The sequence below is a fragment of the Physella acuta genome, unplaced genomic scaffold, assembly GCF_028476545.2.
Source record: "Physella acuta isolate Inbredline_101_S28 unplaced genomic scaffold, ASM2847654v3 ptg000048l, whole genome shotgun sequence".
In the NCBI taxonomy this organism is placed as follows: domain Eukaryota; kingdom Metazoa; phylum Mollusca; class Gastropoda; family Physidae; genus Physella; species Physella acuta.
The window spans coordinates 473,839-545,927 of NW_026731568.1; the positions used below are offsets into that span (position 1 = coordinate 473,839).

General features: G+C 35.9%; 4 protein-coding genes across 6 annotated transcripts; all 4 read left to right on the top strand.

Annotated features, from left to right (window-relative positions):
• Positions 1-11,623: 11,623 nt before the first annotated feature.
• Positions 11,624-16,065, top strand: LOC131944805 (uncharacterized). The gene is made up of 6 exons (XM_059305625.1): positions 11,624-11,756; positions 12,575-12,783; positions 12,978-13,200; positions 13,477-13,589; positions 13,701-13,965; positions 15,713-16,065. The coding sequence occupies exons 1-6, from the start codon at positions 11,696-11,698 to the stop codon at positions 15,742-15,744; spliced, it is 903 nt and encodes a 300-aa protein (XP_059161608.1). The 5' UTR covers positions 11,624-11,695; the 3' UTR covers positions 15,745-16,065.
• Positions 16,066-56,800: 40,735 nt separating this feature from the next.
• On the top strand, positions 56,801-59,523 carry LOC131944827 (uncharacterized). 2 transcript variants are annotated; one of them, XM_059305660.1, is made up of 5 exons: positions 56,801-56,947; positions 57,813-58,003; positions 58,198-58,420; positions 58,694-58,803; positions 59,152-59,523. In XM_059305660.1, the coding sequence occupies exons 1-5, from the start codon at positions 56,884-56,886 to the stop codon at positions 59,434-59,436; spliced, it is 873 nt and encodes a 290-aa protein (XP_059161643.1). In that variant the 5' UTR covers positions 56,801-56,883; the 3' UTR covers positions 59,437-59,523. The 2 variants fall into 2 exon arrangements, with proteins under 2 accessions (XP_059161643.1, XP_059161653.1); XM_059305670.1 differs by having other exon boundaries at positions 57,900-58,003.
• Positions 59,524-59,780: 257 nt separating this feature from the next.
• Positions 59,781-61,526, top strand: LOC131944834 (uncharacterized). The gene is made up of 2 exons (XM_059305683.1): positions 59,781-59,879; positions 61,015-61,526. Exons 1-2 carry the CDS (start codon positions 59,783-59,785, stop codon positions 61,431-61,433), a joined length of 516 nt encoding a protein of 171 aa, XP_059161666.1. The 5' UTR covers positions 59,781-59,782; the 3' UTR covers positions 61,434-61,526.
• An 802-nt stretch (positions 61,527-62,328) lies between these two features.
• Positions 62,329-67,261, top strand: LOC131944816 (uncharacterized). Of its 2 annotated transcripts, XM_059305636.1 has the most exons (6): positions 62,329-62,437; positions 64,158-64,366; positions 64,554-64,780; positions 65,059-65,167; positions 65,279-65,543; positions 67,041-67,261. In XM_059305636.1, the coding sequence occupies exons 1-6, from the start codon at positions 62,377-62,379 to the stop codon at positions 67,070-67,072; spliced, it is 903 nt and encodes a 300-aa protein (XP_059161619.1). In that variant the 5' UTR covers positions 62,329-62,376; the 3' UTR covers positions 67,073-67,261. The 2 variants fall into 2 exon arrangements, with proteins under 2 accessions (XP_059161619.1, XP_059161629.1); XM_059305646.1 differs by lacking the exon at positions 64,158-64,366 and having other exon boundaries at positions 62,337-62,437.
• Positions 67,262-72,089: the final 4,828 nt, after the last annotated feature.

The window sequence follows — 72,089 nt, forward strand, 5'->3', positions numbered from 1 at the left end:
CCGGGTTGGTTAGTAGATAAATCTTATAACGCTTAGAAAAGCAACTCATCACATTCACACGTCATAATGCACAATTTCTCCTAGCAGTAATGTTACCAAATGACGTGGTTAGTTCTTTGTAGTTAAAAGTTACATTTCTATCAACTTTTAAATGAGGGATCAGAGACTTTGACTTGATTGCAACTGTTTTTTTATCTGATCCATTGTATTATAGAGAAAAAAAGAAAAAAGAAAAGTGTCGTGAAAGTAAAGGGAGAGCAATCGTCATAAATAATGGTTTTAGTGTTAAATACCCATGCATTAGGCCTTACAACACAAGGAAGATTACAGCGCCTTTCTATTCACCGTTTCTTTTTACACGAATGATTTTGTATTTCTTTGAGAATAATCACACAGAAAGTGTATCTTTAGCCTAAATATTCATTTTACGCGCTGTTAAGAACTGTTTTAAACTATCTAATTCACCATCTTTGCGTTTTTAAGTGTTATTTTTCTGCTGTTTTGCTGTTAAAATGGTGTATAACTTTGCATAAAACAATGTCGAAACAATTTACTCTAAACTCCATTTAGCGCTTAAGAATGTTTCATAACTTTACTATTTTAAATTCAGCGAGACTTTAGGCTACTTAATAACGAAAATAGTTATCAGATATAAACCAATTTACTACGAACAATTTAGGAGGTTATTATCTGTTTCACAAATTTGTTTGGTGTGGAATTATGGTCCAAAAGATGGCACTTAAATTTGGTATTTGGATATGTTATACGTTACATAGGATACGATTGGATCAATCATGGATGTGTTTTATTTTATAGTATTAGGTACATTCTATGTTTTTGCATTTTAAGTTTATGTATCTAATTATCTATTTTCGTGAAGTTGTTTAAAGAAAACAGTAATGTAAAGAAAACAAATTAAATCAAATCAGTCGTCAAAACGGTCCCGTCCATCGAAATATTACATTTATCTCCATAGAGCCACCGTCCATAAGTGCCACAAATAATGACTCCAGTCAGCTGTTTTTTCTATTTAAAAAATGGCTGTCGCCAATATAATCCCCGGCAAAATTTCCCTCTCATTAAAGTACGCGATAAAAAGGCCCGAACAAGACGGTTCCCGACAAGGGGGTCTTCTATCTTGAGCCACGGCCCATTATAACTAGGAGGTACAAGATGGAAGAATGAAAAGATATCAAACACATATATTCTATGTTTTATGAAATCCACTATCAAGGTAAAGATGCACTAAACTGAAATTATTGAATTTAATTTTTTAAATTTTATTTTTATTTATGATTGGATCTTCGGCTACCAAATTCGCATATCCAGTTTTTCCCCACCCCCCACCCCACCCCAACCTCCCCACCCCACCTCACTATATTTCCGCCACTGCTAAGGTCACAACCTGTAGTGCTACATCTTGTTGTAAGTCATACGCCGGAAGTTTAAACACAAAGGTGTTTTGTTATAGTCAATGAAAGGCGGGGTTGGTTTGTCACGCATTGCCGAACCTCCATACATAAGTCTATTATGATTATAAAAATAGGCTTAAAATTATGAGCAGATCTAGTTTTTTTTAAACAACCTCTGTAAAACCAGTCAGAGGCGTAGCGACCCTTCCCGGCGCCCGGGGACAAACTTTTCGATTTGCACCCCCCCTTCTCAAGATATCGATTTGCACCCCCCGCCCCTCAAACTTTCGATTTGCACCCCCCTCAAGGTTTCGATTTGCACCCCCACCTCAAACTTTCGATTTGCACCCCCCTCAACCTTTCAATTTATTTTTCCAACCCATTTTGGCGCCCCCTAGGGTCGGCGCCCGGGGACATATGTCCACCCTCCCCGCCCCCCCCCCCTCGCTACGCTACTGAAAACCAGGAAGTTAAATAAAACTTACAAGTCGACATTGATGTAGTTAGTGGATGTTTTTAAAGTAAATATCTTCAAATCACTATTGCTGCTTTACACAGTACAATCAAATCAAACGTTGATGAAGACAACCCTTGATCCTTTTATTTGGTTCAACCAACCAAGTACTTCCAACGAAAAAACTAACAGTTTAACAAAAATAATAATACTGGATAAATAGCCCTACGTATTTTTTACCAAAAATTAATATTAAGTGTACAAAATATTTAATTCTTTTACACTCTACAACAAGTATTTACTTAACTGATCTCTTACAATCGTCTTAAACGATGGCTATTGTTAGAAGATAACGCAATTCCCCTATCATACGAGTACAATGGTATTCTGGCCTTGTAAATAACTAAGTTATAATTTCAAGTATCTAACTCGTATAAAAGCATCTAGTCTAGAAGGTGTGTCGGACAAGTGTCCGAAAGTTATTTTGATAATAACCTGTTTACCCTAAAGGACAAAATATAATTAGCAAAATAAATATGTAGGCTTACATATTATTACAAATAAACAATTCCTATTTTTAAAAATAATGTTTTGGCTAGTGATAATTATACAAGATCGAGTGTAATGTAAAAGTGTAAAGAAATAAATTACTAATTATTGGAGAGAAAAAGATGTTTATTTAGTAATAATGTGGCAAAGGTATGCTACTTTTAATTTATAATATAGCCGACACTGTTCCCGAAAAAAATCAACTGCTGACACAAACAACGATTTGATAACTATTTCGATGTGTGCCATAACTCTACTCTAAGCCTTAATTTAACGGATTTTAATGACCTGATTATCGATTCCGTCTAGAAATTAGCAATTTAACTTTTGTGGATAAAAACTGGGAATATTTTAGATAACAAAAACACATTTACATAAATAAAATACTCACAATGGAGGGAGCAACTGCTTAAAAGCAGCAGTTATTTAAAGGACAATTGCAGAACACATGCGGAGATCACTTACATTCAATGCGAAATCTTTTTTACGTTAAATTCTTTTTGATCGAATAGGTGTTTAAACTGGTGATTAGTTGTTTGCTATTGTTTGTGTAAAAATGAAATACTAATTACTGACGTTGAAATAAACAGTCCGCTATGTTAAAAGAATGAAAATAAACAATACGAAAAGAAATAATTCAGTGTCTAATTTTTAGTTTCTCGTATATACGAAGTATAGAGAAAGTATTGTAATCGTGCAAAAAAAAAATCGAGATTTTTACAAATCTCGACGTTTTACATCTCACTGATACGGAAAAACATAATTTTGCAATCTTGTCCGTATGTCTGTGTGTCTGTCTGTCTGTCTGTGTGTGTCTGTCCGTATGTAAACACGATTACTTGAGTACCGTTATAGCTAGGTTGATAAAATTTCATATATAAGTATTTTATCAGAATCGTAGATCCGTATCAACTTTTGAGCGATTTCCGATAACCGGAAGTGGTACTTTTCCTACTTTGAATTTTTCAAAAGCCTATAACTTGAGTACTATTTCAGATACATAAATGACTAATTTCCGTTGACCGGAAGTAGTAATTTACGCTACTTCCGATTTCTCAAAAACTAATGTAAATTTTTAAAGTACTAATAATATTGCGCACTATTATGCACTTTTCTTATTTGGCATTCACTTGGTGTGCAATTCTTTTGTCTACGAGATTTTATTCTTTTTTAAAACTTTAAGTATTTAAAATTGATTAAAAATCTTGTCTATAGCCCGAGTTCCCATCCCCTGTTATTTTATATAAGAATATTCGAGAAAGTTTTGGGGAGGTCACTCCCGGTTTATTAAACTAGATAAGCAAACAAAGAGCCAATACATGCCAGCTTATGTACCGAGCTCGCACTTGCTAGCTGATGTATTAAGCTCTCAACTTCTCACTCATAGACAGTGTCCAGATTGTCAACTATACACAGCCCAGGGATAATAAGTGCAAGGGACCCATGTACTTTCAGAACCTACAAAATTCCCCACAACGTTATTTTACTTCGACGCACAATACATCCTGGTTTACATTACGCATTGCTGAAATATGTATTTAAATTTAGTTTCTGTAACAGGAAGTTGAATCTATGTTTCATTGTCCATGTAACTTTTCTCTTCAAAAATAGTTTATGTAACTTGTTGAAACTGTTCTTAGCTAAAGACATTTTTCCTCCATCCGTAATTCATTCCCAACCTGATTATTTGCCATGTGTTGATGATTGTTCAAATAGCAAAATATTTATTTATTACACCATCTAGTTAGACAGAGATGGGGGCAGTTAGTTCAATCAACGAACTCTCAAACCAATTTGAGATATCTCCTACAGTAGAAACTGTTACTGTTGCTGTTGCTGTTGCTGTTGCTATTACTGATCATGTTCATATTCATATTCATGTTCATGTTCATGTTCACGTTCATGTTCACGTTCACGTTCACGTTCACGTTCACATTTATGGTCATATTTATGTTCATTGCATTTATAACGCAAGAGACAAAAAATTCCAAAGACTGCATAAGGCTTAAGTACTTAATATTTTAAAGTTTAAAGTAACAAAATTTTTTTTTTTACATTCTGACCCAATTGTTATTCTTTCTTTGTACCAGGTCAGGCGTAGAGAATGGATGACGGGTTGTAAGACAATCCGCTGACTCCTGCATCCGTGTACCAAGACTGCCGCAGAAACCGGATGACTTTAGTACAAAGTACAAGGGCACCCAGAGCTATAAAAAATAAAGATAAAATCTCCTATACAACATTGTATTAACGTATTGTGAAATTTTGAAAGACGGTTTTTTAGAATCTGTCGTTATAATCTACACAGGGGTTCCCAACCTTTTTTACTCTAGAGCACATTCTAAAATATCGGTAGGGTGGCGGTCACCACCTATTTTAAATCGACAAACTCCTTTCATAACTTGTCATTTTCCCATAATTTATTTTCTTATTTTCTTATAGTCATACGCAGTGGCGTAGCGAGGTCGAGGTGACACTCGGTGCGGCACTTAATGGTGTCACCCCCCAGTACCGACTTTTCCCAGGGACAAACTCTCAATTTTCGATTTGCACCCCACCCCCCCCCCCCCCCCTCAAACTTTCGATTTGGCATTTTTTTCAAATTGCATACACACAGAGAAATGTATTTACAAAACGTAAATAGTGCAGTCTGGCTCGCCGCTAGACAAGTTGGGACAAGTATCGAACATATTAATAAACCTAGGCAGTAAAAAAAAAAATTAAAACTGTAACAAATGAATAAAAATAAATCATATTTTAAAATAATGTTTATGAAAAAAATTCTGTCTCTGTCGAATAGTGAGAGACAGGCACATACGAATCGTTCAGCGGGCGCCATGGCGCCCACGGGCACAGGGTTGGGAACCCCTGATCTACAGGATTAATGGCGCATTGAGGAAGGATACAACGGGCGCTAGGTTGATAGTGTTGTCTCTTTTCTTTAAACAAAAAAAAACGCAACCACCTTTACCTCAAATTGAACTGGAAACGAAAAACGACATTAAAAACGGATTTTAATCAAGAATCGAGATTTTAATCGGATTTAAGCTTGATCTACACGTAGTTATCGCGCATTTATACAAAATATAGTCATAGGCATATCCCTAAACCATGCATCTAATATCATTCATGACAAAAGCTGCATTTAGGGTTTCTTTTAGGCGACTCTACTTTCTACTTGCCCCCCCCCCCCCCACACACACACACACCTCAAAGCACATCTACCGTCCCATTCAACGAAATAGAATTTATATAGAAAATATACTTCACCAGTTGTAAAAGTCAAATGTAGATTGAATGTATGTTTCGAGTGGAGGTGTAAAAAAGGCGATATAAATCTAAAATATAGTGTGGGTGGGCGCATGCGCAAAAGAAAGTGGAAGTGGAGAGGAAGCGGGAAGGAAAAATGGCGTTGTTTGGTAATGAAGCTGCTGTATCTATGAATCAATAAAATTGTGAAAACTACCAGAACAAGGGTTGCTTAGTGTTATCCATCAGGCCTTAATATTCAATAACACAACAGTGATGCGGTTGGTATTTGTCTTGAGTTTGTGCCATGAAGTTGACAGTACAAAAAGGCCGTGGCACCAGTGTATGCTCCCTGCCAGTAAATTTAGTCCACATGCACCCCCGAAAATTTCAAGTACCCCCTGCCTCAGTGAAGGAAAAAGTCTGAAAGAAACACTGATCGTATTTGTTGATCATACAGACTAAAGGTAGAGCCTACTTCTATAGTTTAGACGGTAGGTTCTGTCAGGTTTAGGTACTTAAAGTACAGGAGAAGACCAGTTACTGTTACTTCAATAATGTCGTTGTCCAACACATACCGAACTTCTTGACGGGTAACAGCTAACTTCTTCGGGTTAACTTTATATGGATGCTGTTTCAGTGGAGCCGATTCGCCGACATCAATATCATGTTCGCAGAGATTGGTTTCCTTTGGAATATCACCACGTACATCTGCAAAATCATGGATTAAATTAGCACGCGCTTCAGAGTGCTTCTCACTCAGGTGTGCAAGCTTACCGCTTAAATCGCTCATAACGACAGAGTTCAGAAGACGTGTTGGCTGGTAACAGTTCGCACTTCTTTCGTCGTTAACATCAGACGTAGCTTGTTGAACTGTGGCCTCTGGCTTGTGGGTAAGTTTGGAAACATGTGTTGTCTCCCTTCGGTTGTATGGCTTCAACATGTTTACATGGCACAGCTGCTCTGTCTTCTTCCTTAACGTAATTAAGTTGGCCTACCTTTGACTTGATGGTGGGAGTAGTAACAACGTAGTTAAGTTGGCCTACCTTTGACTTGATGGTGGGAGTAGTAACAACGTAGTTAAGTTGGCCTACCTTTGACTTGATGGTGGGAGTAGTAACAACGTAATTAAGTTGGCCTACCTTTGACTTGATGGTGGGAGTAGTAACAACGTAGTTAAGTTGGCCTACCTTTGACTTAATGGTGGGAGTAGTAACAACGTAGTTAAGTTGGCCTATCTTTGACTTGATGGTGGGAGTAGTAACAACGTAGTTAAGTTGGCCTACCTTTGACTTGATGGTGGGAGTAGTAACAACGTAGTTAAGTTGGCCTACCTTTGACTTCCTGTCAGGAGTAGTAACAACGTAGTTAAGTTGGCCTACCTTTGACTTCCTGTCAGGAGTAGTAACAACGTAGTTAAGTTGGCCTACCTTTGACTTGATGGTGGGAGTAGTAACAACGTAGTTAAGTTGGCCTACCTTTGACTTGATGGTGGGAGTAGTAACAACGTAGTAAAGTTGGCCTATCTTTGACTTGATGGTGGGAGTAGTAACAACGTAGTTAAGTTGGCCTACCTTTGACTTGATGGTGGGAGTAGTAACAACGTAGTTAAGTTGGCCTATCTTTGACTTGATGGTGGGAGTAGTAACAACGTAGTTAAGTTGGCCTACCTTTGACTTCCTGTCAGGAGTAGTAACAACGTAGTTAAGCTGGCCTACCTTTGACTTGATGGTGGGAGTAGTAACAACGTAGTTAAGTTGGCCTACCTTTGACTTGATGGTTGGAGTAGTAACAACGTAGTTAAGTTGGCCTACCTTTGACTTGATGGTGGGACTAGTAACAACGTAGTTAAGTTGGCCTATCTTTGACTTGATGGTGGGAGTAGTAACAACGTAGTTAAGTTGGCCTACCTTTGACTTGATGGTGGGAGTAGTAACAACGTAGTTAAGTTGGCCTACCTTTGACTTGATGGTGGGAGTAGTAACAACGTAGTTAAGTTGGCCTACCTTTGACTTGATGGTTGGAGTAGTAACAACGTAGTTAAGTTGGCCTACCTTTGACTTGATGGTGGGAGTAGTAACAACGTAGTTAAGTTGGCCTACCTTTGACTTGATGGTGGGAGTAGTAACAACGTAGTTAAGCTGGCCTACCTTTGACTTGATGGTGTAAGGTCCTCTGTACCTGCATGTTAGATTGTGCCCTCTGTTGGGGAAAAGAACCAACACTTCTTGACCCGTTACAAAGGTGCGTCACTTGGCCTTCTGGTCGTAGTACTCCTTTATACTTTTCTGGTGCGATGTCAGGAACTTCTTGGAGGATTCCCAGGCACTCTTGAGTCGGGACCTCAGGTTTGACACATATTTCAGTATAGTGCCGTTGTGGGGCGTTGACGTCGTCCACTGTTCTTTGAGCAACTTCAGTGGGCCTCGAATGGTGTGGCAAACACCAACTCGAAAGAGAGCAAGTCAACCAACCGTAACAAACAGATCACCATCAAAGGCTAGCTGATCAAGCTATCGCTAATATTTAATCTCTTTTTGTATCCGTTTAGTTTGAAAATCATTTGATTAAAGTTCATGACTAGTTCAATATCTAATTTGAATTAAACAATACATAATTTTGCGTTATCATAGAAAGACGAATGTATCTTGGAAGTATATTGAAATCACTGCGTTAGAAGTAGGTGAAAAAAAGTAGAAATTGTGCCATAAAACACACACCACCTGCGTACATTGCGAGAAAAATAAAACTTTCAATTATAAATTGTTTATTGTAATCTATCAGTTTTTACTTTCTCGTATACGAAGTTTAGAGAAAGTATTGTTATCGTGCAAAAACAAAATCGAGATTTTTTAGAAATCTCGACGTTTTACATCACTCTGAGTCGGAAAAACATAGTTTTGCAATCTTGTCCGTATGTGTGTGTGTGTGTGTGTGTGTGTAAACTCGATAATTTGAGTATCGTTACAGCTAGGTTGATGAAATTATATATAAGTATAATATCAAATTTGTATATTCGTATCAACTTTTCAGCATTTCCGGTGACCGAAAGTGGAACTTTTTCTACTTTCAATTTTTCAAAAGCCTATAACTTAAGTAGTGTTTCAGATAGATAAATGAATTTTCACATACAAGTAAAAGATATAATTTTCTGTCTTCTATTAATTTTTCAGTCATTTCTGTTGAACGGAAGTTGTAATTTGCGCTATTTCCGATTTCTCAAAAAACGCATGTGAATTTATAAAGTATTAATGATATTCCGCACTTTTATACACATTTTGTTTGGCGTTCACTTGTTGTGCAATTCTTTTTTGTACGAGATTTTATTCTATTTTAAAAAGTTTAAGTAATTAAAAAAGGATTAACAGTAATGTCTATATCCCGAGTTGCCATCCCCCGTAGTGTTATATAAGAATATTCGAGAAAGTAGCATGGAAGTTATACAATGAAACAGCGATCACATGATTTAGCTGAAAATAGGTTCAGAGTAATAAAATAAATAATTAAATATATATATCACAAGGAGAATGCAATAATTACTTTGGAACCACCGGGTATGAAATTTGAAACATCACCCACCTAGCCTCGGATGAATTGTTTCTTTATCGAGGCAAAACAGAGTATTTCCATAAAATGCTCGGTATTATTTTGACCAAACATTTTGTTGTTAGCGCTGAAAACGCCGCAAGCACAAACCTTATTTTGACAGTAATCAACATTTTTAGTATCACCGAGGTACAATAATTCAGCTTGTTACCAGCTTTTATTTAACTTACTCTGTCGTCACGTCTTCATAGAAAAGCGTTAGTCTCTTCCTAAATATTATTTAAGGTATCAAATAGATAACATAGTGACCCCCGTTTTTCTTTATAGTTATTTAAATAGTAGTTTATTTAAAGAAAATCATTTATATCACCGTATAGTCCATTATTACATAAAATTTTAATACATTTATAAAAAGAATCATCCATTGATCTTTATTTTAAACGGGGACGTTCTGAAGAGATAAAGAAGCAAGAGGCGGTAACAAATGATTTACAGACGTTATATTTAAAATGGGTTACGTTCCCTGACAACAAATGTCTGTGAATTGAGAAAGTCATCAAGGAGCTACTGTTGTTATCAGTTGACAAATGTGTTTTTTAAAATAATAGTCATAGAGCGGAGCATGTTATTCGTAGAATGCATGCAAGAGAAGCATTACAAATGTTTAAAACAGTATATTTACTGTATGATACTCAGTGGCGGAACTAGAAAAAAGAAAAAAGTCCCCCCCCCCCCCCTTACTTTTTACGTTGTTATTAAATATTAGATTAAATAAATTAAGAATGTTGACTTGTGAAAATTTTGTGAATGCGTCATTAGAATTGTTGTCAACCAGGATGTGATTTAACACAACATAAACGTCAAGCTGTGTTCTAACAATAGGTTATATTTAACCAAGATATAAATAGAAAGTTTTGTTTACAAAACATGTAGGCCTACACTTTGGTAATGTTTTACCACAGTAACGAGCGTTAAATGTTTAGCTTGTTACAATTAAATGCTTTCCATTTGTAGAATTCTATTGCCTTTACAAGAGCATTAGTTGACCAGATAGTAGTTTGCCCGTGTATGATCCTTCTCTCAGCCATTGCCGTGTAGTTCAAAAGAATATCCAACATCATGTTTGGTACTATCCGAGGTTGCAGAAGCTGCCAAAAAAACAGCATTGTTAATCATAAGGGGATCCACTTGTGTTTTCTCTCTTAGAGCGGTTAGTGTCCCTAGCTATTGAGATGCATATATATATATATATATATATATATATATATATATATATATATATATATATAATATATATAATATAATATATAATTACATAGATACATTCCTATAAATTAAATACGACAACAAAACAACGATTCTTCTCATCTTCATTACAGAGTTTCTTCCAGGCATCTCTTCGGGGGGGGGGGGGGGGGGGGGGCGAAAAAGTCTACCGCCCACCCCCCCCCCCCCCCCAGTAGAAAGAAATTTATATAGAAAATATATACTTTTAACAGTGTCCGCCCCCCCCCCCCCCACCCCGGAGAAAAAAGTCTTGAAGAAACACTGCTTAAATAGGCTTGAAACTGTAAAAGGATATAATATATTATACAAAAATATTTACAAATTTATTTACATTTTGTGGAGTTATTTTTTGAGAGCCAATTCCCTGTTTAACACGACACGTTATAAAGTTTTACACGGGTTAATTACAAGATTTGTTTAATTTTTTACACTGCTATCTTCTAGTGCGGCGCTTCTAGCTCTGACGTCAACAGTTCGTTCTCCTCCCCCCTCCCCCACGCCATGAAAGCAGCCGTCCATGATGACAGGTTTACAGACGACAGCAAACTGAGCTTCTTACCTCCGCTTATTTTCTGATTAAAACTCTATTATCTGCCCCTAATAACCTTCACTTGATCAACCGGCTCTACGATTATAAACATTCACGTGAATCACAGCTCACCAGACTGGTCGGGTGATAGCGTCTAGCTAGTTATCCCCATTTCTGTCATGAAATAAAATAATCTATCGAGTGATTTAATTGTGTTATCCCCCCTTAGTTTCGAACTTGTTTAATTAATTTTAATAACTAATGAAATATCTAATTAAATTAAAAATAGATAGACTGAAAAGTTTTAACGAAATCGCTGTACTAGAAATGGGTCAAAACTGAGTTACAATATTCGCCACAAACCCACAAACAAACAGACATTTCGAACTAAATATAAGCTTGTAATTGAAAAGAAAAAACACGAGTCACTTATTGAGCACGCATAAGTCCTCCAACAACCTCCCCCCCCCCCCCCCCAACCCGACAAGCGAAATAGCCCTTAACAATCCACTCCTCAAGTTACGTCCCTTCACTGCACTGTAATCTTGTAAAACCAGAACTTGTTTTGTTCAAGCGATTTAGGCCTACCTGCTTTATTTACCTGTATGCTTCTACACGCTCGACAGTTAGGATATCATTCTCTAGTCCCTGCTCAAAACAAAGCTTACAATGGCAAGCAACGCTTTGTTCGGCTTAGCTGTGTTGCTGATATGTGGATCTAGGTCGACAGGCTAGTTGCTTTAGTTTTATAGTGTTTTCGTGTGTTCTCTATCATATTATCTCTTTCTATTTCTATCTCGTCTCTCTCTCTCGATATACATATATATATATATATATATATATATATATATATATATATATATATATATATATATATATATATATATATATATATATATATATATATATATATATATATATTCATATATATTCATATATATACATATATATATATATATATATATATATATATATATATATATATATATATATATATATATATATATACCATATATATATATATATATAATTAACAATCGTGTATTTTGAGACGCGTGGTCTTGTTTTCGAAAACTAAGATATTTAAAGTAAAACAAAGCATGCGTTATAGTTCTTAAATCAATGTTGTTAGGGCGCGGGTTTGTTAAAGCTACCTCTCAAACGCCCCAGAGCGTGCATTACAAAAGCCTGGCATGTAATCACCCTCAGTAATATTGAGGTAGAACACACTTTCTCGACCGCCTAAGTGTCAGAGGCCCGTGTTACACTACCGAATCGGCGCCGCGTACGGCCCTTTCTTAGTTTAATCATCGAATGTCTAATATTGTAGCGTGCTCTTAATTTTAGAAAACAACATCACAAGTCTAAGAATATAATATTAGTTACGCATTGATTAAACCCTCTTGAAATATTTCGTCAGGCTTTCTTCTAACCCCGCGGCAACACGCGAGGACGGGCACGCTAGAATATAATTAATAATAAGTCTATTGAATTTGACACTAATCTTTATTGTGGAGGTACATTCTAATAAAAACACTATTTGTCCAGTCGTTAGTCAAACCACTAAAGGTAATTTAGTCAGTCCCAGTGTCATAGTGGAGGGAGGAACTTTTACTGTGACATGTGACGCGTCACGTGCTGGTGTTCCAACAACCGCTACAACTATTGTATCTTTGGCTATTGCGTCGTCATATGGGGGGACACGGCCAAAAACTTTGGCAAGAAACAGATTGTACCCACCTCCTTATCAGTCTCGGGTGAGTTTTTTTCTATAAATATATATTCCCTGTACACCTCCCCCTTATATATATATATATATATATATATATATATATATATATATATATATATATATATATAGTACTTATTAAACAGATTTAGGCCTACGTGTATTAAATTGTTTAATATCGTATTGTACTCCATTTTTAAGATTCTGTAACTTTATCCGTAGCTACCACCAATAACTTCACCTGCAAGAAACTGGAGCTTTCAATTCACTGGTAGCCTATCCGCAACATCTGATAGACCAATTAACAGGAACACGATTAAAATAGAAATTGTGGTCAATGATGCTAATTGCTCAGATGCTGGCTCGTATTTCTGTAACGCGACGTACCTAAATGAAAACGATGATGAAACGCCAGCAAGCAGCTATCAAAATGTCACAAGTAGAGGCACGTTGAATCAGTGTATTACACAAACACTATAGTCTAGTCTAGCGTCTTTACATGTATACTTTTCAATCGAATCACATTAAATTGTTTTATAACGTAACATGTATCTCATTTGTACTTAAAACAAATTTTAATATTTTTCTTAAATACGATATAAATTTATTGTTGCTAAATTTATTAATGAGAATGTTAGATTTTTCTTCTTTTTTAAGCCTAAGAAGTCCTGCACCAACTTCTAATTCCATTGTCTATTGATGTTATTTTCAAACAATACAGCCCGAGCAGTACCTCTGTCCCTGATGTTAGTTCCCCAGTACGAAGAGGGACTGGGTCCATACCAGTCAGTCAATCCTGCAGGGTCTAATGTTACTTTGACGTGTAACGTTAATGTAAGTTTGATATTGTTTGTTTTTAACCATAGCCTTTGCCGACACACACAAATACATAAACTGACCAATACATATGTTGCTACAGTTTTATTCATTTTTAATTTTTATCAGGGTCCAAAAGCTTTAATCTTCACCTGGAAGTATGGCCCTTCCAGTTATGACGTCTACAGTTTCACGTCATATCCTGTACAAAACGCTATATCAGTTGCTGAACCTGTGCTGGTCAGTTCTGGGACAACCTGTGTCCTGTACCATCATACGTCAACACTGAAGTTTCAAACAGAAGACATGTATGATGGCTACATGTATGTGTGTGTGGCTACAGAAAACAATGAAGACACAATTGTTGGGAATATGACGATACACACCATACACGGTAATTATGGTTAATTTTTCAGTAAATGTATAAAATTTCTAAACCATTGCAGTCAGACCTTTCAAAAAGAAGACATATTTGTAAATGCATGAGTATAAGCATGTGTGCATCAAACAACGATTACACGCCTACATGATATAGAACATGTGGGTGACAAATATATATTTAAATATTTTTTTAAAGATATTTTTTTCTGTTATTGTATAGTCGACTGTGTCATCTGATACAATGCGTTATTATTTTAGAAATATGTAATTAACTAAGTCATTTAATAAAGAGTTACTTGAGAAAATAATTATTTGTATTTTATTATGCTCAGTTATCATAGTTAAGATTGTTTAGAAAATAAATTTGCAATCTGCGAAAATAACACTTTGAAAATGACGAGAGTGGTAATCTTACAAAACTATCGTATCGAACTGTGATTTTTCAATTTGTATAATTGTTAATGAAAACCTCATTTCAATTACACCAGCTCCTTAGATAGCATATCAACAGACACGTGTACAAACATTGATTTGGGGAAAGTTTTGTTTTTAACTGGTTACCGTCTGTCACTCGAGCTTCATCTCATAAGTCAACAGACGTCCACATCTCGTGGTTGGTTAAATTCTAGTAGCCAATTAAAGTATTTTCTGCAATCACAATGTGTGATTGGACATTAGACCAGCAATTGTTTACATCTTTGTCGTGATATTATGTGCAGTGTTGAGCTCAACTCAGTAGTGATACATAGTTCCACTCTGTCGTCATTTTTCAAAAAAATAATTCATGACGGCCATGAAAGCTTGAAGACGCTGGTTAACTGTAAATACTTTCAAACTTTCAGGGTCTTTGACGTTTTTAATAAAACAATTTATTTTAATTTGGTGGTAAAGCAATCACTTTTTGTTACTGTATCTCCAAGAAAATTTAGGTTTTACGTCCCGCTTCTGAATATTTACTTACGATCTAGGGTCAACTACATTATTATATTCTTGACTAATCTGAACATTAATACCGCCGTTAATAAACCAATGAAAGGCCACGGATAGTTCAGATAATAATATATTGCCGTCAACACACTTGTTTACGACAGAAAATAACTTCAGTTGTTTACTAAAAATTTCCCCGATATACCTCATTTCTCTTGCACTGTCAAAATAAACGTAAGTTACCCTTTTTAGAAGTCCATAGGCCAGGGGTCGGCAACCTTTTGAAGCGGAAGAGCCAAAAATTACAATTTTAAAAATTTCCATGGTTTTAAAGAGCCACTAACATTTTTTTTTTAATTTCAAATATTTTATTTGATTAAGATTATTAATATTTGTGCAAGGAGCTGGAGAACCTCATCTTGATATCAAAAGAGCCGCATGCAGCTCGCGAGCCGCAGGTTGCCGAACCCTGCCATAGGCAGATGTGTTCTGTAACCTCGGCATATGAAGGAATAGTGGGGTAAGCTCTATGCCCCGCCGCCTTTACTTTCTCGAGCGTAGTTCAGGTACCGTCAGGGCTGGGTGGACTAAGGGTTATCCTACCGACTGAATCGTAGGCCACAAGACTGTCAGTTTAGCAGACGTATGCTCTACCGCATACCCAGGCCTTACATTTGAAATGTATTGTTGACAAAATTAAATAATAGGAATGAGTAGACACAAATAGATACATACATATGATAATGACATATAATGAAAATCTACTTTTGTAAACCGGTTTTCTCATCGTCTGTATGTTATTGACATATATTTCTGTTGTATTTTATCTCTAGTCCCTGAAAGTCCTCCTGCAAAACAAAAGTGATATAATAACACAATTGTGTTACAACAACTTCTGTGAGATATTCAGTAAAATCGTGAAATTCTGCGTCACGTAGCACTTTTTTTATATATCTTAAATTATATTTTTGTAACAAAATTGGCGAGAAATATAATACATCCAGATTTGTGTTAAAGATTTACAATTATTCTATAATGTAGGACCATTTATTATGTATATGCATAATACATTTTGAATAAATAAATGTATGCAAAACTTTTTATTGCTTTGTTATACACATTGTACACCTAAGGATAAAACGACAATTTATTTAGAACAAAAAAAAAGTATGTAACATTTGTTTTACTTAAGCAGGCTAAAATCTTTTATTTCTTATCCTTTTCTTTATCCTGTTAGTTGTGAGTTTTTCATTTAATTTTTCTTGACATTAGAACATTTTAAAAAGCTTTAAGTCATTTTTCTCCACCATGTGATTTTTAAAAATGTGTTAAACACTCGATTTATTTGTTAATTTTTAAGATAGTTAGATTATTAATTATTTATATTTACTTGGTTTACCGTACGATGGAATTTACAGCTTCAAATAAATGTATAAATTAACATAATATAAAACAAAACTGAATAACTTATAGTGTACCCCAAATATTGTGAATTTTTGTTTTAAAACTAGTAACACTAAACTTTGATTAGACAGGGCGACTGTTGACCTAAGCTCGTCAATTTTATTGATCTGTTTATGTTAAGTGTTTTTCTCACATTACTATAGTTAAAATTTTATAATTTTCAAAAAACAATGATTCTGTTACAGATGTTTGTATCTTTTTATAGATTATAGTAGTCTTTGGTTACATTTGCTTAGAATTAGGGAGTAGGTCGACAAATTAACATAATCAATAATTTAATATTCAGTGATAGCAGAGGTATGCAAAATTACCATAAATCGAATCTTTGTATAGGTAAGAGCGTACTTCAACTCAACTGAATGGCGTGTCGTAAAGAGTAGTAGACACACTACAAAACATAAATAATAAAGTTTGTGGTCAGATCCTGGTTGTGTTTGGCTCTTATTTTAGGAATGTTGGTTTTCAGGGGCGCTACTATACGTGTAAATAAGTTTCAGTAAAAATGCTTCTAAAATTTCAAACTATTACGCAGTCGCTAACAGAAAAACAAATTTACTTTATAAAACGAGTGTTCGGTATTTTAAAAAATATAGTTTAAATTAATAAGGACAGTATTAAATAACAGCAGTTATTTTATTTTTAAATTAGTAAATTAGAGCATTGTGATACCTACTTCAAATTTACTTTTCACGTATGAATTGGGTAAGAAAACATAATGACTACCTATTGATGCACGACATTGGCACCTCCAAAAAGACACCAAAAGTGGCCGACACCAAAAGTGGCCGACATCAAAAGTGGCCGACACCAAAAGTGGCCGACATCAAAAGTGGCCGACATCACAGGTGGCCGGCATCAAAAGTGGCCGACATCATAATTGGCCGACACCACAATTGGCCGACACCAAAAGTGGCCGACACCACAGGTAGCCGACATCACAGGTGGCCGGCACCAAAAGTGGCCGACATCATAATTGGCCGACACCACAATTGGCCGACACCAAAAGTGGCCGACACCACTGGTAGCCGATACCACAGGTGGCCGGCACCAAAAGTGGCCGACATCATAATTGGCCGACACCACAATTGGCCGACACCAAAAGTGGCCGACACCACTGGTAGCCGATACCACAATTGGCCGACACCAAAAGTGGCCGACACCACAGGTGGCCGACATCACAATTGGCCGACACCAAAAGTGGCCGACACCACAGGTGGCCGACATCACAATTGGCCGACACTAAAAGTGGCCGACACCAAAAGTGGCCGACACCTAAAGTGGACGACACCACAAGTGGCTGACATCACAATTGGCCGACACCACAAATGGCCGACACCACAAGTGGCCGACACCAAAAGTGGCCGACACCTAAAGTGGACGACACCACAAGTGGCCGACATCACAATTGGCCGACACCACAAATGGCCGACACCACAAGTGGCCGACATCAAAAGTGGCCGACATCACAGGTGGCCGACACCACAAGTGGCCGACACCAAAAGTGGCCGACATCACAGGTGGCCGACAAGTAGCTGTAACCAGATATGACTTGCAGTAAGCGGGTGATTATTACCCAGAGAGGGAAAACCTATGCATATATTACAACACTCTACATCACCAACAATAACTACATGCAACTATGCTAAATTCAGAACGTTTTAATCATATATCTTACTACATAGCGACCGTTTCAAATAGATTTGTTGACAGCGCTTTTAATCTCCATGTAATTTTTAAAAATATTTATTACGAGCCGACCCGCGGCGTATCATACGCCGCTATTTAGTTTTTTTATTTTCTACTTTTCAGTAATTCATAATTTGTGAATTCGACAGTACCAATGCTGCCACTGAAAATATTTGCTTTAAAACACTACCCCCCCCCTTTCCCCCAACCCCTACCCTACACCCCCCCCCCCCCCCGTGAAAGCAGCCTCCTCTTAGTTACCTCCTTTAAGTTTAAAATCGTTTCAAACTAAATTATCTGCCCCTAATAGCCGTCAACAAACCCGGCTCTACGATTTGTAAACATTTAGAGTGAACCACAGCTCACCAGATCATGTGGGGGTGGGGTGGGGGTGGTAGTGATAGTGATAGAGAGGAAGAGAGGGGACTGCAAAGGTGCGCTTGCAGCTTGTTTTCTAATGGCTCCCAGAAGAGAATTATATATATAGATTAAATCCTTATGTGTGGTTTAGCTTGTTTCAACATCCCAGATGAAAGAATAACGATGATGGCATGAAGATGTTGAAAGGAGAGTAGCTCGCTCACTGCACCAGCCAAGCCCCTGTGTCAGTGTCCACGCCCCTGTGTCAGAGACCACACCCCTGTATGAGAGACCACGACCCTGTGTCAAAGACCACGCCACAGTGTCAGAGACCACACCCCTGTGTCAGAGACCACACCCCTGTGTCAGAGACCACACCCCTGTATGAGAGACCACGACCCTGTGTCAAAGACCACGCCACAGTGTCAGAGACCACGCCCCTGTGTCAGAGAGAGATCACGCCCCTGTGTGAGAGACCACGCCACTGTGTCAGAGACCACGCCCCTGTGTCAGAGAGACCACGCCCCTGTGTCAGAGAGACCACGCCTATGTGTCAGAGACCACGCCCCTCTGTCAGAGAGACCACGCCCATGTGTCAGAGACCACGCCCCTGTGTCAGAGACCACGCCCCTGTGTCAGAGAGACCACGCCTATGTGTCAGAGACCACGCCCCTCTGTCAGAGAGACCACGCCCATGTGTCAGAGACCACGCCCCTGCGTCAGAGACCACGCCCCTGCGTCAGTGTCCACGCCCCTGTGTCAGACAACAGATTCACACCTTCTGGGGCTGGTGGCAGCGTAAACATTATTTAATGGCTCACGACTGTCGTCTTGTTGTGGGCTCAAGATTCAATACCCTAAAACTCGTCAAACAGTTTTTAAAATACCTAAGTTAATACACCTGATTTATGCCTGTTCATGATATTACCGTCACTTGAAACTGAGAGTTTCATCAAACCACGGGTATAAAGCAAGTTGTGGGGCCCGATATAACATATTTTAGTTTTTTTCTTTTGTCTGGGTCAAGCAAGGCAATCGTCATTATGCTGAGAGTATTTTTCTTGATTAGCTGCATAGCACAAGGTATTTTTATAATTAATTTTATACTTTTTGCTATTAAATTAGTTAAATATACCTTAACGATACGCTTCGTAATTGGAATCAGAAGATTTTTTAAAAGGAGCATTATGTAAATTAATTGTGGCAGTTATATATATTTTTTTTTTAATTTTTAAATTTAATTTCAAATAAGTAAACAGTACGACGCATTTATGAACATAGTTAATTCGACATCAATAAACAGATACAGATATAAATGTAGTTAACTTATTATCAGTAAACAAACTTACAAACGTAGGTACTTTCCCTTTAGTAAACAGCCAGACAATCGTCAGCCCAGGTGTGATTGAGACAGGAGAAACTTTTACTGTGACATGTGACGCGTCACGTGCTGGTGTACCAGCCAATGCTACAACAGTTAGGGAGTTGATTATATTTTGGACAGATGGGACAATATACGCTACTCAAGCTCAATATAGCTTGCGTCTACCCTACATTATTACAGTAAGGATTTTCTTTAAGTCAGTAAAATGTAATTCAGCGTTAGCAATGTTGGTTTTTTGTGTAGATCGTCTTATAGCTTTTCCAATATGTTTTGAGATAAATTTCAACATGATTTGTTGACCTGTATAGTATGTTACTGGATAAGTAAGCAAAGCCTAATATTCTATTTGCGATCATTTAATAACATGGTGTTATAAATCAATATTAAAATTTAATAATATATAGCTTATGTAATATACTAAAATATAATATACTTTTTAAGATTGCACTTTTAATATTTTTTTTACTTTCCTTTAATGATAGTGTTTAAACGTTGTATTGCTTATAGAATTAAATTTTAGAAAAGTTGTGATAAAAAAATTGGATTTTTTTTGTGTGTGAATAATAGTAATTATTATGAAAATAATAATGTAAACTTTGAAAATTATGAAAAGCTGAAGGTATTAAACGTTACAGTACGAAACCTTTTAAACAACTAAGAATATTATTATTGGAGAGTTTTATGTATCAACAAAGCTATTAATTCTGAGGCAAAAAATATACTCAAGTCTCCTCATGCACTAATTTTGATGAACATTATTTTCTTATTGCTCTGTAATTATAGATAATTATATTTGAACATTTATTTCTAGTATCCGCCCGATACCTCACCAGCGAGAATCTGGAATTTTAAATTCAACGGCAGTTTGCGAGAAACATCGGAGAGACCAAACAACAGGAACACAATGCAGATAGAAATTGTTGTCAAAGATGCTGTGTGTTCAGATGCTGGCTTGTTCGCCTGTCAGGCGTTCTATTACAACTCAAACAATCAATCAACGCAGAGTAATCGGGAGCAAAATGTTACGAGTATAGGTAAGTTCTTTAGGAATATTTAGCAGTATAGCATGGGCCTCTTATTTTACATCATAGCACTAAGATCTAAGAAGACTGACTGTTTATGTATAGTATATTCGTATTCAAGTTTGATTACATTGATTAATTTATTATTGTGTTTTCAACATGTTAGCTCCTTATATTTGTTTACAAAGTAACTATTTCAATGTACCTACTGTAATTGATGAATACATCAAAACATTTAGTAACTACGATCTTCAAACTAAAAATACACCGATGAGTTACATTCACTCAATGTTGATGATATTTTACGACATTTTTTTAACAGTACGAGTGACTCCACTGTCTGTTACAATAAAACCCCTTCAGTCAGAGGAGCTGGGTCCATACGAGTCAGCCAATCCTGCAGGGTCTAATGTTACTTTGACGTGTAATGTAAATGTGAGTATTCTTATGATTTAGAATAAATAAAGTCTGTTAATGAACGGGTAATATTTTATTGCCATGTACTTTACAGGGTCCACAAAACTTGACCATCCACTGGAAGTACGGCCATTCTAGCTCTGACGTCAACAGTTTCACGTCATATCCTGAACAAAACGATATATCAGTTGATGAACCTGTGCTGGTCAGTTCTGGGACAACCTGTGTCCAATACCGTCATACGTCAACACTGAAGTTTCAAACAGAAGACATGTATGATGGCTACATGTATGTGTGTGTGGCTACAGAAAACAATGAAGACACAATGGTTGGGAATATGACGATTTACACAAAACCCGGTAGCTATCGCTTTATTTGAACTTTTAGAATTCGTTTATCTGTTTTGATTTCGTTTAATTTATATTTTATTTTATAAATTACAAAGTTGGGTTATGAATTTATTTTTCTGAAGGTTGTATTTTTGTTTTGATGGTGCTTCGTAAGATGTTAAGTTTTGGGTTAGTGTTTCATGTGTGATGAGTGTTATATCTTGTTTAGGTTTAGGAATTTAGGTATGATTACAAATATATTTCTTGAACACAATGTATTTATTATTAAAAACATTTGTGCAAACATTTTCTGGTCATTATTGTTAGGGATCAAGATCCCACAACAAGAAGGCTCATCAACTGGTATTAACGTTGGTGTAATTATTGGTTCCGTAATCGGTGGTCTTGGTGTGGTTGTGCTGGTTGTGGCCGTCGTTTGGTGGTACAAGTCTACTCACGCCCCTGTGGGTGTATTGTCTGTAAGTGTATGCTCCGTACAATAGTACAAGTCTACTCACGCCCCTGTGGGTGTACTGTCTGTAAGTGTATGCTCCGTATACTAGTACAAGTCTACTCACGCCCCTGTGGGTGTATTGTCTGTAAGTGTATGCTCCGTATACTAGTCAAAGTCTACTCACGCCCCTGTAGGTGTATTGTCTGTAAGTGTATGCTCCGTACAATAGTACAAGTCTACTCACGCCCCTGTGGGTGTATTGTCTGTAAGTGTATGCTCCGTATACTAGTACAAGTCTACTCACGCCCCTGTGGGTGTATTGTCTGTAAGTGTATGCTCCGTACAATAGTACAAGTCTACTCACGCCCCTGTAAGTATATTGTCTGTAAGTGTATCCTCGTTATACTAGTACAAGTCTACTCACGCCCCTGTGGGTGTACTGTCTGTAAGTGTATGCTCCGTATACTAGTACAAGTCTACTCACGCCCCTGTGGGTGTATTGTCTGTAAGTGTATGCTCCGTATACTAGTCAAAGTCTACTCACGCCCCTGTAGGTGTATTGTCTGTAAGTGTATGCTCCGTTTACTAGTACAAGTCTACTCACGCCCCTGTAGGTGTATTGTCTGTAAGTGTATGCTCCGTATACTAGTACACGTCTACTCACGCCCCTGTGGTTGTAATGTCTGTAAGTCTATGCTCCGTATACTAGTCAAAGTCTACTCACGCCCCTGTAGGTGTATTGTCTGTAAGTGTATGCTCCGTTTACTAGTACAAGTCTACTCACGCCCCTGTGGTTGTAATGTCTGTACGTCTATGCTCTGTATACTAGTCAAAGTCTACTCACGCCCCTGTGGGTGTATTGTCTGTAGGTGTATGCTCCGTATACTGGTACAAGTCTACTCACGCCCCTGTGGTTGTATTGTCTGTAAGTGTATGCTCCATATACTTGTGCAAGTCTACTCACGCCCCTGTGGGTGTATTGTCTGTAAGTGTATGCTCCGTATACTAGTACAAGTCTACTCACGCCCCCATGGGTGTATTGTCTGTAAGTGTATGCTCCGTATACTAGTACAAGTCTACTCACGCCCCTGTGGGTGTATTGTCTGTAAGTCTATGCTCCGTATACTAGTACAAGTCTACTCACGCCCCTGTGGGTGTATTGTCTGTAAGTCTATGCTCCGTATACTAGTACAAGTCTACTCACGCCCCTGTGGGTGTATTGTCTGTAAGTCTATGCTCCGTATACTAGTACAAGTCTACTCACGCCCCTGTGGGTGTATTGTCTGTAAGTCTATGCTCCGTATACTAGTACAAGTCTACTCACGCCCCTGTGGGTGTATTGTCTGTAAGTCTATGCTCCGTATACTAGTACAAGTCTACTCACGCCCCTGTGGGTGTATTGTCTGTAAGTCTATGCTCCGTATACTAGTACAAGTCTACTCACGCCCCTGTGGGTGTATTGTCTGTAAGTCTATGCTCCGTATACTAGTACAAGTCTACTCACGCCCCTGTGGGTGTATTGTCTGTAAGTCTATGCTCCGTATACTAGTACAAGTCTTCTCACGCCCCTGTGGGTGTAATGTCTGTAAGTCTATGCTCCGTATACTAGTTCGTACATAGAGAACTGAATTGTGTGAGTCAGTATGGCCTATATATAGCGGCAACATCGGTAATGTAGGTGGTGGTGTTTATAGTTAACTTATGTTTACTAAGACAGTGGCGTACACATATATCATACTACATATCTAAATATATTGTATTGAAGCTAAGCATGCAATTAATTAGCAATCTATGGCACTAACCTCTCTCATTTCTGTCCTTAGCTCCCAACTGCGACGTCATAAAAAGACGACAGCAACTATAAAAAATGTTTCTATATCAGGACAATAAACAGCATATCTGTCTTCATTCAAACAATTATATATATATATATATATATATATATATATATATATATATATATATATATATATATATATATATATATATATATATATATATATATATATATATGTACCTGCAATTTCAAGAGACTAGAAAACTTTAACACATGGTTTGATATATAAAGCTTTTAATTTATCCTGGATTAGAATTGTTGTATATTTTGTGTTTTCTTAATGGTTTTTTAAACTTTTCATTCGAAATAATATTTAACCATACAAATGTTATATAACATTTACCTAAACATAAGATACGGAGGCGTAGCGGCCCTTCCCGGCGCCCGGGGTCAAACTTTCAATTTGACGCCCCCCTCGGTAACAACCTTTCAATTTGCAATTTGCACCCCCCCCCCCTCAAACTTTCAATTTGCAGCCCCCCCCCACAAGCTCTCAATTTGCGCCCCCCCCCCCCATATATATATTTTTTATATTTATAATGCAAAACTGCATCTAAATGAGATTTTAATTTGTTTTTACAACCCCTTTTGGCGCCCGCTAAGGTCGGCGCCCAGGGACATATTTAACCCCCCCCGCCCCTCCCCTCCCCTTCGCTATGCCTCTGATAAGATACAAACACTACAAATTCTTCAAATTTGCTTATAATTCTTTATTTTTTTACTTAAGAAACTTAATCCACATTTCGTACTTTAACCATGAGATTCATAGTTGTGTTTATTGTGCAGTATATAAACATCTCACTAGCTTTGGAACTATTGCCCTAAAGTTGTTTTAAACTGAATGCAATTTACACTATAAAAACAATCTGAATAATATATAACTATGTTTCCAATAAAATCCAAATTTATTATTTGGACAAATGTTCAATGCCTTGTACTCTACTCTTTGATTTAACTCAACATGATCGCTTATTTTAGTCTGCCATGTTTGTTACATTTTCAATGTAAGAAAATATTTTTTTTTAATGTTCTCAAATTTCGAACGGTAAAAACATAATCTTGTAAATAGTAGCTTTATTTCCAGTGTGTAACAAAATATAAATTATTGTACAACTTCCTAACCTGGCTTTTATAACTGATCCTGATCTTAATTTTGGAATTTGGAGGTTTTAGTTCGTTTGTTCATTTGGTTATGCACACACGTTTTTTTTTCAATACTTACTATTTTTTACAAGCTTTTATTTAACTCACTTCCTCTGTCGTCAGTCGTCAGTCGTCAGTCTAGACGGAAACGCAGGAGTGAAAATTCGGACAGTTCTACTTGACCGATACGATTCAAAGTTAGCACGTGGGTCAAGACATGAAGACAATGCAATCTGAAACTAAATTTGACTTAATTGGATGCCAAATTAATTTTTTATGAATTAATTAAAATTTGGACCGAATTAGTAGGCATGTCTAGCCAACCACACCACACGCGTCATCACCTTCAATAGCTGCGCCATCACGTAATGGCTGCGTTCAAAAACCATTGCGCGCCTACTGAACGTGATGTTCAGTAGGCGCGCAATGGTTTTTAGTCATGTAACTCTATTGTAAATAAAACATGTAAAGTACTGAAAAAAAATTCATAAAAAACGTTTTAATAACAAGCTTTTATGTAATGATGCACTAAAAAGTAGAAAATAAATTATAGACTACTATTTAAATAACTAGAAAGAAAAGCGTGGGTGTCTTCCTTAACATTAGTAAAGGTATCCAATAGATACTAAAGTGACCCACGCATTTCTTTATAGTTATTTAAATAGTAGTCTATAATTTATTTTCTACTTTTTAGTGCATTATTACATAAAAGCTTGTTATTAAAACGTTTTTTATGAATTTTTTAAAAGATCTCTTGTCATTTTAAGTCTTCCGTAAGACGTTTCCCTAAATATGCATTCTTCTTTTTTTACTTTTTCGTATATACGAAGTATAGAGAAAGTCTTGTAATCGTGCAAAAATGTTTTTTAGATTTTTGCAGATCTCGAAGTTTTACATCTCCCTAAGTCGGAAAAACATAGTTTTGCCATCTTGTCCGTATGACTGTGTGTATGTGTGTGTTTATGTCTGTGTAGACATAGTAACTTGAGTACCGTTACAGATAGGTTGATGAAATTTCATGTATAATTATTATATCAAAAACGTAGATCCTGTTCAACTTTTGAGCGATTTCCGATAACCGGAAGTGGTACTATTTCTACTTAGAATTTTTCAAAAGCCTATAACTTGAGTACTTTTTCAGATAGATAAATTAAATTTCACATGTAATTAAAAGATCTAATTCTCTACCTCCTGTCCAATTTCGAGTGATTTCCGTTAACCGCAAATACTAATTGACGCTATTTCCGATTTCTTAAAAAACGCATGTAAATTTATAAAGTACTAATAATAGTGCGCACTATTATGCACATATTTATTTGGCATTCGCTTGGTGCGCAATTTTTTTTCTACTAGATTCTATTCTATTTTTAAAAGTTTAAGTAAACAAAAATCATGTCTATATTTCGAGTTGCCATCCCACGTAGTGTTATAGTAGAATATTCGAGAAAGTTTAGGGGAGATCACTCCCGGTTTATTTACTTTCTCTTATATACGAAGAATAGAAAAAGTCTTGCAATCGTGCAAAAAAATCGAGATGTTTACAAATCTCGACGATTTAGGGCTCCCCGAGTCGGAAAACATAGTTTTGCAATCTTGTCCGTATGTGTGTGCGTGTATATGTGTGTGTGTAAACACGATAGCTTGAGTGCCGTTACAACTAGGTTGATCAAATTTCATATATAAGTATTATATCAAAATCGTAGATCCGTATCAACTTTTGAGCGATTTCCGATAACCGGAAGTGGTGCTTTTTCTACTTTGAATTTTTCAAAAGCCTTTAACTTGAGTACTATTTAAGATATATAAATGACATTTCACAAGTAAGTAAAAGATCTAATTCTATACCATCTATCAAAATTCGAGTATTTTCCGTTGACCGGAAGTAGTAATTTACGCTATTTCCGATTTCTCAAATAAACGCATGTAAATTTATAGTATACTAATAATATTGCACACTATTATACACATTTAATTTGGCGTTCACTTGGTGTGCAATTCTTTTTTCTTCGGGATTTTATTCAATTTTAAAAACTTTAAGTATTTAAAATGGATTAAAAATCATGTCTATATCCCGAGTTTCCATCCCCTGTTGTTTTATATAAGAATATTCGAGAAAGGTAAGGGGAGATCACTCCCTGTTTATTTTATTTTGCTCTCGTCCGAAAAAGCACAAAAAGGGCGAAATAACAGGGAAAAAATGAAGTTCCGAATATACTTTTTTAAAATACTCAAGTGTGTTGTCACACTTTCCGAGCCTGCCTCCCATTGATCAAGCATCGGCACGACCGTCAGACACCCACTTCCTCCTAGGGTATTGACATCATTTTTATTGTCTTTTGTTTTTATATTATTAGTTCTATTTTTTATCCACTTCACCGGAGATAGATGAACGGTTGGTTTGTTAAATAATTGATTACATCAACGGTTGATTTTATAAACACTTGACGTTATCAACAGTTGACTTTATCAACAGATGATTTTATCAATGCTTGGTATGGTTGTACTACGTATGCTGCAGTAATATAAACAACTTTAAGCAATCTGATACGAGCAGCTGGTGGAAGATCGTGACGTTTAAAAACACAATACCTACATCCAGTACGTGAATGTTTTTTTTTAACTTCCTGTATGCACAGGCTCGTATAATAAAAAAATGTCAGCCCATTGTATAGGATTACTAGATTTTAACCTCAGTTATGTAATCATAGTAGATTTATGTACGGGGAGTCAGCCAAGCGTGACAAATCTAGCCCGCTTCATTCACCGTGACAACACTTTCAACTTCCGGCGTCTGGCCTAACCACAAGGTGTGGAACTAGAGGTTGCGTGCCCTTAATTTGACGGTTGGGGTGGGGGTGGAGAAGACGATTAAGGGGCCCAAAATCAGATGATAAATAAAATGTAAAATAAAAATTGTCATTTCAAATTTTATGTGTGTGATTGATAAATTTGTATTATTCCTACATCCTAGAGAGGCTTGTCCCCTTGATTTCATCTTTCTAGTTAACATTTTCTCAAGATGGAGGACCGTTTCAGTTGAGCCATTATTATGGTTATAGCCTTCAAAAAAAAAGAACCTTGTCGAATCTTCTATATTGCATGTCAGGTTCATTTTTTTCTATTCTAATTTAATTTTAAAGATACCAACTCTTTTAATAACCCTGATTTTACAGTGGGGTTTCAGTGTCAGGCATATAGATAATGATTTAATGACAATGACTTTACATTACCAGATTCGGTTACCTAAAATTGTGTTGTGTTGTTGATCTATGTTTATCCGAAAGTGTCTAAAATGATAAACACGTTGTTATATTTTTAAAAATCGTGATCACATAAATATAGAATCGTGACTGTCTTCGTAAATAAGTTAGTCACAATTTGATGTGTATTTTGTTTCTTCCATATACCTTACTAGCATCTATTGACACCCAGCACTGGTGTAGCCCCATGGATAAAACTGATTTTACTTCATGTAGACATCTGCTTGAAGTTACAAAATCGTGACTGAACTTTAAGGGACGAAACCTCATAACTTAACATTTTTTTCCTTCCTTTACATCACTTACAATCTTTGAAAAAGGCTGTCAACATGGACATACTTTGGATACATAATTTAATTTTCCGCGTTGTTGGTTAAATGTTATGCTCCAGTGACCACTTTCATGTACGGTGATGGAGGTATCATACAAATGGGCTTGCCTGAAAGAATCTTTGAATGAATGAAAACATCTGCCTCAGTACAGCAGGAAGTCTTATAGAACTCAGTGGATTAAAATTATGATGGTGGTAGGTGGGATGCGTGAATAGGAGATTCTGGGGGCTGAATGAACCCTCAATGGGAGGCTTTTTGGGTTGAATGGACCCTCTATAGGAGGCTTTGTGGGTTGAACGGGCCCTAAATAGGAGGCTTTGTGGGCTAAATGGGCCCTCAATAGGAGGCTATGTGGGCAAAATAGGCTCTCAATTTGGTGCTATGTGGGCTAAATGGGCCCTCAATTTGGGGCTATGTGGGCTAAATGGGCCCTGAATAGCAGGATATGTGGGCTAAATGGGCCCTCAAAAGGAGGCTATGTGGGCTAAATGGGCCCTCAATAGGAGGCTATGTGGGCTAAATGGGCCCTCAATAGCAGGCTATGTGGGCTAAATGAGCCCTCAATAGGAGGCTATGTGGGAAAAATAGGCTCTCAATTTGGTGCTATGTGGGCTAAATGGGCCCTCAATAGGAGGCTATGTGGGCTAAATGGGCCCTCAAGAGCAGGATATGTGGGCTAAATGGGCCCTCAATAGAAGGCTATGTGGGCTAAATGGGCCCTCAAGAGCAGGATATGTGGGCTAAATAGGCCCTCAATAGGAGGCTATGTGGGCTAAATGGGCCCTCAAGAGCAGGATATGTGGGATAAATGGGCCCTCAATAGGAGGCTATGTGGGCTAAATGGGGCCTCAATAGAAGGCTATGTGGGCTAAATGGGCATTGACTAGAAGGCTTTGTGGGCTAAATGGGCCCTCAATAGGAGGCTTTGTGGGCTAAATGGGCCCTCATTAGGAGGCTATGTGGGCTAAATGGGGCCTCAATAGGAGGCTATGTGGGCTGAATGGGCCCTCAATAGGAGGCTTTTTGTGCTAAATGGAGTTTGGGTTTCACCGAGTCAGGTTTCAAAGTTGGTACATGCATGTTTTGAAATTGGTGGGAGTAGAATTCATACTAGCGTCGGAGGAGTTTTGTTAACACCGATGCATGTTTCAAAGTTGGTACATGCATGTTTTAGAATTGATGGGGGCAGCGTTTATACTAGAGTCGGAGGTGTTTTGGTTTCACCGAGGCATGTTGCAAAGTTGGTACATACATGTTTTGGAATTGGTTGGGACAGAATGTATATTAGAGTCGGAGGAGTTTTGCTTTCACAGAGGGTGGTTTCGAAGTTGGTACATGCATGTTTTGGAATTGATAGGGGGAGATTTTATAATAGGGTCGGGGGAGTTTTGGTTTAACCGAGGCATGTTTCAAAGTTGGTACTTGCATGTTTTGGAATTGGATGGTGCAGAGTTTATACTAGAGTCGGATGTGTTTGGGTTTCACCGATGGATGTTTCAAAGTTGGTACATGCATGTTCTTGGAATTGTTGCGGGTAGAGTTTATACTAGGGTCGGTGAAGTTTTCACCGAGGCAGGATTCAAAGTTGTTACATGCATGTTTTGGAATTGATTGGTGTAGAGTTTATACTAGGGTCGGTAAAGTTTTCACCGATGTATGTTTCAAAGTTGGTACATGCATGTTTAGGAATTGGGTGGGAACGTTGTCACTTGTGACAGTAAATGAATGCAGATAAATGTTTGTATGTTACTTTGTCATAGTCCTATGTCTGTCCAAGGGAATAGTGTGGGTAAAGGTACAGTCTGTTTATCTAGCTGTTGTTAATGTGTTTAGGGATGGGGGCGGGGGTTGTGGACAAAGTTTTCTATGTGGATAGGGCGCATGGGATATAAATTGAGGAGTGGTGTCTACAAGTTATGTATCCCAGTGTGTTGGAGTAGTGTCTAGGGGGTTGTGATATTAATTGAATGTAGATAAATATTTGTCTGTAGGGTTGTTACTTTGTCATACATCCTTTGTCTCTTTAATGTAATAGGTATAGTGTGGGTAGTGGTACGGGTTGTTTATCTATCGGTTGGTAATGAGCTTAGGGATGGGAGAAGGGGGAAGGGGATGCGGACAAAGTTTTCCAGGGGATAAGGCGAATAGTGATAAAAATAACTCACCCAGCCCCTTAATCAATCAAAATTATTGATTTGTACTTTAGAGTGATTTGATTGAATGATATGATATGCTAACGTCATATCATATTTAGTTTTTACGTTATTATTTTGGTGAAATTTAATTGTAGACATTTTATAGAAACTGGCGTGTATTTCTGTATATGACACAATGTTTAGAAATCTCGCTTTACTACAGTAATTAGACTTTTTCGAGCTGGTAAAAATGTAAAAAAAAATTGAGAAAAATATGCAATTTATACTTAATTATATCATCGTATGTATACATACACACGGTTAAATGGCGAATCATTCCAGACATTATATCGTGGATAAAATATTATATCGAAAGACACAATTTATCAAGACAAATATCAACGATATCATAGACAAAATAGCTCATGATAAATGATGTCAAGAACAAATATATATTACATACATTTTAATATCACAGACGACTTTGTAATTTGTATTTTAGTTTCTGCACTCATTATCTTTATGAGTTGCGACATAATAGTCATCTACATTTTTTGTTTTATCAAAGTCTTTTTTTTCATATGTTCTAAATATTTTTTAAAACTATAAATCTCCAGTTGCGTCATATAGTTTTAGGAAAGCATTAATTTAATGACTTGGGACAAAATATTCATCGCTGTTTGTTTTTTCGTCAAGATATACACCCACGTTATTGTCAGGTTTTTTCTCCGACAAAATGGATGGTGTTAAGTATTCTGTCAAATTATTAGTATCTTCAGTTGTGTCATATAAATTTAGATAGTCGTTAATTTCACGAGTTGGGACAGAATAGTTATCGGTGTTAGTTTTTTTGTCAAGTGTTTTATCTAAGTTATTGCCAATTGTTCTCTCGAAAGAAATGACTGGTTCCAAGTATTCAGTCAAATTAGCAATATTTCCAGTTTCGTTTTGTCGTGATTCAGTTTCATGAAGCAGGACTAAATTGTATTTTGAATTAGCTTCATTGTCAAATTTTTCATGAAAGTTATTGGCGAGTTTCCTCTCCGAAGAAATAAATGGTTCTAAGTATTCTGCCAAACTAGCAATATCTACAGGTTTATCATGTAGCGAATTAGATTCCTCAGTTTCATAAAACTGGACTAAATTGTTATCTGCGTTGGTTATGTTGTCAAGTTTTTCATGACAGTTATTGACAAGTTTTCTCTCCGAAGAAAAAGCTGGTTCTAAGTATTCTGTCAAATTAGCAGTATCAAGCTGTATTTCCGGTGAAGTATGAGGTTTTTCATTAAGGTTAATTTCAAGATTTTCATTAGAGGCAATGTCAGGATTTCTGTCCGAATGTGTATCAATATCTCCATCCGATGTAATCTCTTGTTGTCCATCCCCGTTCATGTAACGTTGCCTCTCAATATTAAGTTGTGTATTTGTGCTACTCTCACATTCCCAATATTCGGAGTAATCCACGTCCTTTGTTGGGTTCTCTGCATGTTCGTTTGTGTTGTGGTGTTCCACTTCACTTAGGGTATTTTCTTTTATCTCATCAAGGTCGTTAATTGTACTGTAGTAGTTTTCTTCTTCCGTGTTATCTAGATCATACACAGATGTCTGGTTTGAAGCACCACTCTGCATACCGTCTCTTGCATTTTGTCTAATTACTGCATACCATCCATCTTCATTGTGAGGTTCCAGATATCCAACACTGTCCATTGGTTGAGGGGTTATCCTTTCAGTGTTTGGTGGAGTAGAAATTGGTTCACATCTTTCTATTACTTCTTGTTTTAGATACGCTGGGATAAATAGAATCAACATGTTATGGTTAATTTTAACTGAGTTAAAGGGTTTTAATATAAAGTAATAATATAATTAATGTATTCCCTAAAATTAAGAACACGCGTGAGATCTGTACAGCAGCATTGTGAACTACCGATACAGGTAGAGATTCAAAACAGCGGAGTGCCGGTAATTGTAAAAAAATATCATCGATCACTTCACCTAGCGGTGAGTCAGGGGAGACAATACTATTAATTATATCAATAATATTTACAATTCTTTTAAATTAAAAAGTAATACAGGCGCTTAATTAAAGTGGTACTTATATGTAGATAAAGGTTTCATACAAGTAATCTATTTTTACTTGTTTTGGGGTGAAGATACATGGAAAATTGTAATGGCATTTTTGCTTAGTTTTACAGTTTTCATCATCGGTTGGAGATGATTAATACTGATTAGCAATAGTAATTTGACTACTTTTTCTTGCTTACACTTTCATTCAATGAAAATTGATTATTTATACATACAAGAAAATATTTAATTTTAACTTATTTTAAACCTGAAAATTTGAATAATTTAATGGATTGGTTGTAAAATGTTACGTGGACAGTTATCGGAATAATTAATGATTTTTTTTAATTTTAAAAGAACTTTGGGAACACTGACGCTAACTTGTTATCCGGAGCGTAAATAAAACTGTAAACACTTCATCTATACCATAAGTGATAATTATATTATATTAATTGTTTTAGTTAATATTAAAGAAATTGAATACACAAGTGTATACAATTTTCAGACTAATGAATACTAAATATCTACAATTTCTTTCTGCTAAAATTAGTCAAATATTCAGTGAAAAATTGTAACTCTAGGAAGCTTACCTCCCTTACACAGCGCAAAAAAAAAACAAAAAAACAAGGACCTCTTTGTTCAAATATGAATTCATTGCAAACGTTTTGATAATAATATTCTATACAAGTTTATTTTCGAGACATTTATTTTTCTACCGACTGGTCGGATGCAGCATAGGGTAAAACTAATTCTTTAGGTAGCATCATCGGCAAGTTCGGAAGTATTAAGTTGTACAATTAACGTGGGAGGAAACATGGAGAAATTGCTAGGAATATAGACCCGTCTTAAAACTACTAACCTTTTCTAAAACAAACAGCTAGAGCAACAGCACCTGCAATAACAATTGCAACTATTGGAAGGACATAATACAGAAAGCTGTAATTATTCTGACTGTTCACTTCCCTTTCATCTGGTGCACTTTTTGACGTTGATTCTGTGAAGTTTAATAAGCATAGAGAAATGTTAAATGTAGTAAAGATTATACAAATTTATTAATTACACTATGCATGCAGTAAAACATAAATACAAGTGCACTTTTAAGCAACTTAAAATCCATTTTTTTTTTATTCAACTTACAAAAGAAAACGTGTGACGTCACGATTTAATAGGCGAAACAAAGAATTGATACAGTAAGTCTGATTATTGTAGGGCATTAAAAAAAAACTCACCGGGCATAGTTTCGTTAGAATATAGGCCTACCCCTGTTCGAATAATTTTTTTTTTAAACAATACACTCACAAAAGTTCAAATTATAACATCAAAGTTAGTTAAATTTAAAACATTACAATTATCATTTATTAATACAGTGAAAAAATGTTAATATATGACAGCAATGTAAAATTATTTAGAAAAACAATATTCATTTCGTGCCTACTTAATGTGACATGAATAGATAATATATATGTATATATATATATATATATATATATATATATATATATATATATATATATATATATATATATATATAATTATATTTATATATATATATATATAATTATATTTATATATATATATATATATATATATATATATATATATATATATATATATATATATATATAGCTATATATTTATACTATATGCTTTGCACGTTGTATATTTTAAGCTTGATCTGTAATAAATCCTGGCTAGCTACTGATTGCTTTTATTTTAATATAAAATTAATTTCACACGTTTTTTTTCTAGAATGAACTTACCATGAGTTTTAACATATTGATATTTAACGGTCAACATTTCATCATCACTTGGGTTCATAATATAGGAAGCATTGCAATAATACATCCCAGCGTCAGAAAGTTTAGCGTGGTCCACAATTATTTCAATTTTCATTGTGTTCCGGTTTGGTAAGTATGTTTTGTTTAACGTCTCTTCTATACCTCCAGTAAAAGTAAATGTCCAATTTAAAGCATTAACTGATGAAGTCTGTAAAAAATAATTTAATGAGTCCGCTTGTGTTGTACAATATAAAAACAATTGTGTATCCTTGCCAAACTAAGACAAAAAATAATTTTGATATTTGAATATATACTACAATTTCTGGGTGTTTGGCGATGTAATTTTGGTGTATTAGTTTCTTTCCTCACCCTTGTTTTGTAGGGAGGAACAAACGTCCTGTATCTTGCATAAGTTACTGGTTGTGCTGTCCCGTCCGTCCAAGCAATGGCCAACTTGGAGACAGTGCTGGCATTTTCTGGAACACCAGCAATGGACGCATCGCATGTCACAGTAAACGATTCTCCTAACGTTATCATATTTTGGCTGATAATATTATCAGTTGACAAAATTGTTATTACTGTACCTGAAAAACAGGTAAAAATCGTTTTTTCGTATGACGTAGATAAAAAAAAGTGTACGCTATTACAATAAACTTTTAAATTTACTCTAAATAAAACTAAAATTATATATCTATATATAATTATTTGTATGTATATATATATATATATATATATATATATATATATATATATATATATATATATATATATATATATATATATATATACATTTATACATATGGTGACAGGATAAATGATCACAGGACGAATGCTTTCAGACAAAAAAATATCTCACGGACAAATGATCTCAGCACAAATTTTAACATAATTTATCAGAAGAAAAACATCTCACAACACAAAGCCTATATTACATAGGAAGAAAATGCTTAGTCTTGGTATATTACACTATTTATAGTAGCTTAATTAAGTGATTTCTTTTTAATTACAGTTACTAGTTTAATAAACTCATGCTTGAACATTTTTTACAATTACATTTTACTCGTGCAATATTCGCCTTATCAGCATTATATCTTCACTAGACAGATTTGCTGGGCTTGCTTAACGTGAGATAATCTTACTACCTCAAATAGACAAAACTAGATCAAAGAGCATAGAGGTTTTTACTAATGGAAAGACAAAGATAAATTAGCGATGAGTATCTGTTCGCTATTAAAACGGCAGCCCCTTTTGATGTCGGAAAATGAAAAAAACAACTCTGCGTGGACAATGTACTATCAAACAACTATTGCGAAAAGCAAGAAACATATTTTGGTCACACCCCAGTGATCAGGTGACACGTGTTTTTTAAATGATAACGGTTATTGCGGAGTCAAGTTTTTTGTTGTGTGCTTGAAAAGAAAGCTGTGTTAATCGTAAATAACCAGCTACTATGAAATAAATATGTATGTTATCTTGCAGATGATTATATCACTTAAAAAACATTCCATTTTCTTTTATTAATTTAACGAAATTGCAATAATTAACTTTAAAATATAGTTTAAAAAATTACATTTTCGAATACAAATAAAATGTTTTTTTTTAATATATTAATTTTGATTACTCTTGCTTGTTTATTTTGAATAATAATAAAAATCTGCATGCGCCATTTCTTAATGTTCACGACTCATTTGTTCTGAAATACTGTTGGTATTTTATCATGTCTGGGATATTTTATATGTGTATTTAGATTATGATATTTTTGGCCCTGGTCTATTTTGTCTCGAGATATTTTGTACGTGAGATCATTTGTCACAATCTAAGCAAACTAAATATTTGAATGCACAGCCACTATTTTGTTGGGGGTGGGGGGAGGGCTTTTGAAAGTTGCACATGTTATATATTACAAAACGACTAAATACCTATATCTAAATTACCTATTGTATAGTAGTATATCGTCACTCTCCCAAAAATAATTTCTTCATTATTTACCGTAGCTCCACAACTGTACGTGTAACCTTCATACATCTTTTGTGCATAGAAATGAATGGCTTCATGGTATAAGTACTGGACACATGTATCATTACTGACCTGCTCCATGCTACTAATTATATTGTAAGAGAGAATTCCAGGAAATTCATCGATGTTACCGTCGATGCTACTGTAACTATAGTTACCTAGTTTCCATATAATGTTTAGGTATTTTTGACCCTGTAATATGACATTAATATCAAGTTTAACATTTTTCTATACCTATATATAAAACAAATTTAAGTTAAAAATCATTTTAAAAAACACTTACGATAACTTTACATGACAAAATAATTTCAGATCTTGCCGGAATAAGATACACGTCCTTTTGCAGACCTAAACCTCTTGAATTAGGGTAGTCTAAAGTCAGTAACCCACTAAAATCTGTTTCAAATTGCATGAAGTAATGTATAATGACGACTTTAACTAAAATCTTAAAAAAGAATATACAAATATTTTACTATATATACAATAAATGTATAACTTACTGGTAATGCTGATATTTACAAAGCTATAAGATAACATTTCCATATCGTTCCAATCAAGATAAGCTGCGAAGCAAAAATACTCGCCAGCATCATTACATTTCGCATCCCTGGCCACCAATGTTATTTTTATTGAAAGTGTATCGTTTATTCTATTTGAGTCTTCTTGTGGGTCCAACGAGTATAAAATACTCCAGTTTTTTGCAGGCGAAGTATCTGGTGAAAACTGAAAATTTCCTCACAAAATTAGTATATGCATTTATGTTGTCTATGTTTATACGAATACTCATAAGAAATCCTATAAAGAAAGGAAGCATTTACTGCAAAGTATCTATAATATAAGGCTGGTGGTAGTGTGTCAGTCATTTCGTCCGTCAGTCATTCCGTCATCGCTATAGATTTTGGAACCATAAAAGTAAACATCAAGCTATGAAGTACTTTTAAATAAGACATTGTCTTATAAAAAGTGATAGAGTAAGGTTTGTTTATATAACGACTTTAATTTATTATATAGTTGCCACAGTTTTTACTGTTTCGCATAACGTGAAGAAAATATTAAACACACAGTGCTAAAACATATTAAACGGATCAATGTCAAAAAATATTTTCGCTTAGACTCCTAGAAACATTGATACATTTTAATAACAGTAGGGTCGAAAAAATTAGTCTATAATATAAGGCTGGTAATAGTGTGTCAGTCATTCCGTCATCGCTATAGATTTCGGAACGATAAAAGTAAACATCGAACCACGAATTGATTTTAAATTGCATCAGTGTAGGATTTGTTTATATAACAAATAAAAATGTTTGTATAGTTGACAAGGTTTTTACTCTCTTGCATAATGTAAAGAAAATATTAACTAAGAGCACATTGTGTTTGCGTGTTGCGTTTGTGTTCGTGTTGCGTTTGTGTTTGTATTTTCGTTTGTGTAATTTGCGTTTGAATTGTGTTTGTGTTTGCATTGTTTTTGTGTTTGCGTTTTCTTTTGTGCTATGTTTGTATTTTCTTTTGTGTTTGCGTTGTGTTTGAGTTTGTGTTTGCGTTTGAGTTTTTTTCTGTTCCCAAGATGGTACATTTAAAAAAGATTCAAAGTGGCGGAGCACGGATATATATATATATATATATATATATATATATATATATATATATATATATATATATATATATATATATATATAATATATATATATATATATATATATATATATATATATATAATATATATATATATATATATATATATATATATATATATATATATATATATATATATATATATATATATATATATATATATATATATATATATATATATATATATATATATATATATATATATATATATATATATATATACAAAACGCTTTAAAAAACAAACTGAATAATTTTTTGCATATATTAAAGTATACCTATTGACTGTCCTAAACTTTTTGAAGTAGTTTTATTTAATCAGGTTTTCATTACATAATATATGTGTTGGAAATCTTAGCCTCCTATTTTAAAACACCGTTTATACAAATATAAAGTAAAATAGGCCTTTATGTATCATAATTACTCCGAAAGTAGAGTTATCAGGATCTGCAAAAAGTAAGAATTCTGCATAAACTGTTGGTTCTGCTGTCCCATCCGTCCACGCTATCTTCCAAGATAGAATTGTAGCATACGATGGAACACCAGCACGTGACGCGTCACATGTCACATTGAAAGATCCGCCTTTTGCAATTGTACGTGGCGTGACGATTGATGGTACAATGGCTGTATGAGTTTAAAAATAATAGTTTTATGAATTTTTAAAAATTAATTTACAGGTGTTCTACATAAATTGCTAAATGGCCTCATTAACTTACCAGTTGTTATATGTAGTGTCATTTTTCCAAGTAAAATATATTGGTCGTGTACTATAGCCACACACAGAAACTCGTAGCCGTCATACTTTTCTTCCGCTTCAAACTTCAATGTTGAAGTATAGTGGAAGGAGTAACATGAAGAAGTATTGTATTGAAATGGGTTTTTCATGCGCTTTTGTAGTTCAGGATATAAAATAATATTGTCTACATCACCTTCAGAATTGCTGAATTTCCAAATGAGATTCATTTCAAGTGGACCCTATTTTCAAGAATGTGAAATACATAAAATTAGAATTTTTAGTGTTGGGAGGGATCGAGCCTTATCTGCCAAAGGGTTTGAACTCGAGACTTTTTTCGAATTTATCAACAATGAGCTTTGCCGACTCGACCATGCTTCCATCACAATTAAGGATTACGTGTCAACTGGTTATGCGCCATTGAGGCCATTGACTCCGATTTCAGCCTGCTTTTCTTTTTGGATTTGCTTCCGTAGCCTTTGTCTAACCAAGAACAAACTACAAGGCAGCAGTTGTTTAATTTTGGAATTGTCTCTCCTAGAATAGTGGCTGTCCCCATCTAACGAGCCTCATCTGCCCGAGGACTTCCAAAATAGTTTATTTAAAGCCTAACGAACACGAAATAACATATACAAATAATTAGAGACTTCTTCGATTACTCACAAGAGCGTTACAGCTGAAAATAACATCAGACCCTGCAAGATAGACGAACTCATTTGGACTTGGACTATCTTCATACTCAGAGTTTGAATGCATGCCATAAAGAAATATTGTTGGATCTTCAAATGATCAGAAAGTTTGGACTAAATTAAATTATTTCCTATACTATCATCTTTAGCTCTAACTCTATGCACAATAATTCTAAACATTAAAGACAAGATTTTACTTGCTTAGTTCACCAGATTAGTATTGATTCAATGTTTTAGATTATTATTTATATCAAAAAGAAGAAAAAAATCCGATTTTTTAAATCTATCAAACACTTACCTATAATATAAATTAGTGTTTGCCAAGTTGCATAACTTTCGTCTTCATTTACTTGTAGGTATATTACATTACAAAAGTAAATCCCAGAATCAGAACATTCAGCATTATGGACCACCATTTCTATTTTCATCGTGTTCCTGTTGTTTGGTGTATCCGATGTTCCTTGTTGGCTTCCGGTAAATGTTAAAGTCCAATTTTTTGCAGCAGGAGTTTCTGGTAGGTACTGGGGAAATGTTTTAAACGCTAAATTAATTGCATATATTAGGACAAAAGCTGGGAGTGTTGCAAGTTAAAACAATTAATTTTGAAACTTAATTTTGTTTAGCCCTAAGTGAGTTTAGACTATATTTTAAATGTTTTACTTATCGAATATATAAAGTTCAAATCTTGTTGTTGTTTTTTTTGGGGGGGGGGGGTGGGGGGGGGGGGGTTGTTTGGGGTGGGTCAATGGGACAGTGAAGCATTTTCTATGTAGGGAAACAAAATGTGTTGACCAGTTGAAAGAATGTTTATTTATATACTGGTCGCATTGAGTTTTCAAAAGTTTGCTGTGTGAAAGATGAGAGGAAAGAATCAAGAATTAGAACTTTCAATAAGTAAATGAATAGATATTCGAAATTGATGTTGGAGTGGGTGGTGGTGTAGTTGGAACAGTTAAATGGGACGTGGGGGTTATCATGTCTGAGGGTGAAGTGGACAGGGGAGAGGGGTAGATGTGTCTGACGAGGCGTGGCGAGTGTCTGTGTGTGTTTAATGCAAGCCAAGCGTCAAATTCCGTGCTGTGAGATCTAATTGCTGATGTGTTACTATTTATAGTGTGTTTGGGTGAGGGGAGGGTTTGACGAACAGATTGCTGTGTGAGCGATTTAGCGAGAGGGTGAAAGGTTGGTATGTTCAAGTCGGTGTTTATGTTTATTTGAATGTTTAGTACCGACAGGTTAGGGGTGGAGAGGGTTGTAGCTATCACGGGGTGTGGGGATACAGTGGAGTTTTAGAGGTAAAAAATTGGTTAACAGTGTTCTAATAACAGTGTTATTAAAGTTAACGAAACAACTGTAAGTAATAATATGGGGATAAAGTTCAAAACTTTTTATTTTTTGCATTATTTTTATTCTTTTTAATATTTGAATTAATAACACAGATCATACTATATTTATCTATATTAAAAGCAAAGTGGTCAAGTGCCCGATAGGGCACTTCCCGGCGCCGCAAGCGCGTCAAATTTGGCACGATGGTGCCTTGGGGCGATAGAACACGAGGGCCGGTGACGGTTGGCCGAAAAGTCCACGGAGAGAGGGTTAAAACTGGCCTCAACTGACCGGCGCCTTATATGGGCTCTATTACAAAAAAAACTTTCGTCCGATGACCCCCTTGAAATTTTGTGAGGTGGTAGGAGAATGCCTTGGGGTGTCACAAAAAACTCGCCATGTACGGGAAAAATCGGGAAATGGGTCAAAACTGACCACTTTGCTTTATATATATAAAGATTGTTTGTGAAAATGTAAACAAAGATTAGCTAACTTTTTAAAGTAAAATTTTTTTAAACAAATTTATATTATTTTAAAGAGAAAACAAATATATCTATATATACACATATTTATATAAATATTTATTTTATAAATAATTTTATAAATATGAATTTATGTTTATAATATATATATATATATATATATATATATATATATATATATATATATATATATATATACTAGGTTGTGTTTAGACAATAATTATTAGAATAAAATATACTAACCGCGAGTATTTAAAGGAAATTATAAATCAAACATATTGATGGTATTAAAAATATCTCACCGAGGTAGTATAAGGATAAATAAACGTCCGATATCTCGCGTACAGTTGGTTTGACCTTTTCTCATCAGTTTGCAATCCAAAGTACAATCCCACAATTGTTGTATATTTAGGTGCAATAAAGGAAGCGTCACAAGTTACAGTGAATGTTTCACCTATCTCATATATGATTTCATCAGATACAGAACAGCCTTTGTAAAATTCAAAACTATTAGTTAAAAATTAATAATATCGACAATATTAATTAAATATATAGTCTAGGGTCTAGGGTCTAGGGTCTAGGGTCTAGGGTCTAGGGTCTAGGGTCTAGGGTCTAGGGTCTAGGGTCTAGGGTCTAGGGTCTAGGGTCTAGGGTCTAGGGTCTAGGGTCTAGGGTCTAGGGTCTAGGGTCTAGGGTCTAGGGTCTAGGGTCTAGGGTCTAGGGTCTAGGGTCTAGGGTCTAGGGTCTAGGGTCTAGGGTCTAGGGTCTAGGGTCTAGGGTCTAGGGTCTAGGGTCTAGGGTCTAGGGCCTAGGGCCTAGGGCCTAGGGCCTAGGGCCTAGGGCCTAGGGCCTAGGGCCTAGGGCTTAGGGTTTAGGGTTTAGGGTTTAGGGTTTAGGGTTTAGGGTTTAGGGTTTAGGGTTTAGGGTTTAGGGTTTAGGGTTTAGGGTTTAGGGTTTAGGGTTTAGGGTTTAGGGTTTAGGGTTTAGGGTTTAGGGTTTAGGGTTTAGGGTTTAGGGTTTAGGGTTTAGGGTTTAGGGTTTAGGGTTTAGGGTTTAGGGTTTAGGGTTTAGGGTTTAGGGTTCAGGGTTCAGGGTTTAGGGTTTAGGGTTTAGGGTTTAGGGTTTAGGGTTTAGGGTTTAGGGTTTAGGGTTTAGGGTCTAGGGTCTAGGGTCTATTAAATCCTTACCATATTGAATCTTCCACACAAAGAAACACGACAGTAATATACGCTGCAACATGCTTCAGAGATTAAATAAATACTTATTATATCTAAACGAAATCACAGATCCAACACACTGAGTAAGCAAATAAGCTGTCAAGACTTATATCTGAAGTTATAGGATGTTGCCGTCACACATACGTCACGCTACACACATTCTTTCTGCTCTGTTTATTTTTACTTTGTGGTATGCGAATTATAGAGGAAGTATTGTTATCCTTTAAAAAAATTAGGTGGACGAATTTTAACATTCAAATATTACATTGTATGCGCAGCTTTCTATAAATTTTTAGAGATTTCCAATAACCTGAAGTTGTGCTTTACTTTACTTCAGGGGAACACAATAAAATGTATGTGCCATGTGACACAAAAATGCGACATAATGAAGGCGACCATAAATAGTTTCGAAATGGTGAATAAAGCATTTTAAAAAATTTGGTGTGATGTTATTAAAATAAATATTCTACAAAGAGGACAGAGACTCATAAGTACAAGGGTAGGATGTGAATACCAAATAAACAATCGTGGGCTAACTACATTATGGTCATAGAAGATGGCAGTATGTATGTATGTATGTTCCCTCGCTGATTCGTGTACACATTTGTGTACCAGGTCAGGCGTGGAGAGCGTTTGTCGTGTCGTGAGAAAAAAAATGTTACAAAGAACGTGTATTAAATGGCGTTATGTGTTGTTAACTATCTATGTAAAGTAAAGTATAGTTTCCCTTTCAAACCTGACGTAACTATCTATGTACTTATATAATAATATATATACCTCTAAAACTCGAATTTATTTACAACTTTGCATATTTTATTTTAGTTTTTTTTTTTTTTTTACATTTTTTTTTTTGTTTTTGTTACATGAGAGAATCTGCACTCTGTGCAGAACTGTAAAACACGTATATATGTAGATGATAATGTTCTTTTTTACCAAACTGTTAATCACAAATTAATTTAAAGACATTTATTTTATTGGTGTATTCATTAGTAGAAATACCATTACTTTATTTATAGTGACGTCGTGTGATTTATTATTTTTTTTACAACAAACATGGCGGCTTCCATGGAAGATCATGTTGCCAATTTAAGGATAGACAACACGGATGGAATTTTTAAATTTTTAACACATTTCTGGGTGTTTAATAAATTCATATATTAATAGTTGTCAACCTATAGACATATATATATATATACATATATATATATATATATATATATATATATATATATATATATATATATATATATATATATATATATATATATATATATATATATATATATATATATATATATATATATATATATAGCCGCCAATAGCAGTATTAGTTGCCATGGAAACCACGAAAAGATGTGAAAAACTAACACTTTTTCAAACCTCTATAACTTTGTTTCCGTAAGAGATTTTTAATGGCTGATAAAAGATTTAGATTTTTCAAACCAAACTATACATTTCTACGTTTATTCATTGCGATGGCTCGTACACAATTTTAATGCACATTTTTACGTACATATTTTGTACAAAAATTAGGGGGTGGTGCTACATAAATATCAATATTTCCTAAAGTGTTGTACAAAACTTAATGTACAAAAGTAGTTTTGTAGAGGGTATAATGCTTAATGCACGTGGGATGTTTCAATCGTGTATGACAAAGGGTTCTAAAGCGATTTGAATGTTGAATTTTGAGTAAAAATGAAAAGTTAAGAAAACGTGAAAAGAAGGGCGGGAAAAGGCACTGTGCGTTTCCTCTTATAGAAAACATAAAAAGACGTTTTGTTATGTGTGGAACAACCATTTGGCTAATAAAATACGCGTTGCTTTATGTTGTCTCTTTTAGATAGATTTTTCTATGTAAGCAGAAAATATGTATACAACAGGTAATGAATTAATTATTATTAAGTCTTACACATTGTTATGATGTATGTTTGACTAGGCAAATTGGTGCGTATGAATGCTGGTGCGGAGCTATAATATTGAATTTGTGAAAGTGTGAAGCGGTACGCAAGACTGTGACGTTTGAGGGTAGGATCGTTGTTGCCGGGGAAGAAGTTGAAAGGAGTCTTGTTCTAGTAGTCTTAGGGTGATGCCTTATATGTAATCAAGTATTAACATCATTTGTACAAGTGGTTGCATGTATTAGTATTGTGAAATAAATAAGAGAGTTGACTAACGTCTTCTATCAAGTCATTAACGTGCATTGATGTCGTCGTGCTTTAGGATGAACTAGTGAATTGCTAGGCAGAATATAGTGGTAGGGTTAGACTCTCTCATTGCATACTCTGCGAGACACATAGACCCCAGCTATAACACACATCCTATCAATCGATTGTTATTCTCAAAACAATTATCATCAAACCAGATTAAGTTCTGTTTGTTACCCGGTCTTCTCACTTCAATATAATATCCAGACTTAAATTGTAGTTTACTGAAGATAATAGCCTATTACACAATGATCGGTACAATGCTTGAGGCTAGACTCGCCACCCCACCGCTCGATAGTGCGTAAAGATCCGATGAGCCATAGATTACCTATGTTCATTCAACCGTGAATAAAACGTCCGGGTAGAGTACATGGCCTAAGTTAATGCTTATCAGCTAACCCATCTAGTATTTACATTAGTTGCTAGCAAACCTTACACGGAGCGAAGGGCATACACATTAACACATGTGTCGTTTACAGGCCGATGTAAAGTCTGATCAATCCTTTCAAGCCTATCATATAATTATGTAACAATACTATAAACTGGCCGTTGCTTGAATAGCGAAAAGGGTATGAGGTGGATGAAGGAGATGGACTGAGTACATTCTTCAAACTGACAAACATGTACATGACGCATTGTTTAAACTATATATATATATATATATATATATATATATATATATATATATATATATATATATATATATATATATATATATATATATATATATATATATATATATATATATAAAGTAGCCTTACGGGACTTGACGGGACACTGGGCAGGTGAAGTAGGGTTTACCTGTTTCTGTGACCTCAGCATATGAAGGGATAGTGTGGTCAGACCCATGCTCAGCCGAAATAGGTGTTTTTAAAAGACAATAACGTCTGATGGTTGACGTCTGTTTGAATGTGGGGTTGACTTTTTGTGAAGATGTGGGAAGGGAAAAGATAAAAATCGTCAAACAAACGTCACGTCTTTTAACGGGTAGTCTAGTAATAAATAAACAGGCAAGATCTTAATACATCTGAAATAGTTTATTATGGTGACTTTGAACTTTACGTTTACACATTTATTTATTTTTTAAACCACTTGTCTACGTGTACATGTGGTGTATTCCGGCAGTAAAAATCATCACCAAATTTTGGATTTAATAATTAAGCTTTGAGTTTTTCATAGACTCGCCACATTAAACGACACCGACGTGTAAGACGATTAAACGACATCAGATATTCGATATGGTTTAGTGGTTGACACAGTGTATTATATATCCACACATATATAGGTCCGGGTTTCTTTATATATAATCTAAAAAAAATCTAGGTCATCCTTCAACTATTTGTTGTGAAATTACGGACACTCCTTTCGGGTGATCCCATGCGTAATGCAACACAAAAGACATACAACCACAAACGAGTTACAAAACAAGACTGAATGAAACAAAGGCTCGTTGAAAACTAAAAGATTTATTAGTATCTACACTATCTACACCTAACACAGTCTACTCTAAACACAAAATACAAAAGCTAGTATAACTATGATACAGTGGCTAAAAACTAGTATAAACCTAACCTGTACTAACCTTGGAGATCTGGACAAAACTGAGGCAAGCGCACACTTTTTCACACACCTTGTATACCCTGTCACAAACTGGTACAAACCGGACTGTCACAACTCACAGCACGAGAACTGAACAGGGAAGAACTGAATAGGGTAACAGCTACAAACAACATTTACCCCCATTCATCCCCCTTCACTCGTTCACTACACCCACACCGCTGACTCAAAAATTACATAAAAATACATTTTTTATTCAAAAACCATTAACCACTATATCTAAATGGTGGCTAAATGATAGTGAGCTGAAGCAGCACCATGAAAGTCAATATATAATAACATAGGGATTACAAAATATTTTCATGATATAAATAAAAATAACCATAAGGTATAATTCAGTAAGTGCTACATAACAATGAAACATGAGCACGAAAGCCAACCTTTAAAACAAACATATTAATATACAAAGTAATATGTAATTAAGTTAACAACCTTACAAAAATGATACATATTACATAGAATATTATTGTAGACACTCAGTATAAAACTAAGTACACTATCCAAGTGGATAGTATAAAAAAAATAATACATGGCAATAAGTAACAGGTAACTGGATACACTTTACTAGGACCTGTCAAAGGTCAATATTTATAAATATGTACTAACATTTATAAATCTAGTTACTAATACAGTAGTTTTAAACAAACGCAAATAACTCATAGAATACATAAATCATGGCATTTGTTGCAGTGTTTAGTGTGACTAACATAATACCACTTAAGGGATACGCGAAAAGGCCTCGTCAATTGGATTATTACGACCTTTAATGTGTTTGATGCACAAGTCGAAGTTTTGAAAATACAATGCCCATCTTACTAGTCTGGGATTTTTATTTCCAAACTTTTTCATGAAAGTTAAGGGGTTGTGGTCAGTGTACACCACTAAGTGACCAACAGAGGAAGTCACATATATTTCAAAATGTTGCAAAGCAAGTACTAACGCTAGTGCCTCTTTATATTGTTTTTTAAATTTTTGTGAGAAATAGAGAAGTTAGGACAAAATCGTCTGTAGAAGCCCGACATGCCTAAAAACCTTCTCAACTGTCTTACATTTGTGGGAGGGGACATGTGGTCAATGGCTTCAACTTTGGCTGACACAGGTCGAACCACGCCATTACCAACGTTGTGATGGCTTCAACTTTGGCTGACACAGGTCGAACCACGCCATTACCAACGTTGTGTCCGAGATAAATTACATAACTGTGACAAAATTCACTTTTGCTTAATTAAGTTAATAGTTAAATTGGCCAACCTTAACTACGTATACAATTTACGGAGTTGGGACAAATGTTGTGAAAAACTAGAAGAATATACAACTACATCATCAATGTAGGAGCCGCAGTTTTCAACATGTCAGGTGATTCCGTTCATCATGCGATGGAAGGAGCTTGGTGCGTTCTTCACTCCAAACGGCATACGTCGGTACTGGTACAGTCCATCTGGTGTCGCGAAGGCGGAGATCTGCTTGGCCTTTTCTGTTAACGAGATCTGCCAGTATTCAGCGAGTAGGTCGATCTTTGTCACAAACGCCGAGTTTCCAATCCGGTCGATGACGTCTTCGATCCGTGGCAAGGGATGCGAGTCTGTCTTCGTTACAGCGTTGACCTTACGGAAGTCTGTGCAGAACCGGTAGGTTCCATCAGGTTTCGGTACTAAAAGTACAGGGGAGGACCAGTTACTGTTACTTCCATAATGTCGTTGTCCAACATATAATGATCATCTTGACGGGTAACAGCTAACTTCTACAGGTTAACTCTATATATGGGTGCTGTTTCAGTGGAGCCGATTCGCCGACATCAATATCATGTTCGCAGAGATTGGTTTCATTTGGAATATCACCGCATACATCTGCAAAATCATGGATTAAATTAGCAAGCGCTTCAGAGTGCTTCTCACTCAGGTGTGTTGGCTGGTAACAGTTCGCACTTCTTTCGTCGTTAACATCAGACGTAGCTTGTTGAACTGTGGCCACTGGCTTGCGGGTAGGCTTGGAAACATGCGTTGTCTCCCTTCGGTGGTATGGCTTCAACATGTTTACATGGCACAGCTGCTCTGTCTTCTTCCTGTCAGGAATAGTAAAAACGTAGTTAAGCTGGCCTACCTATGACTTGATGGTGGGAGTAGTAACAACGTAGTTAAGTTGGCCTATCTTTGACTTGATGGTGGGAGTAGTAACAACGTAGTTAAGTTGGCCTACCTTTGACTTGATGGTGGGAGTAGTAACAACGTAGTTAAGTTGGCCTACCTTTGACTTCCTGTCAGGAGTAGTAACAATGTAGTTAAGTTGGCCTACCTTTGATTTGATGGTGGGAGTAGTAACAACGTAGTTAAGTTGGCCTACCTTTGACTTGATGGTGGGAGTAGTAACAACGTAGTTAAGTTGGCCTACCTTTGACTTGATGGTGGGAGTAGTAACAACGTAGTTAAGTTGGCCTACCTTTGACTTGATGGTGGGAGTAGTAACAACGTAGTTAAGTTGGCCTACCTTTGACTTGATGGTGGGAGTAGTAACAACGTAGTTAAGTTGGCCTACCTTTGACTTGATGGTGGGAGTAGTAACAACGTAGTTAAGTTGGCCTATCTTTGACTTGATGGTGGGAGTAGTAACAACGTAGTTAAGTTGGCCTACCTTTGACTTCCTGTCAGGAGTAGTAACAACGTAGTTAAGTTGGCCTACCTTTGACTTGATGGTGGGAGTAGTAACAACGTAGTTAAGTTGGCCTACCTTTGACTTGATGGTGGGAGTAGTAACAACGTAGTTAAGTTGGCCTACCTTTGACTTGATGGTGGGAGTAGTAACAACGTAGTTAAGTTGGCCTACCTTTGACTTGATGGTGGGAGTAGTAACAACGTAGTTAAGTTGGCCTACCTTTGACTTGATGGTGGGAGTAGTAACAACGTAGTTAAGTTGGCCTACCTTTGACTTGATGGTGGGAGTAGTAACAACGTAGTTAAGTTGGCCTATCTTTGACTTGATGTTGGGAGTAGAAACAACGTAGTTAAGTTGGCCTACCTTTGACTTCCTGTCAGGAGTAGTAACAACGTAGTTAAGTTGGCCTACCTTTGACTTGATGGTGGGAGTAGTAACAACGTAGTTAAGTTGGCCTACCTTTGACTTGATGGTGGGAGTAGTAACAACGTAGTTAAGTTGGCCTACCTTTGACTTGATGGTGGGAGTAGTAACAACGTAGTTAAGTTGGCCTACCTTTGACTTGATGGTGGGAGTAGTAACAACGTAGTTAAGTTGGCCTACCTTTGACTTGATGGTGGGAGTAGTAACAACGTAGTTAAGTTGGCCTACCTTTGACTTGATGGTGGGAGTAGTAACAACGTAGTTAAGTTGGCCTATCTTTGACTTGATGGTGGGAGTAGTAACAACGTAGTTAAGTTGGCCTACCTTTGACTTGATGGTGGGAGTAGTAACAACGTAGTTAAGTTGGCCTACCTTTGACTTGATGGTGGGAGTAGTAACAACGTAGTTAAGTTGGCCTACCTTTGACTTGATGGTGGGAGTAGTAACAACGTAGTTAAGTTGGCCTACCTTTGACTTGATGGTGGGAGTAGTAACAACGTAGTTAAGTTGGCCTACCTTTGACTTGATGGTGGGAGTAGTAACAACGTAGTTAAGTTGGCCTACCTTTGACTTGATGGTGGGAGTAGTAACAACGTAGTTAATTTGGCCTACCTTTGACTTGATGCTGGGAGTAGTATTAACGTAGTTAAGTTGGCCCACCTTTGACTTGATGATGGGAGTAGTAACAACGTAGTTAAGTTGGCCTACCTTTCACTTGATGGTGGGAATAGTAACAACGTAGTTAAGTTGGCCTACCTTTGAATTGATGGTGGGAGTAGTAACAACGTAGTTAAGTTGGCCTATCTTTGACTTGATGGCGGGAGTAGTAACAACGTAGTTAAGCTGGCCTACCTTTGACTTGATGGTGTAAGGTCCTCTGTACATGCATGTTAGATTGTGCCCTGTGTTGTGAGCTGGTCTACCTTTGACTTGATGGTGTAAGGTCCTCTGTACGTGCATGTTAGATTGTGCCCTGTGTTGTGAGTTGGCCTACCTTTGACTTGATGGTGTAAGGTCCTCTGTACGTGCATGTTAGATTGTGCCCTGTGTTGTGAGTTGGCCTACCTTTGACTTGATGGTGTAAGGTCCTCTGTACGTGCATGTTAGATTGTGCCCTGTGTTGTGAGTTGGCCTACCTTTGACTTGATGGTGTAAGGTCCTCTGTACCTGCATGTTAGATTGTGCCTTGTGTTGTGAGTTGGCCTACCTTTGACTTGATGGTGTAAGGTCCTCTGTACCTGAATGTTAGATTGTGCCCTGTGTTGTGAGCTGGTCTACCTTTGACTTGATGGTGTAAGGTCCTCTGTATCTGCATGTTAGATTGTGCCCTGTGTTGTGAGTTGGCCTACCTTTGACTTGATGGTGTAAGGTCCTCTGTACCTGCATGTTAGATTGTGCCCTGTGTTGTGAGCTGGTCTACCTTTGACTTGATGGTGTAAGGTCCCCTGTACCTGCATGTTAGATTGTGCCCTGTGTTGTGAGTTGGCCTACCTTTGACTTGATGGTGTAAGGTCCTCTGTACCTGCATGTTAGATGTGCCCTGTGTTGTGAGCTGGTCTACCTTTGACTTGATGGTGTAAGGTCCTCTGTACCTGAATGTTAGATTGTGCCCTGTGTTGTGAGCTGGTCTATCTTTGACTTGATGGTGTAAGGTCCTCTGTACCTGCATGTTAGATTGTGCCCTGTGTTGTGAGCTGGTCTACCTTTGACCTGATGGTGTAAGGTCCTCTGTACCTGCATGTTAGATTGTGCCCTGTGTTGTGAGTTGGCCTACCTTTGACTTGATGGTGTAAGGTCCTCTGTACCTGAATGTTAGATTGTGCCCTGTGTTGTGAGCTGGTCTACCTTTGACTTGATGGTGTAAGGTCCTCTGTACCTGCATGTTAGATTGTGCCCTGTGTTGGGGAAAAAGACCAATACTTCTTGGCCCGGCACAAAGCTGCGTCACTTGGCCTTCTGGTCGTGGTACTCCTTCATACTTTTCTGGTGCGACGTCAGGAACTCCTTGGAGGATTCCCAGGCACTCTAGAGTCGGGACCTCAGGTCGGACACATATTTTAATACAGTGCCGTTGTTGGGCGTTGACGTCGTCCACTGTTCCTTGAGTAATTTCAGTGGGCCTCGAATGGTATGGCCAAACACCAACTCGAAAGGGAGCAAGTCATCCAAACGTAACAAACAGATCACCATCAAAGGCTAGCTGATCAAGCTATCGCTAATATTTAATCTTTTTGTATCCATTTAGTTTGAAAATCATTTGATTAAATTTCATGAATAGTTCAATATCTAATTTGAATTAAACAATACATAATTTTGCGTTATCATAGAAAGACGAATGTATCTTGGAAGTATATTGAAATCACTGCGTTAGAAGTAGGTGAAAAAAGTTAGAAATTGTGCCATAACACACACAACCTGCGTACATTGCGAGCAAAATAAAACTTATAATTATAAATTGTTTATTCTATTCAATCAGTTTTTTACTTTCTCGTATACGGAGTATAGAGAAAGTATTGTAATCGTGCAAAAACAAAATCGAGGTTTTTACAAATCTCGACGTTTTACATCTCTCTGAGTCGGAAAACAATATAGTTTTGCCACCTTGTTCGTATGTCTGTGTGTGTGTGTGTGTGTGTAAACACGATAACTTGAGTATCGTTACAGCTAGATGAATGAAATTTTATATATTAGTATAATATCAAATGTGTAGATCCGTATCAACTTTTCAGCGATTTCCTAATACGGAAAGTGGAACGTTTTCTACTTTCAATTTTTAAAAAGCCTATAACTTTAGTAGTGTTTTAGATAGATAAATGAAATTTCACATACAAGTAAAAGATCTAATTTTCTGTCTTCTTTTAACTTTTGGGTAATTTCTGTTGAACGAAAATAGTGATTTGCGCTATTTCCGATTTCTCAAAAAACGCATGTGAATTTATAAAGTACTCATAATTAAAAAGTAATTAAAATGGATTAACAATAATGTCTATATCCCGAGTTGCCATCCCCCGTAGTGGTATATAAGAATATTTGAGAAAGTTTAGGGGAGATCACTCCCGGTTTATTTTTAACTTGCTGATTGCGTAGCATGGTAGTTATGTAATAAAATAGCGATCACATTATATAGATGAAAATAGGTTCATAGTAATAAAATAAATAATAAAATATATATATATCACAAGGAGAATGCAATAATTACTTTGGAACCACTGAATACGAAATTTGAAACATCACCCACCTAGCCTCGGATGAATTGTTTCTTTATCGAGGCAATACAGAGTATTTCAATAAAATGCTCGGTATTATTTTGGCCAAACATTTTGTTGTTAACACTGAAAACGCCGCAAGCACAAACCTTATTTTGACAGTAAACATTACTGTTGGTGTCACCAAGGTACAATAATTCAGCTTGTTACCAGCTTTTATTTAACTTGCTTCCTCGGTCGTCACGTCTTCATAGAAAAGCGTTAGTCTCTTCCTAAATTTTATTTAAGGTACCAAATAGATAATATAGTGACCACCGTTTTTCTTTATAGTTATTTAAATAGTAGTTTATTTAAAGAAAATCATTTATATCACCGTATAGTCCATTATTACATAAACATTTTAATGAATTTAAAAAAAAAATCATCCATTTGATCTTTATTTTAAACGGGGACGTTCTGAAGAGATAAAGAATGTGAAGCAAGAGGAGGTAACAAATGATTTACAGACGTTACATTTAAAATGGGTTACGTTCCCTGACAACAAATGTCTGTGAATTGAGAAAGTAATCCAGGAGCTACTCTTGTTATCAGTTGACAAATGTGTTTTTTAAAATAATAGTCATAGAGCGGAGCATGTTATTCGTAGAATGCAGGCAAGAGAAACATTACTAATGTTTCTTCTCTTCTTCTTCGTTCTTAATTGAGACTTTGGTGGAGGATTTAGACAACAAGTCCAACTTCGTGAACAAACCGGACTGTGGTCTCCAGATTGGCAGGTGCCCCATATAATTTTTCCCTGAGTGGGGTGAGCAGGGGCCAGTGTCTGGCTCGCGCCTGGCTATACAAAGAACATTCCTGAAAGACGTGCTCCGTATTTTCCGGGGCCTTGCCACAAGGGTACATTTCGCCACACCCAACCTTTAGTTTTTTATGCATGTGTTGATTTAGTCTGTTATGGCCTGTTCTAAGTCGAAAGAATATGTATTGTTGTTTTCGTGTCAAATTATAATATCCATCATCTTTATTGTAGTGAGGGTGTGTGTCAGACCACATTTGCGTTTGTTTGTTTTTTTATTATTCTTTTTATTTCTTTTGGGTGTAGCGTGATTTCCGGTTTATTGTTTCTTTCCCCCAATTTTTGCCAGCTGGTCCGCAATCTCATTACCCTGGATCTGGCAGTGGCCCGGGATCCACTGCAGCACAATTCTGCTACAGGTATTTATTAGCCTTTCTAGTGCTGTCCTAAGTGATTGCGTATAGGACTCTGGATTTTTTAGGGATTGCAGGACAGATTTGGCATCTGTAAGAAATACTATCTGACAATTTGGTGATTCAGGGTGTTCTGACAGGAGGTTTGCTGCATGCTCTATAGCTTCTTTTTCTGCCCTAAAATTGTCGGATAGGCTGCCTGTGGCTATTGACTTTTCCAGGCATTCTCTTCTTGGCCATTCAATAAGGACGCCAGCCCCGCCATTTACTAATGTTTAAAACAGTATATTTACTGTATGATACACAGTGGCGGAACTAGAAAAAAGCCCCCCCCCCCCTCTACCACACAATGTTTTAGCGACAAAAGCTTTTAGTAAAGAAGGTAAATTAGTTTTATTTAGGAACTTCATAACCGACAGGCCTGTCAAAGGAATTAAACACGGAGGTTTGATAGGTGTTATGATTTCCCGTGTACGTTTTATTCTGATATTTTTTCGCGATTATATTATTAATCTTGAATACATACCTTTTTATAGCTCTGTCAGTATATAGTATACCTTATTTTAATAATAATTAAGAGAAGAAATTGTTTTTAATTTTCTGAGTTCAGAACTATTAAAATGAATTTTTTGGGAACCCCTATTTTACTATATCAAGAGGAGCGATATGTCATGGAAGTGGTTTGAAGGTTTCTCTATCTTTCACAATAGAGCTCACGTAGTTTGTGTTTTTCCTACGAAATAGTGTGTGTTAGTTACTGTACAACAATCACCGCTGCAGTAGATCTGCTGTTTTCTTTTTCACAAAATCGCTAGTCTATCATTGTGAAAAAAAAATACTTTTTTTGTGTTTAGTCGGATTTGGGTACCCCTTAAATGGCCACAGGTAGTTATTTCTATTTAGCTTCTACATTATTACACAGCGGACTAATATAAAAATAACCTTTGCAAATATATAAAACAAAATACAGAAATAAATAACCAAAAAAATAAAATGTACATATATTTTTAAAAAATTAATGTTTTTATTCGTTTTTTGCATTCATTACAATGTATTATGTGTAAAATATAGGGTAAATGGCACACTAGGAAAACAAAAAAAAAATTAAATACGTCGGTTAAATTAAGTTAAAACAAAAACGAATAGGTATAAAAAGGTTAATCATCACACTGTAAAACTCTAGTGGAGTTTGTTTTGTTTTTTTTCTTGTTGTTTTTTTTTTTCAAATAAAAAATTTTGGTCATTAAAAGAGTTTTTTAAACAATGTGAACAGTACAGGGACTAGCCTATACAATGTCAAACAAAAACCGTCAAAAATTATACAAAAAACAACAGTCAGTGCAAAAAGACGCTATTCAGTCTCGACAAGTTTTAAAATTGAAATGCTAACATGGGTTCAGCATGGTTATATTGCTCTTGAGATTGAGAAGTTAATCATTTTTCTCACACTTCAGTTTCGATGATAGGTAAGATTTCATTGCATCGTTTGGGTTATAGCACTTTCATATAAACTTAGTGTTAGGCAACTTGCTCTGCGGTTTTAAAATATTTAATAAAATATAATACTTTATTTAATTTGTAATGAGACAGAAAATTAAAATTAACTATTTCGATAGAATCAGGAGAATTAGATCTTACACCTACGTTTAACATTTCGTCTACACAACTGAAACGCTAATCAAGTTATCGGCATGGTAGAACACAGAAATAAAGTACAACATCCGTTTATTGAAGATCACTAAAACATTGAAAAAAAATCCTAGTAAAATATGGAACAGTGCTCAAGTTATTATTTTCACATGGCAATAGAATAAACTACAATTTTCTACTGGAATTCGTTCAAAATTTTAAAGAAACATGCGCTTATAATGTGTTACTTATATGTAGATTTCCTCCACCTAAAGGAAATGGTACTCAAGTTATAGGCTTTTTAGAAACCGGAAGTTGAATAAGTACCACTTTAGGTTACCGACAATCGTTCATATATTAAAACATAGCTACGTATTCGATATAATATCTAAATATCAAATTTCGTCAATATAAATGAAACGGTACTCCGTGTTCACAAACAGGCAGACAAGACACAGACAAAAACATACAGACAAAATTGCGAAGCCCAGTTTTTCAGACGCGTTAAACTCTGAGATTTTTGTAACAGACTGTACTTTTGGTATTGTTTATTTATATTATATTTAGCATGGACTTGTATGAAAGTAGAGTACCTGGTCAACGGACGGACTGTGTGAGCGACTAATCATGTTTTTCCATGCTTTTTCTTACATCGCTCACTGACGTTAGGGGAGAGAATGAAAGGTATAAAAGGTGAGCGTAAGGTGGACAAGGTGTGCCTGAATAGAAGAATGTAAGCCGTTACTCTGTTGTGGACTATTCGTGGATTATCATTACTATTATTATTCTTGATGGATATTCTTATTACTGTAAGTAAAGTTGGAAGATGAAAGAACTGTTCATCGTCTCTATTAAAGAAATAACTCACAATAACAACGTATTGTCACATTTACAAATATGCGTTGTTACAATTTTGATCAATATGGGTTTAGAATTTATTTTCGCCCAATTAAAATAAGTCCCCTATACTCTGTATATGATGTGCTGATGTGTAGAACGGTATAAACTGTCAAAATTTCGTGTGATTTATGTGCACGATCACAATACTTCCTCTTTTGGCCTACTCTGTATACGAGAAAGTAAAAAGGTGACACTCTACGACACCTGAACTTACATGCAGGCATGGGGGTGAGACGGGAGTGGGTAGGTGGGCTGTCGCGTGTGATCACGTGATGTGCAAAAACCTTCTTTGTTTTTTAAACAGTTGACATTCTTAAAACATGACGCCAACTCAACAGCAAGGCCTCGTCATCAGTTATTCTCTCAAGCTGAATTAAGACGTTGGTTTTTGGTTGAAATAGAACATTTTAAGCATGATGGTCACAATGTTTTATAGCATTCTTTTGTTCTGGTTTTTTACAAACAGACCTCAATCAAGTAAGCCGTTCATATATTATAACTCACATTTCAGTGAAACGTTCTTATGTTATAGAACAAACTTCTACTCGATATAATATATATATAACAATAGGCACATGAATATTCATTAAAATAATGTTGAAAGGTTTTCTTATTTGCATATTTATTTTTAATTTTTCTATTCGTATGATAGTCGAGTACATGTTTATGATATAGGTCAACTTTTTACCTTGTTATTAAATACACCATGTTACATGAAATAAACTAAGAATGTTGACTTGTGAAAACATTGTAAAGGCTTTACGCGATTTGTTGTCAACCAGGATGTGATTTAACACAATAATAATGTCAAACTGTGTTCTAACAATAGGTTATATTTAACCAAGATATAAATAGAAAGTTTTGTTTACAAAACATGTAGGCCTACACTTTGGTCATGTTTTAACACAGTAACACCCATTAATGGTTGGCTTGTTACAAAGAAACGTCTTCATTTTCTAGAATTCTATTGCTTTTACAAGAGCATTTGTTGACTAGACAATACTTTCACCGTGCATGATGCTTCTCTAGACCATTGCCGTATAGTCTAAAATCTAAAACAATATCAAACATCATGTTTGGTACTATCTGAGGTTGCAGAAGCTGCTGAAAGAAATCAAGCATTGTTAATCATAAAGGGAATCCACACGTATTCTCTCTACTAGATGGGTTGGTGTCCCTAGCTATTGAGATATATATATATATATATATATTATATATATATATATATATATATATATATATATATATATATATATATATATATATATATATATATATATACCTCCATATATGACTGTGTTGTATTACAATTATTTCTTGTTCTTCTGGTTATTTTTATAAGCTGTTTGTGAAATAGTGAGTCCAAGTGTGATTGTAAATGGACAAATATTTACTGTGACATGTGACGCGTCACGTGCTGGTGTTCCAGCTACGGCTACCACTATAACGACGTTGTTCATAGGATGGACAGCGCAGACATCTCAAGAACCTGAAACTTTGGCAAGATACAGGATTTATTTATCGCCATACACAGTGAGATTTATTCGATTTTTATAATTTTCTTACATACATATTTAGATATAGTCGCTTGTTTCTAACTTATTATTATTGCGACGATATAAGGTTAATAGTTAAATAATTTAATTATTTTCTGCCACAGGTTTAAAATAATTGTATTAATGTAATTATGCAAAGCCACAAAGTCAAATATTATTGTATTTAATTAGTCCCAGCCACAAACTTCCCCTGCAAGAAACTGGACATTTGCATTTACTGGAAGCCAACAAGGAACATCAGATACACCAAACAACAGGAACACGATGAAAATAGAAATGGTGGTCTATGATGCTAAATGTGCAGATGCTGGCGTCTACTATTGTAATGCCGGGTATATAGATTTCCAAGGAGACGTCGTATTGATAAAACAATACCAGAATATCAGCAGCTATGGTACTGTGTCGTTATTCAGTTCTTTAAATAAACTGCCCATTACATCTTTAGAGCTGCATGCTTTTATCTTGTAATACATTTTTTTTTATTGTCAAAACAAGACTGATTACTTCTTTGTTTTAGAACATATTTACTTTAAAAAAATGTTCAACAAAAAAAACGTCTATTTACAAGGTTGATGAAACATGACTTTTACACTTAACTTGTATTATTTTAGCAATTTCGATCAGAGCCTAAGGAGTTTTCTGTTTACTTTTTCTTATTTTCAAACAGCCCGAGTAGATCCCTTATCCCTGATTTTAGTTCCCCAGTTCCCGGGACAGGAACCCGGTACCTCAGTTAATCCTGCAGGGTCTAATCTTACTTTGACGTGTAATTTGTATGTGAGTTGGATATTTTCACTTTCTTACATTGGCTATTAAAAAACCAATGTAGATGATATTACAAATGTAAAACTATAAACTATAATAACTGTAATATCATGGGAATTTCAATTAGAAGTAAGCCACTTGTTGCTGTTCTTAATGTATTATTATTAAAATTAGTATAAATAAATGACATTTTGAAAAAATAAATTACTAGCAGGAATTTAATTAAGAAAAATGTGTGAAATATGGATTGCAATTTAATAAATTAAAACATAGGAAATAACGATTTGATTTTGAAGTTGTTCTGATATGAATTACGTTCTGTGTAACGTGTATTAAACATTACATTTTCTGTAATATCAGGGTCCGAAAGTCATAGTCGTTCAATGGAAGTACGGCCATTCTAGCTCTGATGTCAATAGTTTCACGTCATATCCTTTACAAAACGATATAACAGTTGCTGAACCTGTGCTGGTCAGTTCTGGGACAACCTGTGTCCAGTACCGTCATACGTCAACACTGAAGTTTCAAACAGAAGACATGTATGATGGCTACATGTATGTGTGTGTGGCTACAGAAGACAACAGAGACACAATTGTTGGATACATGACGATATTCACAAAACCCAGTAGCTATAGCTCTATTTGATCTTTTAGCATTCATTTATCTGTTTTGATTTCGTTTAATTTATATTCTATTTTGTAAATTACATTTGTGTTATGGGTATATGTTTCTGGAGAGTGTATTTTGTTTTAATGGTGTTTCGTAAGATCTCAAGTTATATATATATATATATATATATATATATATATATATATATATATATATATATATATATATAATGTACAAAGATAAACCATTACGTATATCCACGTTAATTATTCTGGTATAAATAATAAATACTATTAATTATTGCATATTACCGTGTGATGTAATTTTAAAGTTCTTTCATTTAATGTTCTTGTTTTTTAAAAATTAGATTACAGAAGCGTCTATGTTAGCAAACGGTGATACGTCGCTTTACCTGTTGCTCATACCTGTAGCTGTCGTCATAGCTGTGACAGTTGGTTTAGCAGCGTGGTATAAACAAAGCAAGTGAAACGAAATACTTTCTCTTTCTTAACTGTATACAAATACACATGATCATGCTCGAACTCATGTTCGTCTACATAGCCATAGCCATAGCCATAGCCATAGCCATAGCCATAGCCATAGCCATAGCCATAGCCATAGCCATAGCCATAGCCATAGCCATAGCCATAGCCATAGCCATAGCCATAGCCATAGCCATAGCCATAGCCATAGCCATAGCCATAGCCATAGCCATAGCCATAGCCATAGCCATAGCCATAGCCATAGCCATAGCCATAGCCATAGCCATAGCCATAGCCATAGCCATAGCCATAGCCATAGCCATAGCCATAGCCATAGCCATAGCCATAGCCATAGCCATAGCCATAGCCATAGCCATAGCCATAGCCATAGCCATAGCCATAGCCATAGCCATAGCCATAGCCATAGCCATAGCCATAGCCATAGCCATAGCCATAGCCATAGCCATAGCCATAGCCATAGCCATAGCCATAGCCATAGCCATAGCCATAGCCATAGCCATAGCCATAGCCATAGCCATTGCCATAGCCATAGCCATAGCCATAGCCATAGCCATAGCCATAGCCATAGCCATAGCCATAGCCATAGCCATAGCCATAGCCATAGCCATAGCCATAGCCATAGCCATAGCCATAGCCATAGCCATAGCCATAGCCATAGCCATAGCCATAGCCATAGCCATAGCCATAGCCATAGCCATAGCCATAGCCATAGCCATAGCCATAGCCATAGCCATAGCCATAGCCATAGCCATAGCCATAGCCATAGCCATAGCCATAGCCATAGCCATAGCCATAGCCATAGCCATAGCCATAGCCATAGCCATAGCCATAGCCATAGCCATAGCCATAGCCATAGCCATAGCCATAGCCATAGCCATAGCCATAGCCATAGCCATAGCCATAGCCATAGCCATAGCCATAGCCATAGCCATAGCCATAGCCATAGCCATAGCCATAGCCATAGCCACTGCCACAGCCACAGCCACAGCCACAGCCACAGCCACAGCCACAGCCACAGCCACAGCCACAGCCACAGCCACAGCCATAGCCATAGCCATAGCCATAGCCATAGCCGATGTTACTAGTTACGCGATTGTCTGTTTCATTTCAGGAACAGGACGTAGCAATGCTTCAAACCGCAGACCAAGTGAATCAATGTCCAATGCCTTTTGTCCACCGACGGACAATGATGGATACATGCTGCCCGTTCGTACTGTCGGGAGCCACGGCATAACACGGGATGCAGCTGGTGTTAGGGAGAGCACCGTGTCAGCATACACACACGGACCAAAACTAGGGGACGAGCAGCACGTCTACAGCAGCATAGACGACCCAAGCGACGCTCAGTGTGATCGAAACAATGACGACATAGACTTTAATCGAACGCAGAATTCAGCAGTGGCCAATATCGACGATTCACATTTGGACGAGACGGCAAGCGAAAATCACAACACAGCGAATGTTTATGACACACTTGAAAGAAATTTGGATTCTCAAACTGACAATCATTATCTGAGTCCCACATTTTGATTCTGTCATTGAAGAATATTTTACGTTACATCACAGAAATGTTTATACAAAATGTTGTAAATAATTAAAAATAATTCGCTATATAAATCCTTAACCGAGTGTGAAGAAATGTGTAAACGTGTCGTTTTTTTTTTCTTCTGGTAAATGTAATTATATTTTGAAAATTTAAACAGCATAAAAGCTAATATCAGCAAAAATAAAACAAATTTAAAATAACATTTCTAATGCCAATACATATTTTAGCAACTAAAGCTTTTATGCAATATAGCAAGTTAGTTTTATTTTCTTTTTTTTCAGTGCATATACAAGCTTATTTAGGTTATTTTATATGCTTTTAATGTTCTACTTTTTAGTAATTAATCATTTATAAATTTAACACTACCAATGCTGCGACTAGAAATATTTTCTTTAAAACACTATCAGTAGCTCGCGAGATCTAAAAGACGATTATCTGCTCCTTGAAAAGCAGCTTAACGTAACAATATTTTAGAGTTCTTAATTTTTTTACCTCCCTTTAGTCTCAAATTGCTTTAAAACTGCGTCTTATAGCCTTCACTAGATCGACTTGTTGTACAATTGTAAACAAACAGACGTTGTGAAATAAATAAAAGCTTGTAAAATAAAAATAAAAAACACGAGTCACTTGTTTAGAACGCAGACGTCCTCGCACACCCCCCCCCCCCCCCCAACCCGCCTTTTTTCTAGACTCCAAGGCCGCAATATTTTTTTTCTTAGTGTTCTGCACAGCGATTATCTTGTTGACAAGCGAAATAGCTCTTTACAATCTTCTCCTCAAGTTACGTCCCTTCACTGCACTGTAATCTAGTAAAACCAGAACAACTTGTTTTGTTCAAGCGATCTACCTGCTTTATTTACCTGTATGCTTCTACACGCTCGACAGTTAGGAAAGCATTCTCTGGCCCTGCTCAAAACAAAGCTTACAATGGCAAGCAACGCTTTGTTCGGCTTAGCTGTGTTGCTGATATATGGATCTAGGTCGACAGGTTGGTTGCTTTCGTTGTTTTATGTGCTCTCTATTATTTTATCTCTCTTTTTATCTCGTCTCTCTCTCCATTGATATATATATATATATATATATATATATATATATATATATATATATATATATATAAACATATATATATATATATATATATATATATATATATATATATATATATATATATATAAACATATATATATATATATAAACATATATATATATATATATATATATATATATATAAACATATATATATATATATATATATATATATATATATATATATATATATATATATATATATATATATATATATATATATATATATATATATATATATATATATATATATATATATATACTAGTGTTCCAGTCCCGCTGTGGCTGCGGACTTACGCAATACTTTCAGAGGATTTCATCAAATAGTAACCAATTGTGTATTTTGAGACGCGTGGTCTTTCGAAAACAGTTATTGATACGGAAACAAAACAGGCGCTATAGTTCTTGAATCAATGTTGTTGGTGCGCGGGTTTGATTACGCTACCAAACACCCCAGAGCGAGCGAGCATTATAAAAACCTTACAAGTACTAACCTCAATCATATTGAGGTAGAAAACACTTCGGCGGCCGCCCAAGTGTTAGAGACGTAGAGGGGCGCTCTCTGGAGCCCCTGTTACACTACCGCATGGGCGCCGCGTAGGGCCCTTTCTTGGTTTAATCATCGAATGTCGTGTGCCACCGTGACAATATTGTAGCGTGCTCTTTAAAACTAACGTAGGAATCATAGTGCTCTGAGGATAGCTCAGGGAGCCAAATAGCACCAGTGGCGCCGGCTGACGCACCTGATTCAATTTAGTGAACGACTATAATACCCCGTCTTATCCATATTCCATCGCACTGTTTAAAATGAACGTAGGCGCCATAGCGCTACGGAACTTATCCAGGAGTATTCTTAACATCTTCGCAAAGTTTCGTGGCGATTGGATACTAAAATATTCAACGGAAAATCTATAAAGGCGCAGCCGCTGGCGCCGCTGATATTACGTGACTGAAGCGCCACGAACTCCACTGTCAGCACTATGGCGCCTACGTTCGTTTAAAAAAAGACTTTGATGTGCAGCAATAATCGTTGACTATATTGAATCAATATAGGACTTAAGCTCGTTTTAAAGATTGCGATAGACTATGTATACAATGGGTTGCTAAAGTCGCTCACTAAATCGAGCCATGCGTATCCCCGGGCTTTCACGTGAGCACTATGGCGCCTACGTAAATATTGACACGGTGTCCCACGACATTTGATGATTAAACTGAGCAAGGTGCGTTATGTGAAGCCCCTGTGATAGTGTAACCTGACACATGGGAGGACGATGAATTGTGTTCCCCCTCAGTGTTACGGAAAGAGATTACTCAAGGCTTTCAGACAGCGGTAGTGTAGGTAAACCCTTGCCCCAACAAATATGATACAAGAAATATTGTGCAGGCATTGTTTACATTTAAATAACTCAGTTTTAGAAAATAACACCACACGTCTAAGAATATAAGATTGGTAACGCATTGATTAAACCCTCTTAAAATATTTCGTCAGAATTTCTACTAGCCCCGCGGCAATAGGCGAGGACGGGCACGCGAGTAAGGCTATATAGTATATAATAAGTCTTATGTTTTGACTATAATCTTTGTTGTGGAGGTACATTCTAATAAAAACACTATTTGGCCAGTCGTTAGTCAAACCACTAAAGGTGATTTAGTCAGTCCCAGTGTCATAGAGGAAGGCGGAACTTTTACTGTGACATGTGACGCGTCACGTGCTGGTGTTCCAACAAATGTCACCACTATCGTGTCCTTGACTATTGCGTCGCTATATGGGGGGACGCGGCCAAAAACTTTGGCAAGATACAGACTGTACCCACCTCCATACCAGTCTCAAGTGAGTTTTGTCTCTCTCTCTCTCTCTCTCTCTCTCTCTCTATATATATATATATATATATATATATATATATATATATATATAGAGAGAGAGAGAGAGAGAGAGAGAGAGATTTAGGCCTACGTGTATTGTATTGTTTTATAACGTATTATACTATGTTTTTAAGAATCTGTAACTTCATCCGTAGCTACCACCAATAACTTCACCTGCAAGAAACTGGAGCTTTCAATTCACTGGTAGCCTATTCGCAACATCTGATAGACCACTTAACAGGAACACGATTAAAATAGAAATTGTGGTCAATGATGCTAAATGTTCAGATGCTGGCTTGTATTTCTGTAACGCGACGTACCTAAATGAAAACGATGATGAAACGACAGCAAGCAGCTATCAAAATATCACCAGCAGAGGCAAGTGGGATCAATGTATTACACAAACACTATAGTCTAGTCCAGTGCCTTTGCATGTGTACTTTTTAATCAAATCACATTAATTTGTGTTATAACGTAACATGTATCTCATTTGTACTTAAAATAAATTTTAATATTTTTCTTAAATACGATATAAATTTATTGTTGCTAAATGTATTAATGAGGGTGATTAAATTTTTCTTCTATTTTAAGCCTAAGAAGTCCTGCACCAACCTTCTAATTCCATTTTCTATTGATGTTATTTTAAAACAATACAGCCAGAGTTGTTCCTCAGTCCCTGGTGTTAGTGCCCCAGTACGAAGAGGATCTGGGGCCATACAAGTCATTCAATCGTGCAGGGTCTAATATTACCTTGACGTGTAGGGTTAACGTGAGTTTGATATTGTCTGTTTATAACCATAGCCTTTACCCACACACACACATACATAATCTGATCAATACATATGTTGCTACAGTTTTATTCATTTTTAATTTTGATCAGGCTCCAAAAGCTTTAACCTTTACCTGGAAGTACGGCCCTTCTAGTTCTGACGTCAACAGTTTCACGTCATATCCTGTACAAAATGCTATATCAGTTTATGAACCTTTTCAAATCAGTTCTGGGACAACCTGTGTCCAGTACCGTCATACGTCAACACTGAAGTTTCAAACAGAAGACATGTATGATGGCTACATGTATGTCTGTGTGGCTAGAGCAAACTATAGAGACACAATTGTTGGCAATATGACAATATACACTAAACAAGGTAATCATAGTTATTTATTCTAAGTTAGGTATATGTATAACAATTCTACACCATTGCAGTCAGAGTTTCAAAAGTAAGACATTTTTGTTAACTGCATGAATATAAGCATGTGTGCATCAAACAACGATTACACGCCTACACGATATGGAACATGTGGGTTACAAATATATATTTAATTTCTTTTTCTCAAGGTATTTTTTAATTTTTTCTTTTATTGTAAATCGACTGTGTCCTCTGATACTATGCGTTATTTTCATTTTATTATGCACAGTTATCATAGTTTAGAAAGTAAATTTGCAATCAGCGAAAGTAACACATTGAAAATAACGAGAGAGATAATCTCACAAAACTATGGTATCAAACAGGGATTTTTTAATTTGCATAATTATTAATGAAAATCTCATTTCAATTACACCAGCTCCTTAGATAGCATATCAACAGACACATGTACAAACATTGATTTAGGTAAAGTTTTGTTTTTAACTGGTTAACGTCTATCACTCGAGCTTCATCTCCTAAGTCAACAGACGTCCACATCTCGTGGTTGGTTAAATTCTAGTAGCCAATTAAAGTATTTTCTACATCTCAATGTGTGATTGGTCATTAGACCAGCAATTGTTTACATCTTTGTTGCGATATTATGTGCAGTGTTGAGCTCGACTCGGTAGTGATACATAGTTCCACTCCGTCGTCATTTTTCAAAATATATCTCATGACGGCCATGAAAGCGTGAAGACGCTGGTTAATTCTAAATAAGTTCACACGTTCAGGGTCTTTGACGCTTTAAATAAAACAATTTATTTTATTTTGGTGGTAAAGCAATCACTTTTTGTTACTGTATCTCCAAGAAAATTTAGGTTTTAGGTCCCGCTTCTGAATATTAACTTACGATCTAGGGTCAACTACATTATTATATTCTTGACTAATCTGAACATTAATACCGCCGTTAATAAACCAATGAAAGGCCACGGATAGTTCAGATAATAATTTATTGCCGTCAACACACTTGTTCAAGACAAAAAATAACTTCAGTTGTTTACTAAACTTTCTCCGATATAGGCCCTACCTCATTTAGCTTACACTGTCTAAATTATCATAAGTTACCCTTTTGAAACTAGAAGTCCATAGGCAAATGTTTTCTGTAACCTCGTCATATGAAGGACTAGTAGGGTAAGCTTTATGCCCCGCCGTCTTTACTTTCTAGAGCGTAGTTCAGGTACCGTCAGGGCTGGGTGGACTCAGGGTTATCCTACCGACTGAATCGTATGACACGAGCCTGAAAGTTTAGCAGACGTGTTCTCTACCACCTACCCAGGCCGTTACATTAAGAAACTTAAAATCAATTTAAAATGTATTGTTGACAAAATTAAATACTAGGAGTGAGTAGACACAAATAGAAACATGATAATGACATATTATGAAAATGTACTTTAGTAAAACTATTTTCTCATCGTCCGTATGTTATTGACATATATTGGTTTTTTTTAAAATCTCTAGTGCCCCAAAGTCCTCCTGCAGGCCAAAAGTGATAGAATAACACAAACGTGGTACAAGAAGTTACGTGAAAAATTCAGTAAAATCGTGAAACTCTACGTCACGTAACACTTTTTTATATATCTTAATTTTTTTTTTGTAACAAAATTGGTAAGAAATATAATACATCCAGATTTGTGTTAAACATTTACAATTATTGGATAATGTAGGAAAATTAATTATGTATATGCATAAAAAATTTTGAATTAATAAATGTATGCAAAACTTTGTTGTTTTTTTTTTTCTTGAGATTTCAACCTACAGCTTATTTACTTAGAAGGTATTGTATGCAAAGCTGAACAAAATATTCATTATAAGACACCTTTTTATTGTTTTTTATACACATTGTACACCTATGGATAAAACGGCAAGTTCTTTAGAACAAAAAATATGTTACATTTGTTTTACTTAAGCAGGATAAAATCTTTTATTTCTTGTCCTTTTCTTTATCTTGTTGGTTGTGAGTTTTTCATTTAATTTTTTCTTGACATTAGAACATTTTAAAAAGCTTTAAGTCATTTTTCTCAACCATGTGATTTTTAAAAATGTGTTAAACACTCGATTTATTTGTTAATTTTTAAGATAATTAGATTATTAATTATTAATATTTACTTGGTTTACCGTACGATGGAATTTACAGCTTCAAATAAATGTATAAATTAACATAATATAAAACATAACTGAATAACTTATAGTGTACCCAAAATATTCTAAAATTTTGTTTTAAAACTAGTAACACTAAACTTTGACTAGACAGGGCGACTGTTGACCTAAGCTCGTCAATTCTATTGATCAGCTTATGTTAAGTGTTTTTCTCACGTTACTATAGTTAAAATATTATAATTTTATCAAAAAACAATGATTCTGTTACAGATGTTTGTATCTTTTTTTTAAAGACAGCACTACAAATTATAGCAGTCTTTAGTTACATTTGTTTAGAACTAGAGAGTAGGTCGACAAATTAACATAATCAATAATTTAATATTCAGTGATAGCAGAGGTATGCAAAATTACCATAAATCAAATCTTTGTATAAGTAAGAGCGTACTTCAACTCAACTGAATGACGTGTCGTAAAGAGTAGTAGACACACTACAAAACATAAACAATAAAGTTTGTGGTCAGATCCTGGTTGTGTTAGGCTCTTATTTTAGGAATGTTGGATTTCAGGGGCGCTACTATACGTATAAATAAGTTTCAGTAAAAATGCTTCTAAAATTTCAAACTATTACGCAGTCGCTAACAGAAAAACAAATTTACTTTATAAAACGAGTGTTCGGTATTTTAAAAAATATAGTTTAAATTAATAAGGAAAGTATTAAATAACAGCAGTTATTTTATCTTTAAATTAGTAAATACCTACTTCAAATTTACTTTTCACGTATGAATTGGGTAAGAAAACATAATGGCTACCTATTGAAGCTCGACATTGGCACCTCCAAAAAGACACCAAAAGTGGCCGACACAAAAAGTGGCCGACACCACAATTGGCCGACACCACAAGTGGCCGACACCACAAGTGGCCGACACCAAAAGTGGCCGACACCAAATGTGGCCGACACCAAAAGTGGCCGACAACACAATTGGCCGACAACACAGGTGGCCGACACCAAAAGTGGCCGACATCACAGGTGGCCGACATCACAGGTGGCCGACACCAAAAGTGGCCGACACCAAAAGTGGCCGACACCAAAAGTGGCCGACACCAAAAGTGGCAGACAAGTGGCTGTAACCAGATATGACTTGCAGTAAGCGGGTGATTATTACCCAGAGAGGGAAAACCTATGCATATATTACAACACTCTACATCATCAACAATAACTACATGCAACTATGCTAAATTCAGAACGTTTTGATCATATATCTTACTATATAGCGACCGTTTCAAATAGATTTGTTGACAGCGCTTTTAATCTCCATGTAATTTTTTAAAATATTTATTATTAAATCCTTATTTGTGGTTTAGCTTGTTTCAACATCCCAGATGAAAGAATAACGATGATGGCATGAAGATGTTGAAAGGAGAGTAGCTCGCTCACTGCACCAGCCAAGCCCCTGTGTCAGATACCACACCCCTGTGTCAGAGACCACACCCCTGTATGAGAGACCACGACCCTGTGTCAAAGACCACGCCACAGTGTCAGAGACTACACCCCTGTGTCGGAGACCACGCCCCTGTGTCAGAGCCACGCCCCTGTGTCAGAGACCACGCCCCTGCGTCTGAGAGAGATCACGCCCCTGTGTGAGAGACCACGCCACTGTGTCAGAGACCACGCCCCTGTGTCAGACAGACCACGCCCATGTGTCAGAGACCACGCCCCTGTGTCAGTGTCCACGCCCCTGTGTCAGACAACAGTTTCACACCTTCTGGGGCTGGTGGCAGCGTAAACATTCTTTAATGACTCACGACTGTCGTCTTGTTGTGGGCTCAAGATTCAATACCCTAAAACTCGTCAAACAGTTTGTTTTAAAATACCTAAGTTAATACACCTGATTTATGCCTGTTCATGATATTACCGTCACTTGAAACTGAGAGTTTCATCAAACCACTGGTATAAAGCAAGTTGTGGGGCCCGATATAACATATTTTATTTTTTTTCTTTTGTCTTGGTCAAGCAAGGCAATCGTCATTATGCTGAGTGTATTTTTCTTGATTAGCTGCATAGCACAAGGTATTTTTATAATTAATTTTATACTTTTTGCTATTAAATTAGTTAAATATACCTTAACGATACGCTTCGTAATTGGAATCAGAAGATTTTTTAAAAGGAGCATTATGTATATTAATTGTGGCAGTTATATATATATATTTTTTAATTTTTAAATTTAATTTCACATAAGTAAACAGTACGACGCATTTATGAACATAGTTAATTCGACATCAATAAACAGATACAGATATAAATGTAGTTAATTTATTATCAGTAAACAAACTTACAAACGTAGGTACTTTCCCTTTAGTAAACAGCCAGACAATCGTCAGCCCAGGTGTGATTGAGACAGGAGAAACTTTTACTGTGACATGTGACGCGTCACGTGCTGGTGTACCAGCCAATGCTACAACAGTTAGGGAGTTGATTATATTTTGGACAGATGGGACAATATACGCTACTCAAGCTCAATATAGCTTGCGTCTACCCTACATTATTACCGTAAGGATTTTCTTTAAGTCAGTAAAATGTAATTCAGTGTTAGCAATGTTGGTTTTTTGTGTAGATCGTCTTATAGCTTTTCCAATATGTTTTGTGATAAATTTCAACATGATTTGTTTACCTGTATAATATGTTACTGGATAAGTAGCCAAAGCCTAATATTCTATTTGCGATCATTTAATAACATGGTGTTACAAATCAATATTAAAATTTAATAATATATAGTATATGTAATATACTAAAATATAATATACTTTTTAAGATTGCACTTTTAATATTTTTTTTTTACTTTCCTTTAATGACTGTGTTTAAACGTTGTATTGCTTATAGAATTAAATTTTAGAAAAGTTGTGATAAAAAAATTGGATTTTTTGTGTGTGTGTGAATAATATTAATTATTATGAAAATAATAATTATACTTTGAAAATTATGAAAAGCTGAAGGTATTAAACATTACAGTACAAAACCTTTTAAACTACGAAGAATATATTATTGGCGGGTTTTATGTATAAACAAAGCTGTTAATTCTCTGACAAAAAATATGCTCAAGTCTCCTCATGTACTAATTTTGATTAACATTATTTTCCTATAGCTCTGTAATTATAGATAATTATATTTGAACATTTATTTCTAGTATCCGCCCGATACCTCACCAGAGAGAATCTGGAATTTTAAATTCAACGGCAGTTTGCGAGAAACATCGGAGAGACCAAACAACAGGAACACAATGCAGATAGAAATTGTTGTCAAAGATGCTGTGTGTTCAGATGCTGGCTTGTTCGCCTGTCAGGCGTTCTATTACAACTCAAACAATCAATCAACGCAGAGTTATCGGGAGCAAAATGTTACGAGTATAGGTAAGTTATTTAGGAATATTTAGCAGTATAACATGGGCTTCTTATTTTACATCATAGCACTAGGATCTAAGAAGACTGACTGTTTATGTGGTGTATCCTCGTATTAAAGTTTGATTAAATTGATTAATTTATTATTGTGTTTTCAACATGTTAGCCCATTATATTTGTTTACAAAGTAACTATTTAAATGTACCTACTGTAATTGATGAATACATCAAACCGTTTAGTAACTACGATCTTCAAACTAAAAATACACCGATGACTTACATTCACTCAATGTTGATGATATTTTACGACATTTTTTAAAAAGTACGAGTGACTCCGTTGTCTGTTACGATAGAACCCATTCAGTCAGCCAATCCTGCAGGGTCTAATGTTACGCTGAGGTGTAATGTAACTGTGAGTATTCTAATGATTTAGAATAAATAAAGTCTGTTAATGAACGGGTAATGTTTTATTGCCATGTACTTTGGGGTCATCCATAAATGACGTCACGCTTTTTTGACGATTTTTACCTCCCCCCCTCCCCTCCGTCACACGTCGTCACAAAAAGCCAGACCCCCCCCCCCTAAAATGACGTCACACCTCAACCTACAACCCCCCTCAAAATTGTAGTTGAATTTTTTTAAAACATTGATATTTTTCCAAAATCTTGTCTAAACTATTACAATTTATTAAAACAGTTATCTAAAACGCGAAATAACGTCTAAAATTCGTTTTCTAACATTGCTTTTTTATAATGAAAAAATGTGACGTCGCAACATCTGAACCCCCCCTCCCCCTCATCACACATCGTCACAAAATTACGGACCCCCCCTCCCCCCTACGAGTGTGACGTCATTTATGGATGACCCCTTTACAGGGTCCACAAAACTTGACCATCCACTGGAAGTACGGCCCTTCTAGCTCTGACGTCAACAGTTTCACGTCATATCCTGTACAAAACGATATATCAGTCGATGAACCTGTGCTGGTCAGTTCTGGGACAACCTGTGTCCAGTACCG

Bases quoted from the DNA above. Each gene is read 5' to 3' on its own strand.
- LOC131944805 (XM_059305625.1), top strand. From the start codon at position 11,696: ATGGCAAGCAACGCTTTGTTCGGCTTAGCTGTGTTGCTGATATGTGGA. The intron at 12,784-12,977 runs GTGAGTTTTTTT...CTTTATCCGTAG, and splicing joins CACCTCCTTATCAGTCTCGG to CTACCACCAATAACTTCACC. The intron at 13,966-15,712 runs GTAATTATGGTT...TTTTATCTCTAG, and splicing joins GACGATACACACCATACACG to TCCCTGAAAGTCCTCCTGCA.
- LOC131944834 (XM_059305683.1), top strand. From the start codon at position 59,783: ATGTTAGCAAACGGTGATACGTCGCTTTACCTGTTGCTCATACCTGTA. The intron at 59,880-61,014 runs GCAAGTGAAACG...GTTTCATTTCAG, and splicing joins AGCAGCGTGGTATAAACAAA to GAACAGGACGTAGCAATGCT.
- LOC131944827 (XM_059305660.1), top strand. From the start codon at position 56,884: ATGATGGTCACAATGTTTTATAGCATTCTTTTGTTCTGGTTTTTTACA. The intron at 56,948-57,812 runs GTAAGCCGTTCA...TATTTTTATAAG, and splicing joins TACAAACAGACCTCAATCAA to CTGTTTGTGAAATAGTGAGT. The intron at 58,421-58,693 runs GTACTGTGTCGT...ATTTTCAAACAG, and splicing joins CCAGAATATCAGCAGCTATG to CCCGAGTAGATCCCTTATCC.
- LOC131944816 (XM_059305636.1), top strand. From the start codon at position 62,377: ATGGCAAGCAACGCTTTGTTCGGCTTAGCTGTGTTGCTGATATATGGA. The intron at 64,781-65,058 runs GTGGGATCAATG...CAATACAGCCAG, and splicing joins AATATCACCAGCAGAGGCAA to AGTTGTTCCTCAGTCCCTGG. The intron at 65,544-67,040 runs GTAATCATAGTT...TAAAATCTCTAG, and splicing joins GACAATATACACTAAACAAG to TGCCCCAAAGTCCTCCTGCA.